The sequence below is a fragment of the Crotalus tigris genome, unplaced genomic scaffold, assembly GCF_016545835.1.
Source record: "Crotalus tigris isolate CLP2741 ecotype Arizona unplaced genomic scaffold, ASM1654583v1 scf7180000017725.2566008, whole genome shotgun sequence".
NCBI lineage: Eukaryota > Metazoa > Chordata > Lepidosauria > Squamata > Viperidae > Crotalus > Crotalus tigris.
In genome coordinates this window covers 35,967-96,914 of record NW_024096593.1, presented here as the reverse complement: position 1 = coordinate 96,914, position 60,948 = coordinate 35,967, and the positions used below count along the sequence as shown (strand labels likewise).

Genomic DNA, 60,948 nt, shown 5'->3' with positions numbered 1-60,948 from the left:
AAGAAAGCATTATCTGGCAGGTTATAACAAGACCATATGATTGGAAGATCTGTAGTTTTGTGTTGCTCCTCCATGGGGATGAGAACTTTCCTACTCAGTAGCAGTTGATTAGGTCAGCCATGACTAGTCCCAATACCATGGATGAAATTCCCTCCAAGGTTTGTCACAAAAATATAACTTTGAATATTGTAGAACAGTAGTAAATCATAGACAGTATACGCATTAACTATGTTATATATAATTAAATATATTTTTGCTTTGCTTCAAATACCTGATTATCATTATCCTAATGGTTGGAACGTGTTCTTTGATTTGAGAAAAGTTTAATGCTCCTCATACAAAACTCTTTTCCACCACTGAGTTCTATAACTCATGCTGTCACAGATACTGTACTTCTGTCGATGCCTCTCCCTTCTGAATGAGGTTTTATGTGAGTATCCAATTGGTTCTAGTGTCCACTGACGGACCTAGCTGGATAGTCATGGCCCAGTTTTGTTATTATTGCCTGATGGATGAAATTGGTTGTTCGATGCCTTAATACCATTCCCTATTAACTTTCTTCCTCCATTACTACTTGGAATGTCATCAATTTATCCAAATAAGCCCTAATTGCTGCTGACTTGGACCTTTCCCTAACTGCAAAGCAGCCCAGCTACATAAATTTGAAGACAGATGACACTGCAAGATGATGTTGGTATTCAGCCCAGAAACACAACAGCTTTTTCTTATTCCCCCCCCAAGATTTCAATTTGAAGAGTTTGGAGAGATATTGTTGAATAATAGGGCGATTGCTTTTTGACATAAAGGTCCAAAGTTTAGTTTTCCACATATCTACCTAAAGCAGGGTGGATCACTTGCAACTTGCCTGCAGCTCATTTATATTTGGGGCTCTGCAGCCTCCCAATACAACCTGCACTGCAAAGATCACTGATGCTTACTTTGTGATACTTTGATAGTCTTTTTGCTGTCCTTGATATTGTAGTGCATCAACCCGTGGTGCTATTGCCTTACCAACTGCTGTTGTTTGTTCCTTTTTAGGTTTTATTCTGTGTTTTTCACTTTTTTGTTTTTAATTAGGAAAGTCAACATGAAGCTTCAGAATCATGTATTCCAGAATCATGCTGACTACAGTTGCTGAAAATCAATACTCAATTCGTTCCCATTTGGAAATGGATTTACACGAAAATTGTAAAATCTACCACAGATTAACAAGAGAATTAGAAAAATTGAGTCATCTATTTATTTAACTTCAATTCCTAGGAACAACTCTAGTTGAATCCATGACACAGCCCTGCCCATTTTGCCTGATTGCTATGTCCTTGTGACCTTTGGCCACTAAAGGCTTTTCCTCAAGTCTTAGATTTTAACTTTTGTTCAGGTTTCATATTTATGTGCATGTGATTGTGATTTCTCTTTTGTGAACTTTGGCAACTGGGCAATAGAGAATTTAATGCAGCAAGTGTGATCAAATAAGCTGTCTCCTAAATTATAATATAAGGCAGTTCTGTGCATTTGTTTTAATGCTCATTAGCCTCTCACTCTCGTGAATATTTTTTTTTAATGCAGGAATCCTCCACCAATATGTCAGAAAAACAGCCATTTGATTTTAAACAGGTTAGTGATACCCACTTCTCTTTCTCTTTAAACAAAATATGAAAATATAGAGCTAATGGGTCATATTCTGATCAGAAGTTGTATGTGAAATAAAACATTAAGTGCACAAAATATTACTGAAAAGCTAAGTGAAACTCATTTGCACCTGCTGTCTGGTCTACTTAGCTGTAATTTTGTTCAAAAATATTAATGTCATTCAATTAGAGGTGCAATACAAATCTTCATACCAGGCTTTGATGTCATTTCTGAATATTCTTGAATTGCAGAGTGGATATAGAGGAGTAGCCACATACAGTAGATCTTCTCAGGGAAACAAAACAAAACAAAACAAAAAACTGGCATCTTAGATTACTTCCATGGCTGACAAAAGGGACTGTATGAACAGGAAACAGCAAAAGACTAAATTCTTGAATGGAACATGATTCCAAACTGTTATCAATCATTACCTAGAGACCATATTCCAGAGTACCTGAATTTACAATTTCTACTGGTCAATTGCTTTTATATTGTTGTTTTATACCATCAATTTTCCCTGGTAGCATATTTACATATTTGGGCTGACTAGTCTTGTAGAAGGAACCTCAAAGCTAAAATGTATTTTAAATATTCTTTTATGCCTCCTAAACGTCATTTAGGAGATATTGATTGTAAAAAGAAAAATAAATGTAGCTAATATTTTGCTGCATCCTTAATTTTAGAATCATATATAACAGAATTTTCTCAAGCCTGCTGGGAATTCTGCACTTGCAGTTCTAACTAATCTGGAATATGGCATGTAGGGGAAGACTATTATAAACTAATAATTCATATTTGCCAAAAATCAATCTTTATAATTAACTATACACAAAATGCCAACCTTAATTGATCTTAAAGAAAAGAGGGAGGGTCTGAGACCTCATTAATACTTACTGTATATTTGTTTTATTTATCATATTTGTAGAGCTGCCCATTTCATATATTAACTCTAAGTATTTGTGAGATCACCAAAACATGCCAGGACTGTACACTCGCCCGAGAAGCTGAAGAAAACACATTCTGGAAGTCAAATCACCTCTGCACTGCTGCCATGAAAATTACATGGATATGTCCATGATATCACCAAGCTTCATGAAGGTTTTATCTTTTACATACAAGACAGAAATATCAGCAATTTCTCTGCTGCTGAGTAAATGTGCCATCAATCCTTCTTTGTTTCAGCACAAAAATGTTATAATAAAATTGCTACTTGTATATTAAAATTAGTTACCTACAATGCCAATTCCTGATTCCATTGTATCCCTGTCAGATTGCATTGTTTTGATTTATGGATGCTGGATGCTCTAGCCAACTTGACTTTTTTTTTTCCCTTCTGACACTTTTGCACCCAGCTACCAAATGTCTCCAACCCAGAGGAAAACATCCACCAGGTCAGGGCACTTTAGCATGAAATGAGTAGGTTGATATTATTACATCATTCCAAGACTCCACCTGGGTTTCAGTGTGCTCCTTTGTCCCTCCTTCCACACCCCATGTGGATATCTCACAAGCTCAAAATAATGTAAAATAAAACATATCAAAAAATGCCTCATTACAAGCATTTTATGTTCTGCTAAATGTACTATGCCACTCCAACTAGATTTTAATTTGCCAATATAATTTGAAATAAGGAAACATGAGGGGAGAAAGAGGAAGGAAATAGATGGCTGTTGGGCAACCAACCCTCCAATAACAGTTGGACAAACTTTAAGACTGACAACTAGCAATATGGCTAATGACAATAGTTATGCCCATTACTACTACAACCCACTCTATATGGAACTTTCTGTTGTTCCCAAGCACAGCAGCCTAACCATTATATGGCACTCACCTATAATAGCACATTACTCTTCTACAGGATTTGCATTGGTTTCCTATTCACTTGAGCTATGATTTACAGTGCTGGTGTTAACCTGTAAAGCTCTTTATGGTTTGGCATCAAGTTACTTTCTTGCTTGCTGGGACAAACAGTAGGTGGTTGTCCACTTAGAGAGATGTGGGGAGTTGAAAAATAGAAGTACTGCTTTTCTGTAGCAGTGTTAGACCCCCGGAAAGGCCTTCCACCAGAAGTGAGTTTAGCCCAGCCTTCGGCTGCCTTACGGAGTTCAAGATGGAGGTCTTCCACAATGCATTTGAAACTTTGTTTTTTTGGATGTTATGGTTTGCATGTTTAAGGTTTGTATGATTCCTGCAGAATAACAAGATTCCTGTGGCATTGCAGCAGCATATAAATGTAATAAATATTAACATTCAGAAAACTAACAAAAGTAAACAGATCCCAAAAGCGGTTACTATGAGTCTGCATGTTGAATTGTGATCTTACACAAGCAACACAAATAGGAAATACATTAAAGAATGTACAGTATAAAAGCATGCTTTTGTTGGGCTGAAAATCTACTTGCTCCTATTTGCCATTAGAAACATTTCTGTCAAAGACATTCTTGACCAGCAAGTTATGAGACAGATACATTCAAGTGGCAAATACTTAATTCTGAATTGATTTTTTGTATCAAACTTACTTTTAAAAAGTCTTTCAGGATGGAGAGTATCTCTAAATAATACCATTAATCCTTACCTTACTCACAAAAGAATGTGAAATTCCATGCTTTTAAGCATGAAAACAGGTGTACAGTATGTATTTGAGTGGTCTTAGGATTTTATTTATTCTCAACTGCAAAATGTTGAGAGACACTGACTTAAATGAATATCACTGAAATGTAAGAATGGAGAAGAAATACTTCCAAGTACATTAGAGAATTACACCCTTAACCCTGTTCAAATCTATTAAGGCTGAAACTTTTATTTGAAGGCAATGTTAGTATTAACTATGCCTATATACAAAATAAGATAAACATGTACACAATTCTCACTTGTTAGCAATCTGTATTGTTGGAAAAATGCAATTTTCATCCAATAAACATTTACCTTTCTTTTTAAAAATAAAAAGTTCAGAAATACTTCAGATTGTTACCAGTTCTCACTTGAATTCTTATTTTGTTGTAATTTGAGTAAGGAATAAATATGGGTACAAAAGGTAAATGTGACTTTATTGCAATACAGTACTATGCCTGAGTTCCTAGTAAATGTTTACTTTTAATTGTTTTAAATTATATATATGGGATGGGGGCAAGTAGCATATGTTTAGTTTTCTTTTTGCCCTGATTTCTTTGTAAGTTCCTTACCTCAGTAATCTGCTTTTTGTTACAAACGCAATAAATAACACAGGCAATAAACAACACAGAAGTGGTTATTTTTATTTTCTCTGCTGAACCTCTTCAGGAATCTTGTATAGAAAAAAAAGTGGGGGCAGCCTTTGGCATCCTAATCTTTTTTTTTTTTTTTTAAATAAAGTTGAGCCTACTGAATGAACAATGTAACAGAATGTCAACAGAAAATATCATTGGAGTTTAAGCTACAAAGATTATCTTTAAACCAACTTGAAAATAAGTTTGTCTGAAAACATGTATTTACTCTCGCGTGAGGGAGTAAAAGACTGCTAGCACAAAATCATTTCACAACGAATATTTCCAAATGGGGTGGGGGGAGAAGGGAGGCTTATCAGGGTTCATTTTAAATCCAGCCTTTTTTTCTCTCCGCTCCGTCTTTACTTTTCCATGTGGAAAAGGTTATCAGACAAGGCAGGCGAAGAGGCTGCTCCCTTTTGGCGGAGCCATGCACAGATTCTGACAATGTAGTACGCAAGAATTTAGGCTAACATGATACACAGCTTCGGCTTGCAGTGAAGCTCAATAAGGAAACCGGACACAAACAAGCACGCATATTACACACACACACACATATCACACGCGACCAGGTCAAAAGTTGACTGCCTCGCCAGCTTCCCTTCGGATCCTTTCTTGTTCCGTCCTGGCAGAGCTGATTTTCCGCCCAAGGTAACGAACAGCGCGAATAGGCGCCGGAGGGGGAATTAGGTGGGGATCGTCGTGTCCGTTCCTGCTGGCTAAAGGTCCGGGCCGGATTTTGCACCTTGTTCCCGGGACTGCCTCACGGCCTGGAGGAGCTGGAGCTGCTGCGGCTCTGTTTATTGAGCGCTCTTGTCCTGGTATCACTCCGCTGGCATGGACGAGGAGGCGGAGGAGGTGGAAGAGTAACGCACTTGATCCTTGTGATGGTGGCAGAGGAGAAGCAGCGGGCAGAGCAGAGTCCGAGCCGGTCCCTCTGCGTGTAGCAGCTCCGCCGACGCTCTGCCAGTCCTTCAGCCAGCTACCTTTGCAGATCGCCCCGGATTGTTCACGTGTTGATTTCCCCCAGCCGGAGGATTTGCTTTTTTAGGTTCCTGTTGAAAAATACAACTGAGCAGCCAAAGTACTTTGAGAACACGGTGCGGCATAAACACCCAAACTTTTTTTCCCTCCCTTTTCTCCCCCCTCCCCCCGGAAAGAAAACACAATTAAGAAAGCGGCGTTGCCTGTCTTCTGATGGTGTGGGGTCTGAATGCATTGTGGGTTGTACATGTGTCTTCCTTGACCAGTGGGTGCCCGTCCTAGGTGTTTTGTGAACGTGCAAGTGCGGAAAGGTTCTATCTCTACATACCGCTTTTGGGGACGTCTTTCCCCCCTCCTCTCTTTCTGTTTTAATACATGGGGAGGCCAAGAAGGTTTTCGCTCCGGAATTTCTTTCGGAAAGGATGGATTATTTAAAAGGGGAGCAGCTCTGAGCTCTCCTCCTTGGAGTTTGTAACCGAGCGGCGGCTGCTGTGCTCCCTGTGTTCGGATACCTTCTGTTTGTTGATTGTGTCTGCCGATAACCTTACAGCACCTCCGGGTTTGGGCTTTCTGCTTTTGGCGTGTTTTTTTTTTTTTTTTACCCCTCCCTCTCATCCGAGAGGATCGGCAAGAAAGAGGTTTTGCTGCGTTGTTTACAACCCCCAAACATTTTTGCTTGGGTCTGTTAGCGTTTCCATGGCCCACTAGAGAGTATCCCAAAAGGAGGATTTCCCCCTCCTTCGGCGTTTCTGCCTGCTGTGTGGAGCCCGCGTGTAAAAGGAGAGGGGGGAAAAAGTTCTTCCAAAATAGTGTGCACGGGGAAAGGGATGGGGGATTTTCCAACCCCCGCTGCCGCCACGAACGGCAGCAGCATTTGTCTCAACAATAACCTGAGCAGCAGCCTCGGCGGGGCCGGGATCGGCGTGAACAGCGCTCCCCACGGGCCTCCTCCCGGCCACAATGCTACTCATAGCGGCGGCGGTGGTACTAACGGGAGCGGCGGCATTCCCAAACACAGCACCGTGGTGGAGAGGCTCAGGCAACGCATTGAAGGCTGCCGGAGACATCACGTCAGCTGCGAGAACAGGTACCAGCAAGCCCAGGCCGAGCAGCTGGAGCTGGAGCGAAGGGACACAGTGAGCCTTTACCAGAGGACCCTGGAGCAAAGGGCCAAGAAATCGAGCTCCGGCGGTGGCAGCAAGCAACCACATTCAAGCAAACAGCCACAAGATGCCGAGCCTGCTACAGCCGAGCAGAGGAATCACACACTGATCATGGTAAGGGGGCGGGCAAGGGGGCTGGGGGCGGCTGCGGAGCCCTTGTGGGCAGGCGCTCTCTCGTTTAGCTCCCTCTTCTCGCCTGAACGGATGTGGGAGTTTGGGAGGGGAGCGAGCGAGGGATGCTTGGCTGAAACCGGGGAATGGGCGGGGAGAGGAAACTTTGGTCCTATAACTAATAAGGGAATCCAGGAAGCAAAGCGGATCATTTGAAGAAGAGTTGAAAGCTCCGCATGGCGGAGGCGGCCAACCGCGCTCCCTTTTTGCCAACTCCTGACGGGTTTCTGAAATACTGTAGAAGTAATGGTCTCATACACACCGCCCGCTCAAGTAGCCTTCCTTCCCAGCCCCTTGTTCCTTAGATCGCCGGGCAGTATATAGATGGGTGCTTAATAATTCGTATTTTGGAAGAGCCGCCTCCGAGGTCAGAGCTTGGAGGGTTCGGGGCGTCTTCGGGCGATCTAAAGCAGTTGAGCGAAGCCAGAGACAGCAAGAAAAGGACGCGCGCCTGTGCAAAAGCGAGCGTGGGTACGTGTCTGGAAGAATGAAAAAAAAAAGGGGGGGGACAGACTCGCTGCCTCTTTAAATCCAGCGGAGGGAGAACTTGTGGGCTGGCTCTGCAGAGCGGGAGTGACAGCTCTCGGAAGAAAAGTTGGGCAGGCTCTTCCTCGACCGCCAGCGCGTGAGTGTATGGGTGGCGAAGCAGCCCAATCAACCCTCTTTAAAGCATCCACCAGCCACTCATCAGCCACCTCGGCTGGATTAAAAAAAAAAACAAAACGCGAAAGTTTTCTTGGTCTTTTAAAAGACTCGGAAGAGAAAAGCAAAGGGGCGGCAGTTCGTCTGTTGGTGGCGTAATGACTCTTGAGTAGCAAGTGGCGTTTCCCAAGACTCGCTGCTAAAACGCGCTCATTATAAAGGGCAGGCAGCGGGTAACACCAGGGGCTAACGAGCTTGTGGGAAAACAAAGTGCACCCTGTTTAAGCTTCTATTGAATACCTTTCAAGAAGAATCATTTCGTGCTAGCTGCTCTGGCTAAATCGGTTAGCCTCCTCCTCCCGCCCGCCGAATCTTAAGATTCCACTCTTGTACGTTTCTTGGGAGTAAATCTCGTTGAACATCATAGGGTTTAGTACTGTAGATTTGCGCAGGGCTAGCGGTATTAACCTATTACTAGACCACAGCGGGCAGGAAGTAGGTTAATACCGTTATCCCTGCGCAAGTCTACCGTACTCGGACTTCACGGTGTTCACCGAGATTTACTCCCAAGAAACATACAAGAGCGAAATCTTAGATGTGGAGGCTAATCTGAGTTAACGGATCTTTTCTTGTTAATGGCCATTTTCGCGTTGTAGAGTCCAATAAGGACAGCACAGTTGGAAGAGATTTTGAAATCTTGCGCTTTTAATGCACAGAGATTGTGTACACTGGAGGCGTCTTACCGGGCCGCAAGCATTAGTTTGGTTAAGGGAGGCATTGTTTGTTCAGTTGGCAGCTGTACTTCCCGGCTTGTTTACTTAAGTCTTTTAAATGTGCATAACTGAATGAGGAAGGGTTGCGGCATGAAAGATTTATGCGTCTTACTATTATTAAACCTGTATTCGGCCCTAATCTTCAAGCATGCAAGCAGAAACACACTTATTCGAGAGTAACTAACGGGACCTGCTAATCGCGACCATATCGCCATAGGCGTCCAACGGCAGACGTTCGGCCAAATTGGCCGAAGTTACTGACCTCCTCTAGCGCAAGGCCACGTAAAGCACGTGCTCATTTGTAAAAGAGAGGAGCAGTTCATGGTTCATTTGCTTTCTTCTTCCTACGGCTGGTATGAGAATCGGTAGCTGCCGGGAGACAGTTAAAACATCCCCCGCCCCTGTGCGGTCCTCCCCTCCGAAGGCCACCCCACCAGCTGGCGTCTGCCTGACAAAGCCGGCACGCCTCTCCCCCCCCCTTTTAAGGTGGGGGTGGGAAACCCGAAGGCGCGGATTGGCGAGGGGGTTAGCCGCAGAGCGACAGCCTGAAAACTTGATGGGTGTTGCGGCGACAAGAGAATGTGGGCGGGTGGCGAGAGAAAGAAACTGATGTTCTCGCCTTGCTAAAGGCAGCGGCGGCGGCTCCTCCCACGACGGGAAAGGAACAATTTGTTGACTGAACAGTCTTGTTGGAGCTGCGCGCGCGCCTTTCTTGTACGTGGGGCCCGCCTCATTCCCTCCCACCGCCGCGCGAAAGGCGCCCGTCGCTCTCTACGTCTCTCGCGAATCCCGTCGCTTTGTCTTCTGGGCAGCGGTCCTTAAGCTTTTTCTAAGCCTTCGCCGTGGGCTCCTTACGTTCACTGGGCTGCAACCTTTATTCTCGGCCAGTCCGGCGTCTTAAATAATGCGATCTGGACTCCTAACTAATTTGGGAAAGCTCGACTTAGAGAAGAACTTAATGCTCCCGAAATTGCGTTCCTCCACAGAGCACAGGTTCTCTCTCTAGACCTGGGTGGAGAAAATAAAACCCACTTTTTTGCACACCAGAACTTTTACTGGTTTTTATTTCTCCTGCCATCTGAAAAGTGGTCTTGATAAGAATGCACGTAAAATAATTTTGCCTCATATGCACATGAGAAAGATGTTAAAGAGGCAGAATTAAAATTCTAGCCACCGCATGACATTTTTATGCTCTGAACAAAACAAGGGAAAAGTTCTCTTGCTTGTAGCAGTCATTTTTATTATTTATATCCCGTCATTTTAAAAATAACTCGAGGCAAACATAATACGCCTTCCTCCCCGGTTCTCCACAACTAAAAGCATGTGAGTTAAGAGTGACTGAGGTAAGAGTGACTGGTTCAAAGTAACCCTTTAGGGCGGGGCTTCGGGTAGTAACCCTTAGTAGAACTAGTGACTTGTAGTGACCGTTGCAGAAGATGGGAGCTAGAATGTTGTTGCCAGTATGTTCTCTTGAGGGGTTGATCTTTTTCACCAAGAAATAAAGATTCAATAACGGCATACAAAGGAAGAAAGAAGGGTGCATCATAAAACTCTGTGGGCGGGCTCGTGAGATGAGAAAGAGTGAGGCCACCCTTGAGGAAGACAGCGCCGGGAAGTTCCCCAGCCCTGCAAATGGCGAGACTGGCAGAGGAGCGCCCTTAACCCCAAGCTCGCGTTGCGCACGCTCCGCTGTTGCCCTCGATCAGGCGCGCAAATAGTCTTGCGAAGAAAGGCGGGAAGAAAAGGGTCCACAGATCCGGGAGGGGAAGAGCACACGCAGAAGAATACGCAGGAAAAAGGCGAAGTATAAAAGGAGGCACTTATTTGGCTCGCAAGAAACTCGAGGCTTTGCGTGCTGGCGTTGGCTTAGGCCAGTCAGAAACGGGGGTGCATGAGCGAAACCTTTTGTTCAGTAATCAAGTTAGGGTTGAGTCCTCTATCTGTTTCCGCACCTTGCTTCCCAATAGGGTTTGCATTTGCAGTACTACTTAGCGGTCCAGCGGTTCCATGCAAACAAGGTTCACATTCCAACCATTTCCTTTCCCTTTTAAACTCGCTGCCTCACTAGTTAAACGGTCGGGTGTTACCCATCACGGGAAGTGGGACGGTACAGCTCTGTTGAATCTCATTATCATCATAAAGAGATTAGCTGCTTGAATGTGCCCTCTGGAGTAGCTAGCTTTCTTCAACAGAAATCTTAAAAGCAGCTGGTATAATGTCCATTACGGATATTTCTTTAGTTTTAATATTTTCCACTAGAAATTCAGTCACTGTTGCATTTGCCTTTTTCCAGCTAGGAATAGCAAAATTTAGACAACTTTTTTTTTTACACAAAAGCAATGATTTTCTTGTTAAAGATGCCAATTTTACAATTCTGGTTGGGGCTGAGCAGGTTGCTTCATGTATGCTGAGTCAGAATTCAGAGCTTAGAAGACTTGCATGTCAAGAGACCTTAGTTTATCATTAGTCTTATTTATCCATCCATCCATCCCACCTTTATTATTTTATAAATAAGGTGGTGAACATACTCAACACATACTCCTCCTATTTTCCCTACAACAACCACCCTGTGAGGTTGGTTGGGCTGACAGAAACTGATCCAAAGTCACACAGCTTGCTTTCATACTTGAAATCAAGGTCTCCTGCTTTCTAGCCCTGTGCTTTAACAACTAGACCAAACTCAAACCATGCTGTAATATGAATTTTAAAAAATAAGAATGTTACTCTACATCAGGGGTGTCAAACTGCCGGCCCCTGGGCCAGATGCATCATGCCGAAACTGCGCTCACCCCATTGTCAGCAATGAAAAAAAAGTCGCAATATGTCGTAACACGGCACATGACTGTTGTGAGATTGACACCCCTACTCTACATGTTTAAGATTTCCCTTTTATATGAAATTAAAATTATAATCTGATGGCAACGTTTGAAGTGGTTCTGAGAACTCTTTTCAAGCATTCATATTGGGGACCATTGGCTTAGGACAGAGGTGCCAAACTTGCAACGTCACATGATGTGTCTTGACGTATCGGCTTTTTTTCCATTGCCGGCAATGGGATGATTGCGGGTTTCAACATGATGCATCTGGCCCACAGGCCAGCAGTTTGACACCCTGGCTTAGGTTAAGGCGAATCCAATCAATCTGGTTTGCTGCTGACTAAACTTAGGTCTCATACTTGGGGATATTTGTATTAAAATATTTCCCTTCATTATAATTCATTATTATGAATACTGTTTTTAATAGCTGTAAAAAAGAGAGCTTCAGTTATAAGGTAGTCAGGAGCATAGTACTTCTTATTGACAAATCTGTGGTCAAGATTTATATTTATTTTTGAGAATTTTTTTGCAATAGGTAGCAAATATTTTTAAAAAAAAATAATAGGAAGATGCCAGAAATAGTGTGAAGTCTTCTGTACTACTTTTAAATCCAGTTTGCATGGAATTTCAGAAAAAAGAAGAATGTTGTTTGTCTTCCTTTTGATTATCAGTGACAGATAAAGTCCAGATATATTTTCCTACCTGATATATTGGTTTGTATTAACTTTTTGAATTAGCAGAATTAGTAGAAAAAATAACTTTGTGAAAATGTAAAACAGAGTAAAACAAATTTATATTTTTATATATATTTAGAATAAAGTTAATCAAATAGTTATCTCTTATCGCCATTCCTTTTAATATTTTTATAGCAGAAATCGTATATTTACTTTGAAAGACTTCAGAGAGATTTGTGCTCATAGTCATTATTAGATTTATATCCTGTCTTTTCTTCAGTGGTTCAATGCAGAATACGTGACATTTCATTCTCCAGACTGTCATTGCAACAGAAAAGTAGGTTGACCTGAGACAGTGAGATTCCGTGGGTGAGGTCCCTTCCTCCCATCCAGGACATACTACAGAAGAGTTGCTTGAGCAGGATCCGTAAGATTATCTGGGACACTACACATCCTCTTCACGACCTGTTTTCCTTGTTACCTTCTGGGAGGAGGCTTTGTGGTATCTGTAGCAGAGCTTCCAGATTCAGTCACAGTTTCATTCCATACAGCATTAACCTTGTGAACTCTCAAACTTCCTCCTTCCATTATATATTCAAGATGGACAGTATTTAATATTTATTTGTCATGTATATGTAGGGGTGTGGGTCTATACATCTGTTGTACATAATAAGTTTAGGTGTGTGTCATGTATGTGTTTCACTTTGAGAGTGGGCAACTAAATTTCATTTTTGATGTGTGCCGTTGTGCCCACAGTAAAAAAAAAATGACAATAAAGGTTATCTTAAGTCATGGTACAAGAAATTAATCACTATACCATCTGAGCTTTTACATAAGTTGAAATGAGGACAGTGGCATGTTTTTTGAGGCTCTTTTTGCCTTTTTGTGTTAGTGACAGAAACATTGGAAACTCACAGGAGGGAAAAGTAAAGTATGGAAAACTCAGAAATATCTTTTTGATTTTGCAGTTCTCAGTGAGGTTGCTGTAAGGATAGGATTTCTTATATGTGGCAGTTTGGATCTAGTGTATAGCCTCTTCTTAGTTCATCCTTAGTTCCAGTCCATTTGGGTGTTAATTTTATCCAGTCAAAATGCTCCTTGTGAGCATGGTTTCTTGGAAGTAACTTCCAGTAAGGCTAAATGAGACATGGCGTCCGATCATTTATTTAAACCCATATCTGGAGCAGTCAAGTCAAAATATGAGATGTATTGAAACTTCAGGTTTAAGAGCAGAAAAGATGAATGGGAATCCTCTCCCCATGGCCTGTGTGGCTTAACTCCTGCAGTTGTCCCTTCCCCCAGTTTTCTTTTAGCCAGAAATTAGCTTTTGAAACAAATCCAACTGGGAGAAAATAGTATCTGAAAAGAGAGTAGGAGGCACATGTGGCTCTTGTCATTTTCCCTTTTAATGCTAACTAATCTTTAGTTTTTTATGGCCATAGTGATTATGAATTGAAATATGCGGAAGTGTCTTGTCTTATATTCCATAGATTTAGAAGAGCTTTCTAAGTAGAAAATATGAAAGCATTGCCATTTTGTACCCTGATTGCGATATGTTTATTAAGATTCTGTCTGTGTCCAGTATGGTTTACTGTTATCTCATTCAAAGAAATATTGATGCTAAAATATATTTTGTTTTTGCTAGACTAGTTATAGTATCTTCCATACACTTTGTTATGACTGCTGTTTGTATCTACTGAACTATCTTGGATCAAATAGGAAGGTATAAACATGTATTGCGCTATGCAGTGTTATGCCTATTCACGTAGAAAATACCTTATTCCATAATCTTGGAATAAGCATAGGTTGCCCTGAGGTGCCCCTGTACTTTGCAAGATCTGTGACTGTACCTCTTCATTTCCTGTGAAGAGTCCTGTTGGTGCCCATGACTTAATGACTTTTCTTCTTTGGAAATAAAGATTTGGAGGGCTAGAGACCAGTGCTTTGGTTTGAAACATGGCTGCCCCCATTTGTAAGAGAAAGGGACAGACTTTATGATCACTGCCGGATGTGATACAACAGTTCTACAACAGGGCAGAGTATGAAACTGAGATGACCCAAATGAACTCAGGGCAATCCAGTGCATTGAAAAGAATGGAAGCCTTATCTAGATGAACTTCAGGAAGAGATGGTGAGAGCTGAGAATTGATATGAGGAAGAGCAAATAGACTGAGGTTTCCACTGGGGAAGATGTGGAAAATTATGACAGGGATGCTTATAATTATATGATGGAAAAAGCAATCTCATAGTGATTCCATTTGTGTATGTTGTGTGTGAAAGAAAAGTGAATGTGGAGTGATGTAGAAATAGAAATACGTGAGTAATCTGGGTGAATGGATTTTGGTTGAGATAGTGTCTTTGGACCCACTAGTGCTTTAATATAGTAATGTAGTCATGGACTGAGGCCATGTTTTCTGCCTTGGGCTAATAGTAAATGAAACAGACTAAATTCGTCTTTAAGTGTGTTGATTTTAAATAACATTTCCTTCTTAAATTGTCAATATTTCATCACAAAATCAAGGCCTATAAAGTCTGTAATATTTGGTCATTTCTTTTGGAGGTCAGGTTACTTTAATTTTGTTTGTGTTCAGATATCACAAACCTCTGGAAAATGGAGGAACATCTCTTTCCCTTTGATTACTGGTGAAGCACTGATCATCCATTTATGTTTGTCATTAGGATACTCATTTCTTCCCCTCCTCTTTCACCAACTTCTTTCCTAGCTTCTAATAAGTCAGAGAGGGAAGCTGGGCTTTCTTATTTTTGAAAGGAAAGGACAATATCAACACTTTTCCACAATCATAATATTAGTGTATGGCATATGTATATGGCATCTTCAAAGGTCATGCAATCACTGATTTACAACTCTAATAAACCACATTATATATGCAAACATAAATATCAGTTTAAATAAAGCTTTAGCAAATACATGTATGTAAAGTGGGTGGACAATACAACAGATGAGGTAAAATATTAAATTAGGGTAAAAACACGATAAAATCGCTATGATATGGTGCCACAGAATCACAATAGGATAGATGATATAGTTCAGTATCTAGGGAAGGTAACCACCTAATTGCTTCTGGTGTAGCTGCAATGAGGTCATCCCAAGTGCTTTGAAATTTCCTGAGGAGACATTCTCGAACTATATGGGCTATTATTTGTTCAGGTGCACCACAATCATATGAGCTCTTGGCCATTCCCCACTTAAAGAGCTTTGCTCTAGTTTTGGCATGGCCTGTTCTGAGTCTGTTAAGGTACCACCATATTTTTCAGGGCAGATGCATTTCTGGAAGTGGTTTTGCTGTATCTACATAATTTATTTGGTTATGGTCATTAAGGGTCACCCGTAGTTTAAGTTGACTGTCCATTATTCTAGTTGGGAAGGAAGAGGGAACAATATTTGCACGATTGTATTTGACACTTTTAAATGCAGAAACCTCCCTTATCTTTATGTCAGTGTCCAGAAAACTATAAAAGATGTGAATTTATCTTTGTTGTCTATTTCCCAGTTTTTCTATGTTTGTCAATATGTCACTTCCTCCCTGCTTCCTCCTGAAGTAAGAAAGATGATTGCCCAGCAGCTTGCTAGTGCCAGTTCTCTAAGATGTAATGTAATAGTTGTGCTGTCATGACAAGATAGCTTCTCATTTCAGAGAAAATTATAAGTGATAGAGATATTTTGAACATTGAGGGGAAATTAATTTTTTTTAAGAAGCGGATACTGATTGAACAAATGGCTTTTAAGTGCAAATGCAATTGAAATATATTTTGGCTAGAAAAGATATTATAAACTGACCTTATCGATATTATGTATAATACCAGAAAAATGCGATGAAGATGTCTATATTTAATTGTATACGTATTAACAAGAATTGTATTTGCCCAGTGTGAAAAAATGCATACCACCGGAAGAAGAGAAGATCAAGGAAGCACTGGATGGTGCATTATTGGAACTAGAATGAGAAAGTTAATATGTACCACTGAATTACCAATGACCCAGACAACATGTTTATTAAGTATTTATGTTTGTAAAATTAGAAAATTAATAAAATGTTTACACAAAAAGATAGCTTCTCATTTCTGTCTTGGTGTTTTTCCTCATATTTTTTCCACATTATTTTAACTAATGAGATGGTCAAATAGGGTGATATGAGAGAAGCTCACAGAAAGTTTTGGAATCATATCCTCTCCTGCTATAAATTCATGACAGTGATGTGCTGAAAGGAGCCAGCACTAGAGTTGAGAAATAATAGTTTTACTTACACTCTTATTTATAGTGTATATTCAGAAATCAGAATAACACTACTCTGAGTACAGATACAATAGATGCAATATAGGAAGTCACACAAATTTAAGGATGAGTGGATAACATTTTAATTCAGTAGTGAGAAAAGTCAAATGTATAATGTTGAAGAAAAGAGTATCATAAATTTGTATATTAAGTCTTTATTCCCTAGCTGTGTCAGATGTTTGTATTCTCAGGCAAATTACTTATATTTTAATCTCGGTAGTAGGAACCTGATAGTACTAATCTGGGTTCCTCTTGTTGATGAATTATGAAGAGCTATAATAATTCCACTGCATATCAACAACTTTAAAGGTGAGAGATTCCAACTTTAGTTCTTAACATCTCTAGTTAGGAGTTAGTTACAGGAGAGCTTTTGCCGATGATGGTGAAGCGGTCAGTATATTATGTGTATATTATGTGAAGCGGTCAGTATATTCTTTAAAATAATTCTTCAAGTTATGCTTTTGAAATGACTTATTTTGAGCTTTACAAAAATTAGTGGAAAAAATAAAATTAACAAGCTTTCTAACAATAATTAAATGTAACTACCATATTTTAGAATTTAGAAAACAAGTTCTGTCCCTTTATAATTTCTTATTCCATGTTATGATATTGCTTGCTCCTTGTTACTTTAGGATTCTGGGCTAGGATAGTGATCCTGAGATCAACAATGGGCACAGAAAAAAGTTATATGCTCCTTTTATTTTATCTTGGAACAACTGATAGTGGGACTAGCCAGAGGAGGGACAACCTGGATTTTTCCCTAAACCCCCCCCCCAAGAATTGTGATAAATGTGAGTCTTATTGGACTGATTGGAAATAACACATTTCAGATCCTATTTATGTATCATATTTTATTTAAAAATAAGAGGGAAACTCCCTTTCCCCTCCCAAAAGTGCAATACATGTCAGATCATCTACAATGCAGTCATAATTGTGTTCAGGAGAGAAAAACTGTTGAAGGAATACTTAATGTTAACAAACTATGATAATAGACATTCAGCTAAAATGTTTATTGCCTATCAGTAAAGATTATTCAAATTCTGTCCTTTGCATGCTAATAAGTAATATCAAGGATAATATTAGAAAAAAAATCCTTTATAAAGTTCAATTCTTGACATAATACAGAAAAAATAACCTTGCATAAAATAAATGCAAATAGGCAATGGTGTAAGAAAGAATTTTGAGGACCAAATCATTAATATTAAAATTACTAAAATAAAATTTAAATATATCAGTGATAAAACATACGTGGTTGAAAAATTGGATAGCAAGCTGATTAAAAGGAGAGTGTAGAGAAGCTGAATGGGTTCTCTACATCTCCAGAAAATGTAGAGAAGATGCTTTAGGAAAGAAACGAGCTGAAGAGGCAAAGAAACAAATTTATAGATTTTGTTGGTTTGAATGAAACCTATTCAAGAGTTCCAAAAGAATACAAATATGGGACTGCTCACCTGAGAAAAATGTGTAGCATTCTTAAGATAGTTCTGTCAAGGGCAAGGCAAAATAAAATAAACTTTAGGTATTCAGAAATGTCAAGCTAGTTAAAGTAATATTAATAAAGGTTACATTATAAAGTAAACAGGATAAATTTTGCTGAAGAAAGCATAATAACATGGTTAAATGCATTAAGTAGATAAGTATTATCTGTAACAAACACGCAAAGCTATTTGGAGTTTCTTTTTGTGAAGCTCGCATTTAGAAGTCATAGATTAAATATGACATTTTATGAAGTGGTAACTGGTTAAAAATAATGCAGGGACTAGCAAGAAATAGTCACTTCATACAGTGAAGCTGTATAAACAATACAATCTCTGAAGTAATTGGATTCGTTGATCAGTCTTTATTTATGGTGGTTCAAATACAAAAGAACAATGAAAGCTTTTTCCTTTTGAAACTCATTTTTGGGGACTATGAATGAGATAGAGTTAGCAGCAGCATCCATGAGATGAGGTCAAAACCGGAAGTGGGTGGAAGTCACATTATTATATAAGTCCTTCCTCTTTTGTATATTTAATATTGGCATTTGCCATCTTGTCTGTTTTGACATCTTCTCTGCAGGCATTGCTGGGTGTTACTGTTCTGCTTGTGGATTCCCATTGATGATTGACCACTGTGGAAAAAGAATTTGGAATAGTGGGCCTGTTATCTTATCCAGCATGATATTAATATATTCCAATTGTTGCTTCTCCAACAAAAATAATTCCAGAAGTAACTTCTAAGAATGGATTGTCTCTGTCTAAGAATTATATATTGAACATAATATTCAAGGTTTTCATTCTGGATTACTCTTATTTCATTATACAGAGGTATCGCAAATATAGACAAGACAACTAATTCAGAAGGTGAGATTAGGAGCATTGTGACTTCTTTGGACTGAACATAACATACTCTTCTGAGCACCAAATCTATCAGGTGTTAAGTGAAAATACCAGTGAAAGTGCACAATGAAAAAAAAAAAAAACCCAGCCTGAACTGTAGTTGGTAACAATTTGGATTTCTGTTGATATCTGTAGCAACACTATAGGAGCTTATTTGTTTTGAATGACGAATAATTATTTCTAGTGAAGTACGAACTAGTGTATAGATTTCAAATCAAGATGATAATGACAACTTTGAAGTGTTAGGATGAGAAATAATCTGACCATTTTAGATACTGTAATAATAGAGTTGATCTATCATAAGATGGGCAGCCAATACATTTTATAAATAAATAAATAAAATTTTGCTTTGTGCCTATGGTTTAAAAAAGGTATGTTAGTTAGTCTCAGGTGTTCTCATTACATTTTTCTTCTCTTCATTTGAAATACTCTTAAGTTCATTAGAATGGGAGAAATGGGAGGGTCTTTGCAAAGGGTCTTGTTAATATTCTTCAACTATTTTAAATTAATTAAATGTTTTTTAATGTTGATTCAAGCATGATTTCTATGCATGAAAAAATGATACCTAAATGTGCAACAGACCATAAAATTGTGGAGAAAAATAGGAAACACTCAAATTCTCACATTTATAACCAAAGCAACTTCTAGATTTTCTATCTGACATGAAATGTATTGAGAAACACATTGAGGAAAAAACATTGAAAAGGTAAGAACATATACAGGACATGAAAGTTTTAAAGGAAATGTGTATACTATTTTATTCATATTTAAGGCAGGAGGTGGAAACCTATTACCTTCACAAAGTTACTGAGTCAGTTCAAGGATCACTTGTGGGGGTCCAAGGCAAAAGGGAAGAGAAAGTTCTTTATCCACTAGGCTTGAAGCAATTGGCAAAGTGGGGGGAATACATTAATTGGGTTTCTTTCTTCATGGTGCAACCTCTCTAGGCTGTGAACTGTTGTTCAGACTTACTGAAGAAGGCTTGACTGCTTTTTCAAAAGAACAGTATGCCTATGTTCAAAAGCAGTACAAACAATTGATAGGCACTAGGTCCGTGCACATAAATTGGCCTTCTGTTGCTGTACTGCATAAGAGGCTATTTACTGCTAGTCAGCTGCTGTTTGGACTGATCCAGGTCTCCCATCCAGGGATTAGCTCCCATACCTGGCAGATACAGAAGGAAAGGCAGATTTAAAAGAAATGAATTCTCCTACCCAAAGCAGAATGGTTCTGGAGGACAGTACCCAGGTACTGGGGGAGGGAGTGTGTGCCTATAACTGTTTAAAGCATCCAGTATGTGCTAGCTTGAATTGATCTTTTGGGAGTAATCTGATTATTCAGTAACCCACACAATGGTTGATAAAGTGTGTCAGATTTCAGAAACAGTAAAACTTTCAGTTTGTTGGAAAACAACAATTGAGAATGACTTTGTTTCAGGGATGAGATGGAAAAAATATTTTATTTGTTTATATCAATAACTTAAGGCAATGAACACACAGATACTCCTTCCTCCTCATATTTTTGCCATTCAACCACCTGTGGGATGAGTTGGGCTGAAAGAATGTTTGGCCCAAGTTTACCCAGCTGGTCTAAGGCAGAACTAGAACTTATAGTCTTTTGGCTTCTAGCCCAGTGCCTTAACCATTAGACCACACTGGTTCTCAAATGAAGGCAATGTTATAGAGAAATGGTGAGAAAAAGAGATTGCCAAGTTATGTCCATGCCATTATTAAAGTGCAGATAAGGTAAGGTCACAGGACTGCTTAAAGCTATAATTTAATACCATTTGAATGGCACTAAGTTCCTGTCTTTGGTGTAAGTAATGAGAATCTCTTCATTTGATAACCTGAAGATGGCCTTTCTCTGAAATATGTCTAGTCGCTATGTCTTTGGGTAAATAATTTGTCAGAGATTACTATGAAAATAGATGTTGTGCTTCTGACAGGCCAGATAGGAACCAACTGATAGGCATACAAGAATCCAGGAACTTCTGAGTAGATAACTATATTACAGGAAAGATAATAAATCATGAAATAATTCCAGTGATATATAAAATGTATGCTTTATCATATCAATGTTTACATTTATTGTGTGTTTTTTTCTCCTGCCTATGGAAAGGACTAGACACAATTCTCTTTTGTGCAGGAGATCCAGTTTCCATCTATTCCTTGTTTTGGTAACAGGAGCTTTATGTCAAATTGTTTGACTATGTAAAATCACACAGGTTTATGGAGCTTAAATGTCTGCATGAATTTTGCAAGCAATGTTTTCAAACATGAAACTAAAGCCTTGCATATTTGAGTCCCTTCTCATAACATTTATGTAGATTTTGAACTATAATGTATTCTTTATGTATAATTTATAGATGAAATATTTCTGTTAAAATAATTTTATAAGATACTTTTTGTGGAATAAATTCTGATATAAAATGTGCAGTGTAAAAAAAATCATTGCCTCCATGTAGCTTCTTCCAAATTACCCCAGCTGATTGAACATAGGTAAACTCACACATTGTTTTTTGAAGTAAGGGAAACTATGTACTATACTATAAGACATCCCATTAGCATAGCATAACATAACATAACATGTACTAAACATTTGCTTTTAGATTGTGGGTAGACTTATTCATCAATTAAACAGCCTAGGTTGCATGTGTTCCAAATATAGTTGCTTTGGAGACGGAATATTTGCAAAAAAATGAATACATGTATGTGTTGAACTTTTAGCAGATCTGAACTGTAGCTGTTTGTAACATGAGTACAATATTGAGGAATGCAATTTTGTAAATGGAAGATGCAAATTATGCTGACAAGAAAAGATTCTGTGGTGGTGACAGAAGATCCAGGACTTGTGAGCCCTTTTTCAATTCCTCAATAAGAAAAACTAGTATTCCAGATAGGAGATTGTAGGAAATAAACTCAACACACAGTATTATAGAATATTTTGTTTTAGCAATGGAGATCAACATGACTGTAGGCTGAAATGGTAACACTGATTGAATCCTTGTTCCCAAGCCATTCCGTAATATTACTATTATGGTTAAAAAAAAAATAGCATCAACTTTAAAAGAGACTGTCCTTTTTCATTTATGTCAGGGGTTCTCCACCTTGGCCACTTTAAGACTTGTGGACTTCAACTCCCAGAATTCCTCAGCCAGCTTTGCTGGCTGAGGAATTCTGGGAGTTGAAGTCCACAAGTCTTAAAGTGGCCAAGGTGGAGAACCCCTGATTTATGTCATGGTCCATCATACATTTCTGAATATCAAACAGTTGAATGATAAAAGTCTTGACTGGGCAGAGGAGCTCTTAATTTCTATTAGCTGCAAAGGAAGAATTCTAACTGAGTATTTCTTATCAGCCCTGGTTTTGATGAGCAAGGCTGTACATGTTTTATTAATATTTGGGGAATTCATATCTAGAAGTAGTATGAAAAACCTCTATTGTATATATTTTAGCTTGCCTAGGTAGGCCATGTGGCTTGTGTGTGTGTATGTATTTTTAAGATATGAGTTTTAAACAAAGTTTTTATTCCAGAGAATACACTGAGAAAGATATGCTTTAAATACAAGGTCATGAAGTAAGTAAAAATGTTCAAGGAATTTAAAGAAAAGCAGCCTCATCATAATGCTGGAGCCAGTAAGTGTTCACTTAATATTTCCTTCCTTTTCTGAACCATTTAGAAGCAAATTGATACCTGCTGATAAGAGATCCCCATGTAGCACTTAAGAAACAACGAATTGGTTTGCCTTCTGAAAGTATATAGTGGGGGGATTTTCTGCTAGCTTCTGCACCTGATTTTAAGTGAGAAATTCTGGTACCTTAGATATAAATAATTGATCAATAAATAGCAGCTGAACACAAGCTGCTCTTTGCAATTAGCCAAAACTTACCTTTACTCAGTTGAAAAGGAATAGAAAATCATGATGCCCATCGTTTGATATCTTTTTCTGAAAGTTTCTGAAAAATAAATTTCTTGAAATCAGGTTCTCAGCTATTATTTTTAAACAACTGCTTCTAAATCATCGTATCCCAGATTAACAAATTCAAGAGTATTTCAATAAAGCAGATAAGACGACTTTTTCAGGCTGTCATTTTTTCTCCTTTAAAGTAATTTAAAACCAGAAAGAAAAAAACAGCCAGTTTGGTGTAGTGGTTAAGGCATCAGACTAGAAGCCAGGAGACGCTGAGTTCTAGTCTCCCCTTAAACACAAAGCCTGGAGCTTTCTCTCAGCTCTAGGAAGGAGGCAATAGCACATCATTTCAGAAAAATCTTGCTAAGAAAACTGCAGGGATTTGGATATGATTAAACAGGAGGAAAAAAAATCCTAACCCAGTTCAAATCAAAATGTAAACTGGAAATAGTGTACTGCTTTACAATGTGACTGGAAATAAAAACCACACATTTTAGAACTTTTTTTTTTTTACCTTTTTCAGTTTTCTCTGAACTTTCTCTAAGCATGCAGCAGATACAAATAGCTTGCTGCATTTTTAAAATTGTTTTTGAGTTAATTCACTATATGGTAAAATATGTTGGCTGTTTCCTTGATCAGTTTATCTCACAAAGCAATATAACACCAAGCAATATAGTGAATGAAATAAACATGAGAGTTCTTGACTGTTTGTTTAAAGGAGGAGGGAGGAAAACATTGAATTAAAGCATGATTAATAATTCTTTTTCCCATCCCCTATACATCAGTTATAAATCACACTTATCTGTAGTTGCTGACATTTAAAGCTATATTTCATCAATATCTTAGGCTTTCTCCCTTTACATCTAAACTATGGCACAACTTGGCATGGTAACATTTTTTCTCTTCTGTTTCCCTGTAATGTTCCCTTCATGTTTTCTCTAGCCAGAAAATGATCCAGGCTTAAATTCTCCTTAGATGTATGAACACTATTTGAGTAGTGTTTCCTTACTCCAACATAGTCCAAGGGCAGCTTTAAGAAGTATAGAATCTGTTAGTCGTTATTACAATTTTGGTGGAAAGTCAGATGAATGCAGATTTAAAATGGGGAGTGGAGATGGAATAGGGAGTGGCAGCCTGAGACAGCAAATTTTCATGTTGATTCTATTTTCTGCTGACTCAACAATGAGTGTGTAACACTCCAATCCAGCAGTAGGTCAAAGCTCAAAGAGCTAATATAGTATTTAGCTTATTTCAATATTTGGTATGGGTTATAATAAAAGTTAAAAGATACTTTTACAAAAAAAATGAAAAAAGTCAGTGCCTTTTCATTTAAAAATTCCTATTCTCTTCTAATTTTTAACCAAAAGTTTTTGTGGGATTTCCCCCCCAGAAATTTAACAATGTGACCTCTGAAAAACTGATCTGCCAACATATTTTCTTCATGCATGCGGTACTTACTTGGCTAAACTGATCCAAAAGCCACAAAAAGCCTTTTCATGGAGCTGAGGACAAATTTGCAAAATACGTTGCTTGGGGAATAAGTTGTTCCACAGAATGTGGTTTAAGAAGTACTTTGTTACAGTATGCTAAACTTTTTTCTAATCTTTGTAACTTTTTAGATACCATTTTCCCCAAGTTTGAGCTGCTGTTTACAGCGTGTAGGTTTTTCGTATAAAGATTAACAAAACCATTGCACCCTTTATATAGTAAGAGATGCAATGAAATGAACATTGTTTTCTTTATTTACTCTTTTCATGTACCCTGTGTCTAAACTCTGAGTTCCTACGTCAGAAGTTGGCATTACAGCTGGCAAAATTCCCTTCTCAGTTGCTCTTTTCCATTTGACCTTCAGAGAGCACACAGCGCAGTCATAATAAAACTAAATAATCTTATATATGAATCTGCTGATTGGTGGCCTGTTTGCTATAATTGTACAATACTTGCAGAGAAAAGTTTTATTAACTGTTTGAAATGAATAGTTGTAGAACAAAAGAAAGCAAGGAGAATGAAGTGTAATACATCTCACAAGTTTTAATTTACCACTTTATAATCCCAAAATTATTTACATGTAAGAATGGTTTTGTGTGGATGTACTGTAGCACTGAATTTGCAATATGTGATGTCATGATCTGTTTACTCACACTTATAGGTAATCAGTGCCCCAATCTGAAGCCCTGCACATTTGTAGAATTATTCCAGACAGTATGCTGAAAAGATGGTGGGGAATTATATTTAGAATATGTCAGGTTGGAAAAAGTTGCCTTGGAAAAAAAACACAGATCTAGTTTCTGAATTGATCGTATATAGAGCATCCTTCTTGGTGATAGGAAAGTAAAGTAATGCATTAAGTTATGCATCGGGAACATAACAATAGTAAGGGCTTGTTCTCATGCCTCACCATGGCAGGAAGATGCTATCTTAACTTGTTAAGGAACATTGGCTAATGAGGTCATGTAAGTCTCATCCAAGCCTCAGTTGTTAAAATGCTGTTTCTCCTTTTTAACACAAGTTTTGACATATGAATAATCTACAACATGGGTAGTGATGAAGCAGTCAGGGCAAGGATCTGCCCAGCTCCTATGTATTGGCTGCATTAATTTGCTATGGATTGTTAAAATTTATTCATTAAATTTATATATCTCCCTATCAGAGTGTTGCGACTTTGGGTTGCTTACAGAATTTTTAAAAAGCAATACAAAGATAACCACAAAAACAGGAAAAATTAAAAATATTAAAAACAAAACTGTTAACCATAAAAATAATCTTTGAGAGAGCACAATTCATTTCCTATAAATATAATCATTTAACAGCCTATTCACCAACTTTCCTCATTGAATTATCAGCCACTGCCATTTTTACCTGGTGAGGTGAGAAAGATTGGCACTTGATTTGTGCAGTCTTTTGTTTTTTGTTTTTGACATGGAAATATTGATTCCCTGGAAGACAGTTGCTTTCCAAATAAATGCCGACTTTCCAGGAGACCAATACACTCAGTGTCAAGACAAACAAACAAAATCTTGGCTGATAAGTAGACCTAGTTTAGGAGAGACAGGTGAAGTAGAAAGGAAATCTATCAACCTGCCTGCAAGCTCCTTCCAGTTGCTTTGAGATTCTATAAGATATTCTGGAAAACCATCTTTTTTTTTTTAAAGTATCCTCCCATTGAGCCCTGCCTCCAATGACTTGAGGTGCCATAGAAACTTGACATCTGGCTTGCACAGAGTGGATATTTCAAGTGTTTGTTTGCTTTTGAGATAAGCTATTAATGTTTTAGGGCAACCTTTTCCATTGCTGGAGCTGGGGTGGGCACGGCCTCCATATGATGCAACCGGCCAGTGGGCTGGCAGTTTGACATTCCTGTTTTAGGGGACCAATAGCTCTATAATCCTATGCAAATAAACTATGAAAAAAATGCAGACTGTCCAAGGGCAATGAAGGAATATAAGCTGAAGTGTAATGTGCCTAAGTCTTCCAACTGTGCTCTTCCTCACATTATGAGGAACAAGTGGCGGTGTTTTTCCTCCATGGTTGATGAGTCATGGTGGGAAAGGGGCCAGGGAATACTGTTATCCCAGTACTGTTTTGCATGATATTTCTAAGAACAGCATCACTCCCCAGCCTCATTTTTGAAGCAGAATGAGGCTTAGCTGTGTGAGCAATATAAATTATATCAATACACTATTCTGTGGATTGGAGGACAGGAGGAATACAGCTCTGGAGAAATGTTCTAAAGTATATTTTTCCATACATAATTGGTATTACTTGGTTATATCATACTGTTGAAATTCCTCTGGCTAGTAAATTTTAAAAAGGGGAGGTCAACAAAACCAAATTGTTTAACTAGTGGATTTACTTAAGATGCCTTGCACACCCAAAATCAAGTTAGAATAGAACAGTGATGGCGAACCTTTTAGAGACCGAGTGCCCAAACAGCAACCCAAAACCCACTTATGCATCATCGAATGCCGGGTGGATGTGACCCATTGGCTGGGTGTGGCGAATTGAGTGGGCGTGGCCAATTGAATGGGCGTGGCTGCAGTGGTAACGGCAGACTGGGTGGGACTAAAATGTTCAATCAATCAATTCCAACTTTGCAAGATCTTTTTTTTTCCTGAGAGAAGTTGAAATTGACTGATTGAAACTTTTTTTTTTGCACATGGCGGCGGAGGCCTAAAGCGAAAAGGTTTTATAAAAACCCAGCTGAAGGCCTAGGACTGGGTGTTGGTGCACGTGCCCACAGAGAGGGCTCTGAGTGCCGCCTCTGGCACCTGTGCCATAGGTTCACCACCACTGGAATAGAAGTTATACTGGCAGGATAGAAATTAACAATTTCCTGCGGGTTTCAGATCAGATGAGTAACATATTCACTCCATTTCCATGGGAAAATGCCCTAAGTCTGCTTTATAGATTTCCTTTTAAAATGGTTTGTTGCCATGATTTAGTCACCATATTTTTCTTTATACCTTGGTTTTGTTTTTTTAGCTCATCAAACATCACAACCACTGATTTACTAGGCAAGGTTGACTCAGCCTTCCATCCTTTTGAGGTCAGTAAAATTAGGACCCAGATTATTGGGGGCAAAATGCTGACTGTAAACCACTGAGAGAGCGCTGTAGAGCACTGTGAAGCGGTATATAAGTCTACGTGTTATTGCTAAGTGCTATTGCTGTTGGGCACTCATAGTTGGTTGCACTACATGCCTCTTAGAACTAATGTGGCTATTCTCACATGATCTAGAGGTGGGTTTTTTTGTTTTTGTTTTTCTAAAAAACTTTTGGCCACTTTGAATTAATACCTTAATCAAATGAGCCAATCCTAGAAAATCAATGGAAGACCAGATTTCTCCCCAGAATAACTGTGAATGTCAATATCTATTCACAATAATAAAATAGAATTAGGAATATGCTATTGCCCACTTGATCAAAAATGTGAGGTAATTTTGAGATGGCTAAAAATATCTGGCAGGCTTGCAAGGAAATTTTATAACAATAGGGATGGGAATGGACTGAGTTACCATTGCCAGAGTAATTCATGCACAAAATCCCCACATACATAGGCATTTTAAAAGACTGTGACTTAAAATAGTCATGAAATATAGACGGGTAGGCTAACTTGAATTTCACTCTACACTGACCATGATCTGGTACAAAACATTAATATTATGGAACCTAATTTATAGGGAAAAGTGCCCATAATGCAATGTGTTTTCTGGGGCTTCCTCTTGAAAACCAACCAGAATCTGCAATCGGTTCAGAATGTAGCAGCATGTGCGGTTCTGGCACCCTGTAGTTTCTCCAAGTTATACTATTGTTGTTTCAGTTGTACTGGCTCCCAGATGCTTTCTGGGTAAAATTACAGGTGCCAGTTTTCATGTTTAAAACAAGGCTAGGGTTATATGCCTCTCTCCTGAGGTTATCTGCAGATACTTCCTTCTTAAATCCAGATTAATACTAAGAGGACCAGGAGATAGCCATCAGAACACCAATTTTTTAAAAAGGGCCCATGGAACTGGAAAATACAGATTTGTCTAGTCAGCTGCATATGGAGAGATTAAAAATATTCATAAATAATCTGGATTTGGGATAAACAATGTGCTAGCAAGTTTATGGAAAAACCGTGTTATTCAATGTAGTGACTGAGAAGAATTCTAGAAGAATCAACTTTAATTGGCTGCATGGTTAATTAGATGGCAAATGTAGCTCATTTTGTGGGTGTAAGGTTGACATACATACAAACAAACCACTTCATATATATAAACTGTTCAGGTCTGACCTGTTGGCAATTAATCAAGAAAAAGATCTTGTGTCATAGTGAATAACTTAATTAAATGTCAATGTAGCATATAGCAAATGTGAAAAAAACAAATCATACGATGCTGTGAGACTTTACATAGTCTCTAATTCACCAGAAACCTAATCCTACATTCAGTAACTGGGTTATAGCAGAAAGAGAGAGATCTAGTGTATAGTCCCAGACTTTGAAGCTTTGGTCTTCTGTTTTTGCCTTTTGAAGTTAGTGAACTTTGGCTGCTCTACATCCAGCCTTGAAACTTGGAGACATCTTTTCCATGTTCACAAAACAGTTCTGTTTGCTCAGAGCGGTAATGATTCCTGCCTTGGCACTTTCAGCTCTTACAGCAAGAAATTACTAGAAAATGGATTGAAAATAGAATTGTCAACATTCTAGCATTCCCACTTAAACTGATGCGAGGTCTACATCTGGATTACTGAATACTATTTGTCACATTTGAAAAAGGTTATAGTAGAACTACAAAAAAATAAATAGATGAGGCTGTTGAAAGAATAATCAGGTTTAGTTCCAAGCTGGGAGTAAGACACTGGAAATAAAATGGAGACTGCTTAGGAAAGAAGGTTAGCAGCCTCCATTTTATTTCCAGTGTCTTACTCCCAACTTGGACCTGGACCTGATTTTTCTTCCCACAAGGCCAATTAAAATGATTGGAGGCTTGACTTTTTCTTTATGAAAAAATAATGTTTGGATTTTTTTAGTTTAGAAAAAAACAATGGAGTAACATGATTAAGCTGTATAAAATCACAGGTGACATGGAGAAAGTAGACAGGGAGAAGTTTTTCTCCCGTTTTCAAAATACTAGGACAAGGGATCATGCAATGAAACTGAAGCTGGTTGGAAGGTGATTTAAGAGAGATAAAAGAAAAACACCTTCAAGCAGTACATAATTACCCTGTGGAATTCATTATCACAAGATTTGGTGATAACCACTAACATGGATGCTTTAAATGAAGATTGGTTAAATTCAGGGGATGAGTCTATTGAGGCCTATTAGTTTTGAAAGTGCAAAATTACCTCTGGGTTTGGGAAGTGTGCTTCCAAATCTAGTTGCTGGTATGAACAATAGGAAAGGACTGTGTCTTCTCTCCTATTTGCAAATGCACCAGGACCATCTTGTTGGTAATATGAAAAAATAGTTGACTATGTCTCTACTGATCCAACAAGGCTGTATGCCTTGTAATTCATTATATGCCACATGACTCCTTTCTCCAATGCTGATTTATAAAATTCCAAATTAGCTCATTTTGTCAGCTTCCCTTCCTCCACCTTTAATTGGGTGTATTTTCTCTTAGTCTCTTGTGACTTCTTAGGAGTGCACTGACTCAATAGAACAAAACTCCAATGAAGATTTCTGTTATTATATCACAAATATCTACCAATGTCACACTTCTGTTATTATGATGATTATTTTGTAATCTTTAGCAAGAAGATGACTTTAACAAGATGGCAATAAATAATAATAATTAGTAGGCGTCTTGGGTGCAATCTCAAAACATCTGTAGCACCACTTGAACACCTTTGGCATTGACAAAATTGCCATCAGTCAGATGCAAAAGACACTTTACCTGGAAGAGCTTACAACATACCTTTAATACCATCAAACAACATCTGTCTGTTCCAGGTCCTTGGGAAGGACTCAGTAAGTGGCTAAAATGCTAAATCCTGTCTAAATATCTGGCTGGCTGCGCAACGAACCATAATAATAATAATACAAGTACGAATGGACCCTTAAGGTTTCAAATTTAGCAGAAATGGCAAAAATCTCAGCTTATTTGAAGGATCATTCACAAGAGAGATATATTTCAGTTTGGAGAAGATGGATAGACTATATTCAGAATAAATATGGGACTAAAAAGTTCCATTCATTTTATGAATAAATTTTAGAATTATTAATTATTATTATTAATAGTTTATTATAGTGAAATTTTTATAATATTGTATTGTTTATGAATTAGGATTTTAATCTGTTTATATGATTAAGTTTATTTGCAAATTGTTTACTCTGTGTTAAAGGGGAGTTAAAGCGCATTATATTTGTTTATCTATATAGTTGGTTAATGTTAGTTAATGATTATTATATTTATTACCCTGTATTCAGCTCTGGGAAGTGGGGGAGGGTGGGAGGGTGGGTGGGTTTTGGGGTATATTTTGTAATTCTTGTAAAACTTTTAATAAAAATAATAATAATAATACAAGTACAATTATTTGTCCATTATAAATATCACACTACAATAAAGAAATTCAACACTTCTGAATAATTGTATGTATGCATGCATACATACTAGTCACATTAGTAGTGCTTCCTGTGCCTTTGTTTTTTAAAGTTTCAGAAAAAGTTTTGTATTCATGTGCACCTCTGATGGAAATTACAAAATGATTTTTAGGCTAAAAATTGATCTCCTGAGATTATTTCTCTTTCAGTGCATTTTTTTACCAAGTCTTTTTAGTTCTATATTGCTTTTGCACTCTATGCAAAGGAGCAGATTTATGGATTCTAGTCACATATCTGACCATGACTGAAGGAATTTGGCATGGGAATTTTGATAGATAATTGATGTTGTGGTATTTGAATGAGGGAAGGGAAAGTAATCCTATCTACAGTGGAGCAATTGCTTCTCACTTATGCTTGCTGAAGACCCAGCTGGACCTTTGTTTCTTCAGTATTTTAAGACTTGGCCTGAGTTAGACATCTGTACCATATTTTCACTGGCCAATTAGTTAGATTAAGGAGGCACCTTATTGTATTTGGATTCTGCTGAAATATATGCTTAAATATATAGTTAAGTTAAGACATGGTTGTTCACAGTATAACTATAAAAATGTTTTAATCATATTTTAATCATATTATATAATATCTTATATTACATCTGGAAATTGTTTCAGTATATTTCTTACTTCATGAAACATCAGGAAGCTGATCCTCTGTCCCACTTGTCCTGTTCTGTTTTTTAAAATACTGCATATACTATGAATTGAGGTTCATAAAAGGCTGTGGCCATGCCACATAAGTGCATCAACCTTTAGAATCCATAGAGCTTTTGTTTTCCTTAACCTGGGTTCATAGATTGTCCCCAGCTCATTTGTGACATTGTGGCAAGCTGGGGACCAGCATTATGGTCAAGGTTCTCCATTCTGATATCTGATGCTGCAGTATTTACTATTTTTCAATTAATAGAAATTAAATTCAGAGACAACTTTATCTGTTCATCAATACCATAAATTCTATAATATTAGATAAAGCCATTGTTTACAATTAGAAATATGCTATTACAGGTAGCTTCAAAGCTAGGGCATATTTAGAAGGCAGAAACTAGGATCTGGTCCTGGGTATAGATCTGATTCTACCTATATTATAAATAGCTTCAAGCCCTAGCCAAGTTATAATTATTCATCTTTTTATAATCTTCTCTTTCTAGCAGACCTTTATGGTTACTTATGCTGGGAGACAATAGCTGATGTAGAAACAATGCTAGAATATTGTTTGGTGACATGTGAACAGCCATTATAAGATGTTCCATTTTCCTTGCTCACTTCTATTTTCCCTGTAACCTTCATAATCATAACTCCACCCTGGCTTTCTCTGTGTTTTTATCTTATGACAACCATAAATTATGCTTGTAGATTTGAAGTGGCCAATCTTCATATCTTAAATTTTGAAAGAAAATAATAATAACAAAAGTGTGATGAAGGGATTCCTTTCAGGTCTGTTGACACAATTCAATCCAGTGACTGTTTCAAAGTTGCTGAAAGGTGGGGTTTGCATAACGTTTTTCACTTTGTTACTGAATTAACCCACTTTCTAGAATAGGTTTAGAATAGCAGAGTAAAAGGGTTCATTCAGTCAAGACACTAAGCCACAAGTGAACAAAGAATGGTGAAAACCAATCAATCATAAATAGTATAAGAAAAAAAACCACTAAATTTTTAAGAGTTCTGGTTATGTATATTGTGTGAACCAGCCATCAAGTATTTATGGTTAACTGGAGAATTGAACCTAAATCTTTACATTCAAATAATATACAAAATAGAGTTTTAAAATGAAGTATCCTTGTTTGCAACATAATCAGAATTCAGTTATCTAGATTCCTTGCTAATGAGGATACAGGATTTTGACCCTGTACTCTCATTGTGTCATGGAGAAGTTCTTCTGAAGGACTGTTTCCTTCTGAAGTTGAACAAACAGCCAGGGATGATGTATGAATGTGAATGGGTGAAAAGGCAAAGGCATGATTTATCCTTTTTACTGGCTGATTTGTTCTGCTTGTGCACAGCGCTTTGCTGTAGCAAAGGAAAAGTGTGCTTGTATCCTGCTTCCACTCCCGAAATTTCCTTCAGGTTTTTTTTTTCCTTTTTGGTGTATAAAGCAGCCATCTGAGAGGAATAAAATAATTTTGAAAAGAATTATATGGCAAGAATTTTGACAATGAATGGAAGATTGTAATTACTCTCTTCCATTAGACTCAGTGGCTGTGGACAGATAAGCTGTATTGAAACGTGTGACCAGGGCATGGGATCATGGATTGTCTTTCAGTGTTGTCATGGCAACAGTGATGCAGGTGGCCTATAACTGCCTGGCTGTCAGATCTTATACATCAAACTGGTGCTAAGTGAAAATATGTTAGAGGCATTGGGGGAAAAAATTGCCAGCAGTATTTGTAGGATCAGGTGGGAAAAAACTAGTCTCTTTTGGCAGAGCTGTTTTAAAACAAAAGAACATTTTATAAATAGCTTTTTAGGTATATGCATATTTTCATATATTTTCTTGAGAAGGGGAGAATCTGCTAAGAAGTGCGTTGTGAATTTGTGTAATTATTTAAGACTTCAGAGAAGTTGAGATGACATTATTATATGGAGAATAGCAGAGGAAAAATATGTTCCAGATAACAAACTCTTATCAACTCACAGAACCTCAAAGGTTTATAGCAGCTCTGTCTTGTAGTTCTGACCAACATTATCTGATAGTTAAAATTTACAGACATTCCATTAAAATGATGGAGGAAAAGGACTAAGAGATATAGAGAAAAAGACATTCTGAAAGGTCTACATAAAGCTTACCTTAGTTAAAATTTAAAAATAAAACATAGGTTAAAGCAATAATGGCTATTCTTTAGTGTTAATCTTTTTCAACCATAAAGTGCTTTGTAATAATTACACATTCTACCTTGGAACAGCCTAAAGATGATTGTTCTCATTCTATATTTCATGCTTAATCTGACCAAGACAAAAGCTGAATATAAACTGTCTTTTTATTTCCAAGACACAGAGGCCAACGTTTTCCAACATTTTCTGCTTAAAGTTATGTGAGTTTCTCCTCATCTATTGAGAATTGAATCTTAGAATTCCTGACTAATTTGACCAGTTCTAGGATTGTAGTCCCAATATACCTGGAAGGTCAAGGATAGGAAGACTAAGCAAAGAGGACAAGTTTTGTTATTGCACAATTATTTCAAGATTCAGTTCTGTTGAAACAAAATGTTATGGAGATCCTCAGTTGTTATAAACTGAGTTGTAAGAATCAGCTAATCAGGGGTGTCAAACTGCCATCATCTGGAAGCCGTGCCCACTCCATTGCCGGTAATGGCAAAACCGTTCCGATACGTTGTGCAATATCACTTGACGTCGTGAGTTTGACATGTCTGAGCTAACTGATAACAAATCAATGTTCTTGGTTGAATTTTTTTATCAAGAAATGCAGTGATAATAAAAATGAGTCAGTCTTTTTTTTTATTGAAAGTTTTTAAATTTTACAAAACAAATCCCTTCCCCAAACCCCCATCCTCCCATACCCTCCCCCATCTTCCCCAAACCTCCCATACCCTCCCTCAACCTTCCCAGAGCTGAGTACAGGCTTAATTAAAATTTTCAAAGAAAATAAAAAATAGAAAAAAACTTAAAACACATATAAATCCTAAACAAATCTAAATACCTTAAATTAAACAAATTATCTTCTCTAAAACATAATAGTTGCAAACATTAAACACACATTATAATATACTTTAAACATTTTCTAGTATTGTACTTATATTATTATCCATCATTCTATATAGAATCCCCAAAACACAAATTTAAACATTACTTTCTTTAAATATCCATACCTACAATATAAGATCTAATCTCCCTCTTTCTTTACTCTAGAGCACAAAAATAAGCATATAAACATTCATTATACCATTAAGACTGGATACTCTTTTGAATAGTTAAACTAAATACTTATATTTAAACTTCTTATCTAAAATTTTCATTCAATCTCCATAATCTTCTCTCCTATCAAGAAAAGAAAAAACTTAAAAAACATATAAATCCTAAACAAATCTAAATACGTTTAATTAAACAAATTAGCTTCTCTTAAAAATAATAATAATAGTAGATCCCATAAACATAACTTAAAACATTAAAATTCCCTTATACCTGTTTAAATCTTTACCAATAACAAATTCCTCCACAGTAAACACATTCCTTCTCTTATCCATAAACCTCTTAAAGGTAATTCCAAAAAGTTTGTAAATCTTAATTCTCCCGCAATCTCAATAGTCTTCTAAATACTTAAACTAAGTACTTAAACTTAAACTTCTTATCTAAAATTTTCATTCGATCTCCATAATCTTCTCTCCAATAGCCAGTTCCATCCACTGTAAACACAATCCTTATCAGTCTCTCTTGTCCATAAATCTCGAAAGAAGTACTTTAAAATCTGCCCTTAAAGGTAGCTCCGAAAAATTTGTAAGTCCTGGTTCTCCCACAAACTCAGGAATCAATACTTGTGAGGCTTCCTTAACCTCCTTCTTCTGTTGGTCTTTCTCTTTACATTTATATGTTGCACAAGTTGTCCTCTGCTCTTTCATCTCGACTTGTTGAGGCCCCTCAAACTGAAATTTCCCATTTTTAATTAATATAGGCTCTTCACACTGCAATTCTGCCCTTAAAGGTTGCTCCAAAAAGTTTATAAATCCTACTTCTCCCGCAGATTCAGGAACCAATACTTGTGAAACTTCCTTGACCTTCTTCTGTTGGTCCTTTTCTTTACAATTGTATGTTACACCGGTTGTCTTCTGCTCCTCCATCTCTACTTGTTGAGGCCCCTCAAACTGAAGTTTCCCAATTTTCATAAGTGTAAGCACTTCAGATTGCAATTCTGCCTTTTTATCTTCCAAAGCTTTAAACGTGATAGGTGGCGATGAGCATACCCCCAGGACCGAAGTATAAAAGTTTTTTGCTTTAGAAACAGTATTAAGACTATAACGTATCCCCAGGTAATTCACCACCATTCCAGTCGGAACATCCCATCTAAACAAAATTTGTCTCTTTTTAAGTTCGTCTGCTAAAAAAGCAAACTCCTTTCTTCTTCTTAAAATTTTAGATGGGATCTCTTTTAAAATTATAACATTTTGTGAAGCAATTTGAAACCTCTTCTTATAAAAAGCTTGTATAATTTCATTGCGCAGGGATCTTTTCCCAAAGTAAATTACCACATCTCTTGGCAAATTCTTTTGCTCTGCCACCACAGAGTTAACTCTAAATGTCTGTTCAATTTCACTAAGTATTTCCTCTTTTTCTCTATTCAAAATCACAGCAAAGTCCTTTGCAACCATCTCTCTCAGATCTCCTTGCACAGACTCACTCAAACCTCTGATTCTTAAAGCATATTCCATTTGTTTATATTGAAGCATAAGAATCTCATCTTGAAAATTTTTCATCTCTTTTTCCATACTTTCAATTTTTTCCTCCATCAATTCCACTTTTTCTACTACTTCTTCTACGCGAGAATTCAACTTTTCAAGAACAGAGGCAACTCCTTTTAAAGCCAAAACTATCTCTTGCCTCAAAGTCTTATTGTTTTCCTCTAGAATCTCTTTCATTTCTCCCCTAATTTGAAGTATAACATCTCCCATCATATCTTGCAAATCCTTCACCATTGTTGACTGTGGCAAAGAAGAAGATGAGGCTATTAATTTAGGTTGTTGCGCTGACGATGACACCGAAGAAGAAGCCACTTTAGAAGCTGTAGGGATTACTGGATGCTTTGGAGCCATCTTAAAAAAATCTTTACTCCTTCTTAGAAATTGCAAAAATTAAACAAAGGAAAAAAAGAAGTTAACTCCATAAAATCAAAAAAAAAAATCCTTCAAGAGGAGATCATTATAATAAAAAAAGGAGTTCAAAAAAAAGAAAAGAGAGAAAGAAAAAAGAATAATTAAATAGAAAAAATCCATTCCATTTTTTTAAAAATACAAAAAGTACAAAAAACAAACCAAAAAAGTACAAAAATAATAATACTAACACTCCATTCCAATCATTAAAAAAAAAAACAAAAAAAAGGAAAAGGGAAAGGGAAAAAAGAAACCCCAAAAAGCCTACCGGTCGCCATTCTACCTTCCGAAAAAAAAAACACCGAAAGGCTTGCCGATCGCCATTTTACTTTCCCTTTCAACAAAGGCAAAAAAATAAAAAGAGGGAATAAAAAAGTAAAAATAAATCTTTGAACTTAAAATCCAAATAAAATCAAAGAAAGCAAAAACTAAATCCTCTACTCAGCTCTGTCCGCTTCTAAAAAAAACTCACCAGTTAACTTTAATCGCGGAGGTGGTTGCAGCGGCTTGTTTTGTCCCTAGGGACAAAAGCAGCTGGGAAGCGGAGACAGTCTGAACTCCGTGGGAGCACTCTTTTCACCCCCCCCAAAAAAAACTTTGGGGGTGCATAAGAGGCTCTACCACTATTCAGACACCTCTCTACCCCCCCCTTTGTCCGGGAGGGGTTTTTTGAACCGCTGAACAGCTGATGTCCGCTGTTCATAGCGATTCAAACACTTACCCAGGAGGACGGCTACAAAGTAGCCGCCATCGCACGCGCAGATCCACCGGAAGCCCAAAAATGAGTCAGTCTTAAAATCTCAAATATTGAGTTGTTTTATGCATGAGGACAAATGACAGAAATCTGATGTCTTCTTTGACTATCACATTATTAATTAATAATTATTGACTATTACTTACTTTTCATTTAACACTTCCATCTCAAACTGTAATTTCCCTATGGGAAAGCTTTAATTACTACTTTTAAAAAAACTGTGTAAGAGAAAGGGCAAATTATTAAATACATTATTTAAAAATAATATTAAACATGTTGAATTTTAAGATACATTTAAGGCAATTAACATAAATTTTGGAATTACATTTTGCAGCGTGGTCCCTGGCAGACCCATTCTGGGGAAAGTAAAAGAAATAGTCATGATTTAAACTGTGACCATACGATTGAAGCCCTGAACTCTTTTAACTTATGGTGAGATCAAAAGCTTATTAATGCAGAAATCCAGAAAAGGTTGGGCATATTTGTCTAGGCTAAGGATCTGAGTAAAATTATTTATTTAACTGTATAGTGCATTGCTTTTTAAATGTTTATGTCCTGTTCTGGATAAATGCCTCTCCCACATTCTCACAATGAAATACACTAATCAAAAAACACCCTAAAAAAGAGAAAAGTTGTTACCTGAGAAAAAGTTTGACAAGATAATCTATTATAACAGGTAAAGTAAGAGACTTGCAAAAATTATCTCTGTTCTTGAGCCTACTGATTAGAAAGGAATGATAATCAAATAATTGCTTTGAGAAAGCCAATAAAAATGAATAACAGATGTGCATGTGCTATAATATTGAGCCCCATGTCTTTTTCTCACTGTGTCTAGCTAATAGTCATGAGTGTCCTTTCAAGCTTCTGCCAGTAATAATAGTATTGCTAATGCAGAGAGAGCATCCTCAAGTGTCTCTTATGTCAGTTTTCTTCCTTGGACCACCTGATCGTTTCTCAGGGAGCATTCAGGACTTAACCTAGTCAGATTTTAGCCTTCCTTCCAGAATCCTCTTTTCTCAAGTATGCTGCTGTTTGTCTGTTTACTAGTTTTTTAAATGTAATTATTTTCCTGTTCAGAAGCATATTTTTGTTGTTTAAATGACTCCTATGTAATATGAGTTGAGTGGTAACTAGTCAACTGCCTAGAGTCTTTCTGAAAGCTAGCAATCTATAAATAGATGTATAAATAAACAAACAGTGACTTATTTCCTGGGCTTGTGTGTCTGTGTATACATACATAGATACCTGAAAATTAGGAGAGTTTGATGATTTGATATATACCAACTTAAATACACTATCTTTATTGATTAAAAATAGCACAATTGTCTTCCTTTTAATCAATTTGCTTTCCAATTTGATTCTCTAACTGACAGAGGAAAATTTTGTTTCTGATATCTGGCAGATCAATGGCCAGAGGAAGCAGAGGGGCTGAGCCTGAGCAGAGTTATTACCTCATTATCCATGGCACAGGGTTAGTTTGACCATCTGTACTCTTGCAGCGAAGGGGAAGAGGAGGATATGGACCCTAGTTAATAACATCTTTTGGAATGACATAGTTTCCCAGCTGAGTTTGTGGTTCACAGGATAATCACAAACCTACCTAATATTGTGGGAAGAGGGTTTTCTTAGAAGGGATGGCTCAAGATGCTGAACTACCCTCTGCAGATTAAGCATACAGAGCAGCTTTTAGTAATTTTCTCGATGCTTTGTCAAGTAGTAGCTATTTGCCATTGAATGTTGCTAGAAAGCTTAAGGTGATTGAAGTCTCATAAACCTTTTATTCACAAAAATAAAACATAGACAAAGAATGAAAGAGAAAAGAGGTAAATTTGCACCACACTGATTTTTACAATTTTTTTACAATATTAGCTTGAAAGTACTAATTAATTAGTAAGGATTCAGTTAAACACTGACATTGGTAAAAGACTATTGTAATAATAGCTACAAGTATGGTCCAGTTGTTACAAGCCTTTAAAAAAGAATAATATAAAGAAGCCAATATTAAAGTAATCTTGTTTTAAAGCTATTTCTTAGCATTTACAAATATTAACATGCTTTTGTTATGTCATGTAAGATATTGAATCTTTTCAGTTATTTAAATGAAAATATTTGTATGATTATTAGAGATGATATAACCTCCCATTTTTTCATTTCATTATGGGCATAGAATGTCTTTTGGTAATGCAGGAGAAGAAAGAATTATGGTAATGTCTGGTTCTCAGAAGCCTTAGTAATATAGGCAGAGGTAGTGTGGTGAGCATCCATACCCGGATGTCAGTGGATCATTTCCTTCTGCCTACTAAGTTCTCTACCTAAGTTTCCTGAGATTTAGATAAACAGACAGATACACGCACCAATCTGCAGCAACACTCAGAGGATCATATAAGTTTCATAGATTTTTTTTTTTTAGACAATTGAAACTGGTTCAATGTTGTAGTCCGTTTTGTTTGGCAATATGCTCTGCAGCCCAGAAAAGTGCAAAGGTCTGTTGGGGCTCGTAGTGAACATTTTGTTTGGTTAGAAGGTATTGAATGCATTCTTTTGATAAATCGGGGATCTGTAACTGGCAGGACAAGAAGCAACGGGTGGAAACTCATCAAGGAGAGAAGCAACCTAGAACTAAGGAGAAACTTCCTGACAGTGAGAACAATTAATCAGTGGAACAGCTTGCCTCCAGAAGCAGTAAATGCTCCAACACTGGAAGTTTTTAAGAAGAGACTGGACAGCCATTTGTCCGAAATAGCGTAGGGTTTCCTGCCCGAGCAGGGGGTTGGACTAGATGACCTCCAAGGTCCCTTCCAACTTTACTACTATTACTATCCCATTTTGACATCCATTTTGAGAAGAGATGGTCCTCCTCCCTAGTTATAGGTAGTTGAGAGTGTCTGGAACATGTTCCTAGAAATCCAGTTATGCTTGGATCGTCTATTTTTCATAATGGAAAGGAAAGATTTTTATGTTCTTACAATATCAGTCTGTATTTCTGGCCTGAAATAATTGTTTATGTTGCATGTCACTGTGCTTTGCTGAAAAGGAAGATTCAGATGCAAAATTTGGGGTCTTCTTTTAATCTCTCCTTATTTCTCTCTTTTCAGCTTCTATAATATGCATAGAATTAATGGGTATAAGAACAGAGAAAGAGAATCAGTGTGGTAGTTAAATTATTTTTAACCTCTAGGCTCTAGTCTACCCTCAGCCATAGTAATTCATTGGATGATTTTGGGCCATCACACTCTGTCAGGATTACTGTGAGAAAAAATAGGGGGAGCATTATGTACTGTATACTTCCTTGAGTTCCTGTACACAATAATGGAACATAAAACTAATAATTACAATAGTTTTATTTCCAGGGAATGTTTATTATTAATTTAGTATCCCAATGTTGCATATCTCCTGGAGTAAGAAGTTGTGGAACTTCAATAAAATAGGTTAAATACTAATTGCTTTCTACTTTTGATATCTGTTTTAACAACATGTATAAACAGCATCAGTAAAATATTGCCGTCTGTTACATTTTGTTTTAGCCTAGATCAGTGGTGGTGAACCTATGGCACGGGTGCCAGAGGCAGCACTCAGAGCCCTCTCTGTGGGCACGCGCGCTGTTGCCCCAGTCCTAGGCCTTCAGCTGGGTTTTATAAAACCTTTTTGCTTTAGGCCTCCGCCGCCATGTGCAAAAAAAAAAAAAAGGTTCAATCAGTCAATTTCAACTTCTTGTGGAAAAAAAAAGATCTTGCAAAGTTGGAATTGATTGATTGAACTTTTTAGTCCCACCCAGTCTGTCGTTACCACTGCAGCCATGCCCACCTAATTGGCCACACCCAGCCAATGGGCCACACCCACCCAGCACTTGACAATGCATGTGGATTTTGGGTTGCAGTTTGGGCACTCAGTCTCTAAAAGATTCACTATCACAGGCCTAGACACATACTGTAATGTATTGAGGTGAATTACTTGGAATTGTTGAAAAAACGGCCATAAGATACTGTCAGTTAAGAGCCAGACGTGCTGTCTACATGCTAATAATCTTGTGTTAAAGTGGGAACTAATACTTGAATCCTATTGCTGAGTGTATAAATAGGGGTGGAGCTTCAGCTATCCAGGCTTCTGTTTAAACCTTTAATAAAGAGTTGTTTGTTCACCTGCTGCCTGGTTGATGCCTCACAGAACACCAAACATAACACCAAACATAACACTTACCATTTTTTGCAAGCATTTACCGGTAGGTTAATGCCAGGTACCTCAAATCAACTCATGTTAGTTTACACTTCATCAAGTGTACGCTAGTTTGTTTGTAATGTGATGCAAGAACATTAAGTCATTTACCAAGTCATGTTGCGATGCTTTTTTTGGCTACAAGTCACCCTGAACACTTGGGTTCCTTACATAGTTTACTTGCAATGATAAAACAATGCAAAGAGCATTGGAAAACTGAAGTGGCATCTGGGTCCTTGCAGAAGGAATGCATGGTCTGTTTTCATTGAATTTATTATAATAATAAGAGTTAATGATAATTTATATTGAGAGATGTTAAATAAGCAAGAATGTAAACTTTGCCTTTCCCACATTCAGATATAAATGTTTTCTGCAGCACATTGTTTCTGCTAACTGTGTGCCAAGCACGTAAGAGATATGCTATTCAATACAGGATGGCTGGTTTTGTGGGGAGATATTCTTCAATTTTTAACTCTGATATACTGTTTGTAGAATTTATACTACAATGTTCATGGGTTTCCCGTTAGCAGATTATACAATACTAACAATAATCACCTCACATTTGAATTATTATGATTTACTCTAAGTGGCACTTCTCTTGAAAGTCACCTGAAAACCACTACAGATAGTACTTGACTTACGACCATTTGTTTAACAACTGCATGAATTTATGATGGTACTGAAAAAAAATGACTTGCAATTGCTTCTTGTACTTATGACTGCTGTAGTGCCTCCATGGTCATGTGATCAAATTTCAAGTGCTTGGCAACTGGCATATATATACGACAGTTGTAGAGTCCCAGGGGCATATGATTGTCATTTGCGACAGGGGGCTTCTGACAAACAAAGTCAATGGGACAAGCTGGATTCACCTGACAATATCGGATTCACTGCATCTCTTAGCCACAAATGTTCCAGTTCCAACTGTGGTCATAAGTTGAATACTACTTGTATTGCCATATTATGCCACTGTTACAGCAGTTGTGTTGGCTGCTGTTACTTCCATGTGTAATTCAGAGTGCTCATTATAAAGCTCTATATAGCTTTGGAATGGGAAACTTTCAAGACTGTCTCTACAGATAGTATCTGTCTGCCCAATAAGATTCAGCAGAGTTGGGATAATTTAAGATAGGACAAATGAAACTGGGAAACAATTGTTCTCTGTTCTGTTTTTTAAAGGTTGTTAAAATGGTGCATTTCCACAGAGACTTTGGGAACAAATATTTTTATGTTCAATTGTGTTGTTTTCCTGATAATTAAGATGAAGACGCTGGTGTTTTGAGTGTAAGAATACTGAGATTTTGATTGACTTTGATTAATAGCTTTTTTTATTCTGGTTGTATTGGACAACAATGCAAACTGCCAATATTTGAAAATTGAGGCAGCTTAATATTGCAATAAATAAAACTCAAAATGGCAAGTAAGCTTGTTAACAGTTTTTGTTTTTTTTTAAAAAAAAACAATTTTATTGGTTTTTCCATTTTTGCACCCAGAAGCTTAAGAGCCTGCGTGGAGATAGGGTAATCAATTGAATACAATAACATCATAAATATACAGCTCACATAATACTCCTTAAAATTTCCCTCTCTATCAATTAACAGAATATAGTCAAATTAATAACATTTCTGGATAAAATTCATTCATTAATACGTTCCTAAGTAAAAATTCCATTAATCAATAAAGATTATCTACAACCCATTACTTATATAAATCAAAGTCCTGTTTTCATCTATTATTAATTTCCAAATACCATATCCAACTTAGCGTTAAACAGACATATTATTTATCATTTGGATGTCCCTAACTTCTCTTATTTAAACATATTATTTCCATCATTACATTCTTAACAATTCTTAACCATATTCTGTTTCCTCTTCAATAATTCTTCATTTATTAATTCCATCTCTTCCATTATTACAATCTTTTTCTCATTATACCTCCACAATTTAATTATCATGCCTAATAATAAAAAAACACAAAAAATAGAAAAAATAGTAAAAAAGAAAGACAGAAACAAACCAAGAGGAAAAAAGAGAAAAGAAGAAAGATCTATTATTCCAAAGAATATATTCTTACTATATTTCAATACTAAGTTCTAAATCTTATCCTAATAACACCTCTTAAAAGTCCAAATCCAAATCAGTCCGCATCTGAGCCGAGGTGGCGCAGCAGTTAGAGTGCAGTACTGCAGCCCACTTTAGCTGACTGTGTTCAGCAGGTCAGTGGTTCAAATCTCACCAGCTCAAGGTGGACTCAGCCTTCCATTCTTCCGGGGTAGGTAAAATGAGGACCCAGATTGTTGGGGGCAATGTAAATATATATATATATACATTGCTTACTGGTGTACACCGCTTAGAGAGTGCTTGCACTTAAAGCGGTATATAAGTCTCATAAATAAATAAATAAATCTCTATGAAACCTTTGCAACCCATAACTATAATCTTAAATTCTATATTTATATCATATTCTAGCCTTCTTTCTATTTCAAATAGGTTTCCATAATAAAGCCTCTAGATCCACAAATAAGTCTCCCTTCTTCTCTGGCCAGAATACATAAACCAAATGAAATTCTCCCATTGTCCATTTTAATAAGCTAGTAACAAAATTGTGGCGATTCTCAATAGCTCATAATTGGACCTCAACCCCCATCCTTTTTGAAGTTATGTATAGTTTAATTGCAATCATTTTTGAATCCTCCAAAGTCTGAATAGATTGTATATAAAATGATATATAATCCTCTTTAGTGTTGTTTAGTTCTTCTTCTGTTGATTTTTTATCTGTCAAAAAGTCAATTGAATTCTGCACATCGGCTTGTCCTTCTGGGATAACATCCTTAGTTTCTGTGCTAAAAATCGTTTGTTCATTAGCATCCAAGGTTTTTTCTAATGTAGATTGATAATCCAGATGTGAATTTAATTCCTCCATCTCAGTAAGTTGTAAGCAAAGTTGAGAACAGGTCTCTTGGGTGTATATCCCTTCTACTGTTTCTTGGCCTGCAAAGTGTTCGCTTAGGCCTTGTGTTTTAATTTATCATTGAGAAATAATCTCTCTTGTATAGGCAACTATTAGCTCAGTATTTTCAAGAATTTTATCCAATATATACTTATAATTAAAGTCTAGGCAGGGTTCCTCCATTTCATTAGTGTTTAGAGCCATTATTCTTTTGGTGGAGGCTATATTTAATAGCAATCAGTCAATGTCCACCTCCACCCAGCTGTACAGCTTCTTTATCTTTTCCTTTTTGTGATAATTTGAAGGTCAGAGTCAGACTCAAAGTCCAAGAAAAGAAAATAACAATTGCAGATGGCAATTTTACCACAAGATGTCCCCAGAGGGTTATCCAAAGTTATTCAGTCTTTCCAAACTCCCAGTAAAAATAATTTCTTTTCTTTCCTCTTTTCCTCTTTCCCTCTTTTCTTTAATTATAAAAATAGTAAAAAATAGGGAAAAAATATTCTCCAAATAGCTAACATATTAAGTCTCTCTATCAGGATTTTGGGACCCCCAAATGTCCAGAAATAATATCAGCCATTAAAAAAGTAGAACTTAATTTTTCTTTTGTTCCAAGGCTTCCCCCCATCAACAACGCCCCTTTAACAAAGTAGGGAAATAGTTCCAAAAAAAAGCTTTTCATAGGAGTAAATAGGAAAAATAGAGGCAAGGAAAGGTCTCACCAAATCTTCCACGGTGGTTCTATTTTGTTTAGATGTTCTTGTGGCTTGCAGTTGGTGCAGCTGAGTGATCGGCCATTTTACTGACTGATCTTTACTCCGTCGGCCCAAAGGAACTTACCTGGACTGCAGAAGATGCCGCCCCCCTTCTCCAGTCAAACAGGGGGCCTCCTCAGTGGTAGTCGCCCCTCCAGGGCGACTTTTCGACCGATCAAGGGGTCTGCTGGTGGAGGAAACTCAGACGGCGAAGAGACAAGTCTCTTTGCATGACCGCGGCACCACGACCCAGAACCGGAAGCCAGCTTGTTAACAGTTTTTAGGATCATAGTGAGAGGGAGATTTGAAGGCTGTAGAAAATGGGTAATGTGGTTTTGGATATTACTCTGGAATCACTGATTGAGCGTTCTTACTTGTACAATCAAAGAAAAGCATTCCTTGTTTTAAGGAAGTAAATCATTTTAAGGAAGTGAATGTGACTGGGATCTAATTGCAATGTTATGTTAACTGTTATGTTATCTGGGAGGAAATGCTATATTGTTTACTGGGGTTGCCTGATAGAAATAAACTGTTGACTATACATAGCTTTTGAATGACAGGAGATGTGGAAGTGTGAATTCTGCTATTATATATGCACATGATATCAATAAGGTGACCAGCTTTTTTACAATGAAAAGGAGGACACAAATAAATTGAAGAAAAAAATATCGTAAATAAAAGAAACATTGTATTTATTGCAACAATAATACAGAATACGCTATAATATGATAAATGCATAATAAAAACATTTGTAACAATAAAATTTTATATTGTAATTATGCTTACATGTCTATTAATTATTATTTAAATGAGTACTGCACGGGGTGGGTGGCAGAGGCAGTTGTTGCGGGCCAGGCGCTCCAGGACAGCCATGTAGGTGCGCAGGGTGAGGTGGTGGCAGCGCAGGTCAGCACTGCATAGACCACCAGCTGGCGTGGCCCATGGAAGGTCAACTGCCCGCTGCACCCCCGCCCACAGCCGCCCCACCAGCACCGCTGCCCTGCCATGGAGAGCTGGCCCCGTGGCTCGCAAAGCACCAGCCACACCGGCTCCGGCCCTGCAGCCACCCCCCCAGCTGCCCCCAGCACCACCGTCCCCACTCTGCGCATCCCCGTAGAGCCAGCCCCGTGGCTCGCAAAGCACCAGCCACGCCAGCTCCGGCCCTGCAGCCACCGCCCCAGCCGCCCCCCCAGCACCACCACCTACCTTGTGCATCCCCGTGTAGAACCGAACAGAGAAGGTCAAGAGAAACTTATCTCTCCAGTCTATCTTCGGAACTAAGTAGGAGATGGTGTAGTTGGGTAGCAGTGAGGGGTGCAAAGTTCCTGCAAAGTTTGCTGCCCAGATGTTTTGGCGCACTCAGCAGCAATTCCTATTGGCTTTCGAAAGCCAATAGGGGGAGTAGCACAGCTCATGCAAAAGTTGAAAAAAACCATCAAAAAGTCCCGAAACGCCTTCTGAGCATTCTATGAGTAAAAAAAAGCCCTGCAGATTAGTCTTCAAATATGAAAAAGGAGGACATCTAGTCTTCAAATATGGAAAAGGAGGACATCTAGGAGGACACTTTTTGAGAGAGGACAAAACTTAAAAAAGGAGGACTGTCCTCCCAAAAGGAGGACAGTTGGTCACCTTAATATCAAGCATATCTTTAAACTGAAAGTATCTTGGTACCTCTGTGCAATCTCTAAGTTACTTGATACTATCTGGGGAAAAATAGCAGTGTGACCAGCTCAGGCTGTGGCACACTTACAAAAAAAGCTTGATTACTTGGAATATTCTCAAGGCTGCCTGTTCTATTTTTGGCTATAACCATTTTATGGTACTTTGTTATTGTCATAACCCCCGAAAGTCAGCAAATCCTAGTACAAATTCTGCATTTTTTCTCTCCTTACTTTTGATACTCTCATTCAACCCGCTTAAAGTTTTTGGATTTACTTCTTTACAGAGTTTTTCATGTACTTAGAAATTTAAAATTTCTCCCTAAAGTAGCTCTATATTTTAGTGTGAATAAGATCAAATTAGAAATATAATTGGGTTCAATGTTTAGATTTTTAAAGTATATGTCTAGTTTAAAGAATTGGCAGATCTGATGCATATATATTGTGCCCTATCTTAAAGCATCCGCATTATTAACTTGCAGTTGTGGAGATACAAAACCACAGATATTTTTATGTTCCTTGGTCTTGGAATAAGCTAAAACCTGAAAGTTGAACTATCAGAGTAACATAGGAAAGATTAGTTGAGGGAACTCAAGCTTTGGGAGCCATTTTAAAGTGCTGTAATAATATTTGGCTTACAAACTATGAATTCTTGGTAGTAATATATATTTAAATAAATAATCTACTGATGTGTATCTCACTACAATATTTTCTAAATGAAAGGAAAAGCAGACATTTACAGTGTACTATAACTGAAGCACAAATCCTTTTCTTCCTTTCTGTTTTATGTATAGTCATGGTAATTTGCATTTGATGTTCAGGACCAATAATAACCAAGTATGTGGTAGTAAAGTCCAAATATATGAAACAGCTGTTTCCTGAATCTGTATGTTGGTAAAGGTGGAAATGAAGCAGTAACAGGAACAAGTAGCTGGGAATGTTTTCAATCTAGTTGAGAATTCTATGCCAATTATGGTTGTTGTAGAAAATTGTTTGTTTGTATGATCTTAAGTTGCATCAAGACCAAGTAATTGCAGTACATTTAGCGTTTGAAAAGTGAGCAGAAACTGGAATTAGTTATTATTTGGATACCCTCCAGATATATAGATTCCACATCCCAGAATTCTTACGACTATGGTCCTATTAAGATACTTGGGACGACTCAGTTTAGCGAAGACTACTTTAACTGTTCTGAAATTTCTGACTAAGCCATTTTAAAAAGAATGTCACTTGACTTTTGCATCAACTGTAGAGATTGCTGACCTGTTGCTGTTCAGTTTCACAATCTGATTATCTCCATCAAAGCCCTACAGAATTTAGGACCTGCGTAGGTCCTCCCTCTGTGAAGTCTTATTTTCTTATCAACTCCATCTTTTCCTGCATTTCTACATTGTGCTAAATTGTAATTCATAGTTTACAACCCAGTTGCTTAAAACAAAACTATAGCTTGCCTTAGTGCGATATGTGAAGATAGTCTGAATTAAAAAATGCTTCCTGGAAGATTGGCATTCAGACAAATGAGCCATCAATAGAAACATAGAGTTAAATCTTATTTATATATCTTTTAAAAGATTCAATCAGTAATCTAGAAAGGAAGCAAACAACTTAGAATGTATGTCCGTCAGCAGCCAACACACAGGTAAGCAGGAAACCACACTACATAAAACAATCAGGGGAAAGAAATTACTTAATCAAGGAACCATCAAACAGGAAGTCACATCATTACCAATAGTAGCAGGGCAAGCTACTATATGTAAACAGTTAGCAAACCCCTCACTGATGGTATTACCTAGCCTGTGTAATGAAACATCTGCCAGAAAATGAGATAGCCTGGAGATAACTAAATAGTTCAACGCTTTACTGCATGTGTTCTCTCTTATTTCCAATCTCCCAATTGTACTTTGTGTAATATAGATGTTGCTGTTAGGATTTTTAAAACTGATCTGAGTGGGATTCTAGGGTATTGCCCAAGAGTGCCATACATTTCCTTGCACAATAAAAGTGGTTTGTGCAAAAACGATACTTGTGGTGGGATTGAAATGGCAGTGACACACTCATCCTGGTTCTTTGTTTCTTGGCAGCTTTTAATTGATATCCTTCTGGACCAGCTTAGGGGCTGGAAGTGGGAAGCATTGTGTTGAAATGATTTTCGGTGTTCAGTGTTGAATGTTAATTAAAGGAGAAGTCCAGTCCTTGTATATAAAGGCTCTTCTCACTCATGATCATAACAACTACATGAGGTCACTGGATATGGTCATTTGTCAATATGAAATTTGGAATCAACAGTATATTGATGATATCCAGTTAAATGTTAATCCTTATTTGTCTAAGTGATGCTATTAAAGTTGTGCTACAGTGGGAGGAGGTTGAGTGGCCCGGAATGGTAAACCTATTAAGACTGAATGGTTGTGAATTTGGATTCCACTCTCAGACAGACCTAGTACATAATATGAGGATCTCCTAGACTCACAACACCTGTATGAAGAGCTATGACTCAGAGAGACTGTACAATCGCTATTTAAAAAAAAGGGGGAGGAGTATATACTGTGTGTGTATGTGTGTTATGTTTTGCTTTGTTTTGTTTTGTTTTGTTGGTTAAAAATAAAATAAAATAAAGAGAAAAAAACTTTTTCTTGCATGCCAGTTTGTGCCCTTTCCTGGATCAGAAGATCTACGTAGTCATTTATGCCTTGGTTACCTCATCTGGGTTTCTGCCACACACTGTGGATAGGGCTGCCTTGAAGACAAATCAGAGGTTAAAACTGGTGCAAAATGTAGCAGCACAAGTACTTATGACAGCACCTTAATAGATCTACATAACACATTTACTTAGTTACACTGACTGCTAGTGGGTTTGGGAGTACAATTCAAGGTGCTTGTTATCACTTCTAAAGCCTTTTACAGCATATGGCTTCATTATTTGGAGGTCTGTCTGTCTCCAATCATCACTTTCTCATCCATAATATAGAGTTGACAGGTTCCAGGATCTGTCTTTAAGCAATGTCATCTTATGACAATAAAGAAATATCTATTCTCTGTTGGTGGGCCTGCCCTATGGAATGCCATTTCCCCTGAAATCTGCATGGCTCTGACTCTGCTTTCCTTTTATAAGGAAGTCTTAAAGACCCCGCTTTCCTCCAGCTATTTAATTAGGAAGACCCATGTTCTTCTCTCATGTGATTATCTTAATTTGTGAATTGCCTTGGTGGAATTTGTAGAACTGTATATGTTTTATTATACTTTCTAATGGATTACTTTTGGTGTTTTGTGTAATCATATGCTGCCCCAAGTTGTTTTTATGCTGGTGGCATACATCTCAAACAAACACACACACAAAATATTACACATTATTTTCCCTTAGAAATCTTATTAAAAGTTGACAGTATGATGCAAAAGGCAAATTCTCAGAAATTGTAATCAGCTGCCATTGGTCTGTGTGTCAGGTAAATAGCAGCAGCAAAGAGAAATGTCCTGGTGTAGTTTGAAGCTAGCTGTATTCAGAATATGTGGAACTGGGAGAGTCAAATTTGCCTAGGTCAAGAACTGCACAATGTGTGAAAAACACAAATGGAGGTTTCAATAGCTCCAAAATAAATGAAAGAGCAAAATAAATAGCATCTATAATTTAATATAAGTGAGTATAAAATGAAGCATGCTAGAGCAAAATCTGTTTTTACATATAGTGGCTTCCATGTACACATTAAATCATAAGGTGGTTTACTTCACTATGCATAATATGCTTTTTGAACGTAGCTATTTGTGGTTTATTCAATAAACAGCTATTTTGTGCAAGATATGAACCCAGAAACAGAAATGGATCCAACTGGTTTCAAAATACATCTATATACTTCTAAACTGTCATGTCTGTACCCTCTAATTGAACAAAATGGTGCATCATATGGCAAAACCTTTTCAAGTAAGGTAACTCAAATGTGATAATTTACAAAATCCATCCAAAATCTGAGAACTATGACTGCTGTAGAATTGAAAAAAATATAAAACATTTTAAAACAAAAATTATCATAAAGCGTTTTCTGTCATAATACAAAATGCCATAAAGCTTTCTGTGGTTAGTCCATGTTGTCCGACTGTGCTATTCAGTTCAGCTGATTGGGCTACTTTCAAGACAGATACTTTTCTGAAAATATCCCTGAATTTTTAACAACGTTTCAAGTATATTAGAAATTTTGCCATTGTTGAAGACAATGATTTGTATAACTATCATGTAATCCTAATTTAACTTTTAGCTGAAAAGTCCATAGCACAAACATTTTAATACAGAATTATTTTAACTTTCAAACATTTTAGTTGCTATTCCCTTCATTTTTCTTATAACATCCTTAAGTGTAGCAGTCAAAACTGTACACGATATTTCAATCTTTCAAATTGAGGAATCTGGTAAGGAAATATCTCTGAAACAATGACCCAACAAGTCACATGTTGTCTAGTCAGTAATGAGATTTGGGCTGATACTGTCATGTGAGCAGCTCATCTGTAGCCTGGTGTGTAAATAGTTCATTTGGTGATAATTGTGAAAAAGGCAAATTCCATCTAGGGATCATTAGGAAAGAAATAATAAATATGCTACATTTAAGGATCCTTTAAGAAAAATGAAGGGAATAGCAACTAAAATTAGTTATATAAATTATTCATAGGGTAATTATGGAATATTTCATGAAATACTTTGCTGAAATCAAAATACATTGTGACTAAGTCATTCCTGTACCTCCCATTGTAAGGAAGGTACCCAATTAAAAATAGATGTTAGTCTAGCAAAATTTAACAAATTCATGGTACTTTCTGGTTATTATCAGATTACCTATTAATTGTTTGATCTACTGTTCATTTTTCCCAGTTACCAATATCAATTGACTGGCTTATAGTTCCTCCCTCCCTTTATTTTTTTCTGAAGAAGGCAACATTTTTCTTCTGCTAGTTGTCTGGTGGATCATCTATTTTCCAGATATAAAAGTTTAAGATACAGTTACATGCAAAAGTTTAGGCAAGAATGTAGAATCTTAAGATTATTTTTTGAGAAGCATTCTGTAAGGAAATGAAAAAAAATGAATAAGAAGAAAAATTCTTAGCTGGCCACAGGAAATATATGGAAGCTGTTATTCTAATTTTTTTCACCTGCAATATTAGTTTATTTTGAATTTATAAACAATTACAGATACCAGAACACATTCAGAGTTGCAGAGAGAAATCATTTTAAACTTTGTACCTTGCTCAGATGTCTCAATTTTTGTTCACTTCTGGATTCATTGAAATACAGTTTGATGCTTAAACTTAATAAACTCACTTAAAATAAATAGCTAATGCCTAACCATAGTTATAATCCTTTTTGTTCTCTGAATCTTTCACTAGCCTCATCTCATTTAGAGCTTTAGCTTTCTTTACACCATCGCTTCAAGTCCATGCTACCTATATGTACTCTTTGTAATCTTTGTACTTAGATTTTTTTTCTTAAGCATTTGGTGCAGCCATACTGGTTGCTTCTGGTTGTTTCCTCCCTCACCCACACTCAAATACTGTGCAGTTGTGCTTTTTATTGCAACATTTAGCTCACCTTGGCTAATCTCAAGAAGCTAAGCAGAGTCAGACTTGGTTAGAGCTTGCATTTGAGACTACAGAGATTCCAAGGTTGCAGGCTATAAACATCCCAAGGAAATATGCCAGAGGAAGAGAATACCAAATCATGCAAAGAAAATTTCATGGACATATCCCATTACTTAGTCAGCAATTCACTTGAAGTTGCTTTAGTTAGTCTTTTTTTAAAACATACTTTTAAAAGAATTCCCACCCAATTTTAGCACCTATATTAGTTTTTCCTGAAACACCCAGATTATGAATCTCATAAACCTCTGCCTAACTACATATTTCTAATTTGATGAACAAACTTACCAATAAATTAGAGGGTGCCTTGGTGCTCTCTGAGCTTGTTTTCTTGCAGACATTTCATTACCGAAACTAGGTAACATCACCAGTGCTAGTAAAGAGTACTGTCAGTTTATATTCTAGTGGTTTGCCTTTCAGTGTGGGTGTGGGTGGTCTTAGACTTAGAGATTCTTTGATTGAACTGTTTGCTGTTGTTTTCTTTGGCAGTTTCTTGTTTACTTGATCGTTGGTCTGATGTTAACCTTGGAGTTAATCTATACTAATCTGGGTGCTGATTGCTAGTGGTGAGGTGTTTGGGTCTTTTTGTTCCTTTTGGGGCTGGGTGATAAGTCTCTTTTGTATAGTCTATAGATGTTGTTAATGTCTATGCATCTATTGATGACTGATTTGTCAGAGTGCCAGGCTTCTAGAAATTCCCTGACATTTTGGGACTTGGTTTAGTCAAGGATGGTCACATTTTCCCAGTTGAAACTATGGTTAAATCTGTCCATATGTTGTGAAATTAAAGTATTTTCATCATATCATCTGACTGCTAGTTGGTGTTCATGGATTGTTCTGCCAGTCTTCTTCATGTTTGTCCTGCATAGCCCAATCAAAGAATTTCTGAGACCAGGGAAAAGACTGGGAGAGTGAGTTAATATAGTCTTCCTTGATGCATTTACTTGGGACTGTAATCTAACATACCTGAAGTGGATTGGAGTGGATTGTTGGTGAACTAATGTAGGAGTAGAAAACCTGATTCTTTTTAGATGTGTTAGACTTCAATTCCCATCAGCCCACACTAGCATATGGTAAGAGATTTAGTGACAATTATAGTTTATGTTGTTTTAAGTAGGGTAGAGGAGGTATCCAGGTTTAGATCCCCACTTGGCAATAAAGGTCACCAGGTAATCAGAGGCAAGTTACTTTCTCTGTATCCAGCCTTATTTGTAATAATTTAGGCATGAATGCCAGCTGGGTGGTTTTGGATTGTTGTGTGCAAATAATAAATAAATAAATGAAAGATAATTTAGTACACTAGAACCTGTTTGGAATAAGGGTATGATTAAAATTAAAATATAATACACACGAATAGGGAATTAAGTGATTTTATTTTATTTGAAAATAGTTCTTACTTTGTGTGCCAATGTTTCAACATATTCATCTGCATGTGATTCCCAAATAAATGCATATAGAATTGGAAGCCTAAGATGATCTTCCACTGATTTGAATGTAGTTTACATTTAAAGATCAGCAAGATCTCGGTTCGGTAACATATATCTCTGCTAAAAAGCAAGCTAGAAGCCTAGCTAATCTTAGTTCCTTTCCAATGAATAAGCTTCTGTCCTGTAACATAAAATCTTTTTTGATTCAAATCCAGACCATCATTTGCCATGTTTCCATTTCCTATTATGTTGTTTCTCTGCCTTCCCGCCTGATGGTACACATTGAAATGCAAATGATGTCAGTAATTGTTTGAGACCTTAGAGCAGGGGTAGGCAACCTTGGCTCTTTTATGACTCGTGGACTTCAACTCCCAGAATTCCTGAGCCAGCCATGCTGGCTGGGAGTTGAAGTCCACGAGTCATAAAAGAGCCAAGGTTGCCTACCCCTGCCTTAGAGAGTGACTTGGGAGATATGCAGCAGGGAGTTAAGTAACTAAGTGACAAATCATTGTGCTTTGGATCATAAGCTGCAACTTCACTCCAACCACTATTGTTTTATCTCAAATTTAAATGAATTGTAACATATTAATCTGAAGACTACTACTATTTGATAAGTAAATGTTTCTTCTAGCAAATCCTTATGACTCCATGGACATAACCCTGTTGAAACAATAACAGGAAAATGGTTTGCTTGTGCCAGATCTGGCACAATATTCATGTGAAAACTGAGGACATATTTTTTTTATTTTTCTATTGTTCAGGTAAACTACTGATAGCAGCTGGTTAAAAATATCTTGCTTTGGAAATCATAATCTGTACATGTATACATGCTGATATTTTCCATTTGGAGAAAATGCTCTTAAAAGTAAAATAAAAAGACTAATATTTGAAGGCAAATTGGATCAATAGCATTCTAAACAGTTGCATTCTGAAATTTTTAAACAAACATATATGAAAGTGTTTCTATTAATGCATTTGTTATGGGACAATTTTTTGTAGAATTAAATCCAATATATTAAATTGGATTGGATGAAATCTTATCTTGGAATATGAATACTTGGGGGAAAAGAATTGCACACATTGTGATCCAAACAAATGAAATTTAGCAAATAAGTAATTTTCATTAATGTTGATTTATAAAACATTGGCTTTTTGCATTTAAAAAGCGATGATTACAGTACAAGTGGTGTGATTTAAAAATATTTTTTTGTTTCTATTTAAATCAAGATTTAAATCAATCAATCATAAGGGTTTTTCCTTATGATTGAGTTAATGTATGTTTACCCATCCTTGGTAAGCAGAAAAGTATACTGGCATTTTTGAGAAACATCCCATATATTTAATTTCAGCCAGGAAAGCAGATATTCCCAGAATGATTTATATATTTATATATATAAGTTTTTTCTGTAATAGGCACCCTGTATCCAAAAGTGAAGTATTTTAGCTATAACTGGCATTAAATTTATTAAATATTATTTCAGAGCTACTAGGAAATGCCATTTCCTTGGGTATGACACTGAAAAAAATCCATCCATCCCTTTTTATGTTTGTTGTATAAATATCTGGTTCATTTTCTGCCTTGATTTCTATAATTTCTCATGTCCAATCTATGTTCAGAATTCCACTTACAAAAAAATTACCTCTTCTGTTTACCAATAATGTGATACTTCATTTACAGATGTCCATAGGTTGCCTACCATGTGTAGTTGAATCATGAAAGCAAGAATGAGCAATTGTATTTTCCAGTTGGTTTTGATGATTATCATAATTCCTGAGCATCTCAAAGTCTCTTACCTTAGGTTATGGTAGCTAGGACTTACAGGAATTTCATCATTTAGTTCAGAGGTCCCCAATCTTTTGGGCAACAGGGACCGGTTCTGTGGAGAAAGGTTTTTCCATGGACCAGAGAGTGCATGGTTTTGTGTGCTGCCTGCATCCCACAGATAGGGATTTGTTTGTTTGTGCGGACCGGTTATTGGCATGCTGCAGCCCGATACCAGTCTACAGACCGGGGGTTGGGGACCCCTGATTTAGTTGTACACATTTTGAATACATTGGGTAATGAAGGCTGGGCTACTTTGATGTTCTAAAATTGGGAAGATCCAGGTTCAAATCCCCATGAAGTTCCTTCAGTGATTTTAAGACAGTAGCCAATTTTGAGTTAAAAATACACCAGTAGACTAAAAATAATAATAATGTATGTTTAGAATCTGAAATCATCCTACACGTATGGTATTCGATGACACTAAGAGCCAGTTTGCCAGTGGTTAAAGTGCCAGGCTATAAACCAGGAAACTCTGAATTATAATCCTACCTTAGGCAGGAAAGCTGACTGGCTGACTTTGGGCCAGCTCTTTCCAGCCAACTCACTTCATACGGTTGTTTGTTGTAGGAAAAATAGTAGGAGGAAGAAGTATTAGTGAACATAAGCACTAGTGATCACTAATTTGATTGGCTTTGAAATCAGATATGCTCACGGAAGACGGGCCTCTCAACGGCTAGTTTACCTCTAGCATCAGATGCCATATGCCTCTGAATTCTAGCTGCTGGGGACTGTGACAGGAAAATACAGTGCACTGAATATCTATGCAACATCTGATTGTTAAAATTGATGATAGGTCTTTGATCTAACCCATGATTCTTTTTATATTTTTCCTTTTTGGGGGATAGATTACAAAACATGAATATATGGCAAAAAAATAAATGTTGCCTTCTTGATTGTTGTTACATTCCTGCCCTTGCTCAGTTGTCCTTTTTTGGGTTATAGTATGATTTTCTCAATTCTCTTTTGCTTCTTCCTATATACCAGTGGTTCTCAACCTGTGGGTCGGGACCCCATTTGGGGTCGAACGACCATTTCACGGGGGTCGCCAAACAATGCAGTCTGCCATTTTTTTCCCCCTTTTCCTTAGCTGTGCTACTCCCTTTTATTCTGTTGGCTTTTGGAAGCCAATAGAATAAACTCTCTTGAATAGAGTCTAATTCTATTGGCTTTCAAAAGCTAATAGGAATTGTCCAGGCTGTCTCTGCCCTGCTGAGCCCGCCAAAAGTCCCATTCTGCAAACGGTGCTGCACCAGTTGAGTAGTCCTCGACTTACGACCGGTTGAGTAGTCCTCAACTTACGACTAGTTGGGGGTCGCGGCATTAAAAAGGTTGAGAACCACTGCTAATACAGAATTCTCTTTTAATTCTAAAGAACCATGGTGGTGCAATGGTTAGAAGGCAGTATTATAGGCTAAGTCACTGCTCACTGCCAAGAGTTTCATCCTGACTGGTTCAAGGTTGACTCAGCTTTCTATCTTTCCGAGGTCAATAAAATGAGAAGCCAGATTGTTGGGAACAATAAGCTGACTCTATAAACTGCTTAGAGGGGACTGTAAAATACTATGAAGCGGTATATACATCTAAGTGGTATTGCTATTACTCTGCAACTGTATTTGGTGCTACTTTCTTCTTTCAAATCACTCCTTAAAAAAGTAAATACCTTTTCTGAAAGGTCATTGATTGGCTTGGAAGTTTGGAAGTTACAATTCTTAATTCATTTAGAAAGCACCAAGTTGAAGAATACTGGTTTAGACTGGGTGATCTTGAGCCAGTCATCCTCTCCCAATCCTAAGAAAGAGGCAATAGCAAGCCACTTCAAAGAAAACTTCAGGGACTTGTCCAAATAGTTGCCAGAATTATTATTTTTTAAAAAAAACCTGATTTAAACTTGTACATGCACATGCATACACATGTACATACAGACAAAGATGAATGACTATTTATGAGCTCTTAAAGGACTTACATTTAGAGCAGGGGTAGGCAACCCAAAACACTCAAAGAGCCACTTGGACCCGTTTCCCACCAAAAACAAAACACTGGGAGCTGCAAAATCCTTTTGACATCTAAAATGAAGATAACACTGCATATATCCTTTTTTACCTTTATTATAGGTGTGTATGTGTTTGTGTGTGTGTGTTTGTGTGTGTGTATATATGTGTGTGTGTGTATGTATGTATATACACACACACACACATATATATATACACATACATACACATACACATACAGGTAAAAAAAGGATATATGCAGTGTTATCTTCATTTTAGATGTCAAAAGGGTCTCTCTCTCTCTCTCTGTCTGTCTGTCTCTCTCCCTCCCTCTCTATCTGCCCTTGGTCTGCCTGCCACTCCTCTTCCCCCACTCTCTTTCTTTCTCTCTCTCTCTCTCTCTTTCCTCTCTCTCTCTCTTTCTCTCTCTCTCTCCTATCTGCTGCTCATCTGGCAAGCTTCAAGCTGTTGTCCAACAAGCTCAGGGTAAGCAACCTCGTCTCTTTTATGACTCATGGACTTCAACTCCCAGAATTCCTGAGTCAGCCTAGCTGGGCTAGCTAGCTCTCTCCTGCCTGCTTCCTGCTTCCTGCAGAGATGCAGCAAAGGGAGGAGCTCCGTCCAGAAAGCTTTTCAGCTCCTCAGAGAACACTGTGAGTGCAATCTTTTACACACACACACACACACACACAGAGAGAGAGGGAGAGAGAGGGAGAGGGAGAGAGAGAGAGAGAGAAAAGGAAGCAGGGAAGCGCAATTGCCTCTCTCTGTCTCTCTGCAAAGGCAGAGGAGGCTGGGAGCCACCGGGGAAGGCTCAAAGAGCCGCATGCGGCTCCGGAGCTGCAGGTTGCCGACCTGTGATTTAGAGGATTCATTACTGGTTCAATGCACATAAGGCATATAAGGAAAGGGTGCTTGTGTGTATGATTGTGTGTATGGTTTGGCTAGGGCATAGAACTGTTTGAGCTACCTAAGGGTTTACCTTATTTGGAATGAAGGACATTATACTATGATTAAAAATATGAATTTGGTTTAAGGCAGAAATATGATTTAATTCCAGGATGGTAGAAGCTGAATAGCAGCAGCCGTCTGCAATTTGGGGCATAAACTTTTTCACTTGGAGATGTCCAAGATGCAAGTGATTTTAATGTGCTGTAATGGAAACTTATTCAGTTTGTATTATCTGTCAGATGCTCAGAGCTTCTCAGATGGAGCTTTCAGACATTCAAAAGATAGCAATCTGGGTGGAAACACTGTTTTTTAAATTAAGTTTTAAAAAAAATCTTTATATTCTTTGCAGTCTTTTTCCTGTCCTTATTGAGTAAAAAGCCTCAACTGTTATCTTTGAAAACAGAAGCCACAGTAGCTGTCTTTGCATACTTTTCACTGATCCCACTCTTAACATGTAACAGTATTCTTGATTTCAGCAGACATTCAGATAGCCTATTTGGCTTTGCAAATGGAGCTGTGGCTTGGAGTCAGCAATGGAAGTAACTACTTTGGCTCTGCTACAAAAGAACATTCACCTAAGATGCATTCCAGCTGCTAAGTTGAAGGGACGACAGTTCTTGAGATTTCTCCTCTACGTCCTCATTAGATGTCATTCCTTCTGTATCTTAGTGTTCTGCCCTTATGAGGCAATGGCTTGAGTTGCCTTTTGAAAAAAAAAGAAATAAGAAAGAACTCAGATAAGCCAGTTTGCTGTTTACTTTTCCTGTTACCAGACAAAATAATTATTGACTGACTCTGCATTCCTCATCTCTCTCTCCTTCCTGGTTTTTTTTTATCAAGCTGCTTTTATAAATGCAGTAGAGAATTCTTCACAGATGGGGGGTAGCAAGAAAACATTGTCTTGTGTCTGCTGTATTTTCAAGGCCTCCTGAAAGTGAACTACTTCTCTGAATCACAATATTGTGAGGTCAATGTTTTGCTCCGTGAGTTTATTTTATTATGTATGCTCAGTTGTTTTTCTACCCTGAAGAATCCGAGTCTTGCTATTTCTCAGAATTCCTGTTTATACCATACAGAGGCACACGTATTTTCATGTATTAGTGAAAACTATTCATTTTTCAGGCAAAGATTAATTACAGCTGCATATCTAAGGCTATTTCCAAAAGAAAAGGGAATCAATTGGACTAATATTTTCCTGTAATAGGTTATTTATTTATTAAATATATATGCTGCTTATCTCATAGTTAAAGCAACTGTTAAGACTTGTAGCATTTGGCAAAATGCTAAATCAATGCTGAGGGAGAATTTAACTAAGAAAACAGAAAGTCAAAGCAGATTATTATTTTTTGAGTTGGAGATACAACAAGGGGAATCTGACTGTAAATTTAACAACAGAACAGCTCAGAGCTAGCAAATTAGCAGTTTAGAAAAAGAAAGGGACTTTGAGCCTTTTAGAGGTATGGCTTTCATTATATCAAAACTCACACAAGGTTTCTCTTATATTCTGAAATGCAGTCTTTAAAAAGAGAGTTGGATTTTCTGAAGAAAGTTTAGAGGATCTTTTTACCTGAAATAAAGTTTTCTACAAATTAAGTTCTGGTGGCTTCAAGGATATGTGCATGTAATGTTTTGGCAGTAATATGGATTAGGCTGACCGTTGCTTTCATTTATGATGTTTTCTCAGTTTCTTAGTCTAGCCCAATGTTTTTCAACCTTGGCAATATGAAGATCTGTGGACTTCAATTTCCAGAATTCCCGTGCCAACAAAAAGTTCATACATCTTCAAGTTGTCAAGGTTGAGAAACACTGAACTAGCCTACAATATTAGCATTTCCTTGTGGTCTCCAGTTCAAGTGCTAACCTTTCTCAGCCCTTCTCAGTTTCCATGCCCAGACAAGGTTGGCTAGATGCTGCCACCTGCTGATACCTTGTCTAAAATGTCTATTTTTCATGTCACTTTTTTGACAGTACAAATGTAAATTGATCTCTCTGCATTTCCAGATGTTAGTTTAGAATTATGTCAGCATAATTGAAAACAATTACTTTTCAGGCTTTGTTGGAGTTTACTTGCAATCATGTTGCCTCCTGCTGCCTGAGTTGGAAGATGTCAATAAATGAATGTCATGTTAGCAAAACCACTAACACCTTGGTTCAGATGGGCATATGAAATGTGGATGTTTTTAACTGAAAACATATAATATGCTAAAAACAGTGCTTAGATCTTATGTGTAACAGA

General features: G+C 37.3%; 1 protein-coding gene and 1 long non-coding RNA gene across 2 annotated transcripts; one reads left to right on the top strand and one right to left on the bottom strand.

Annotated features, from left to right (window-relative positions):
- The first annotated feature begins 4,846 nt into the window (after positions 1 to 4,846).
- LOC120306186 (mastermind-like protein 3) lies at positions 4,847 to 45,922 on the top strand. The gene is made up of 2 exons (XM_039338906.1): positions 4,847 to 7,132; positions 45,247 to 45,922. The coding sequence occupies exons 1-2, from the start codon at positions 6,683 to 6,685 to the stop codon at positions 45,280 to 45,282; spliced, it is 486 nt and encodes a 161-aa protein (XP_039194840.1). The 5' UTR covers positions 4,847 to 6,682; the 3' UTR covers positions 45,283 to 45,922.
- LOC120306189 lies at positions 16,066 to 26,681 on the bottom strand. Its single transcript, XR_005556190.1, has 3 exons — positions 24,135 to 26,681; positions 22,656 to 22,722; positions 16,066 to 18,498 (listed from the first exon to the last, which is right to left on the bottom strand). It is a non-coding gene; the product is annotated as an uncharacterized LOC120306189 (long non-coding RNA).
- Positions 45,923 to 60,948: the final 15,026 nt, after the last annotated feature.

Coding starts and splice junctions, on each gene's coding strand:
- LOC120306186 (XM_039338906.1), top strand. CDS start 6,683: ATGGGGGATTTTCCAACCCCCGCTGCCGCCACGAACGGCAGCAGCATT. Junction 7,133..45,246: donor GGAATCACACACTGATCATG/GTAAGGGGGCGG, acceptor TATTTTGTTTAG/ATGTTCTTGTGGCTTGCAGT.